General features: G+C 55.3%; 4 protein-coding genes across 7 annotated transcripts; 2 read left to right on the forward strand and 2 right to left on the reverse strand.

The window, feature by feature from the left end:
• Positions 1–2,347: 2,347 nt before the first annotated feature.
• LOC103289074 (DNA dC->dU-editing enzyme APOBEC-3G-like) lies at positions 2,348–5,883 on the reverse strand. Its single transcript, XM_028150450.2, has 5 exons — positions 5,807–5,883; positions 5,111–5,252; positions 3,536–3,860; positions 3,029–3,144; positions 2,348–2,748 (listed from the first exon to the last, which is right to left on the reverse strand). Exons 1-5 carry the CDS (start codon positions 5,833–5,835, stop codon positions 2,734–2,736), a joined length of 627 nt encoding a protein of 208 aa, XP_028006251.2. The 5' UTR covers positions 5,836–5,883; the 3' UTR covers positions 2,348–2,733.
• Positions 5,884–13,547: 7,664 nt separating this feature from the next.
• Positions 13,548–16,385, forward strand: LOC129149857 (DNA dC->dU-editing enzyme APOBEC-3G-like). 2 transcript variants are annotated; one of them, XM_054719542.1, is made up of 5 exons: positions 13,548–13,642; positions 14,392–14,533; positions 14,951–15,163; positions 15,652–15,767; positions 16,057–16,385. In XM_054719542.1, the coding sequence occupies exons 1-5, from the start codon at positions 13,614–13,616 to the stop codon at positions 16,226–16,228; spliced, it is 672 nt and encodes a 223-aa protein (XP_054575517.1). In that variant the 5' UTR covers positions 13,548–13,613; the 3' UTR covers positions 16,229–16,385. The 2 variants fall into 2 exon arrangements, with proteins under 2 accessions (XP_054575517.1, XP_054575518.1); XM_054719543.1 differs by having other exon boundaries at positions 14,951–15,236; positions 16,057–16,138.
• A 4,108-nt stretch (positions 16,386–20,493) lies between these two features.
• On the forward strand, positions 20,494–36,271 carry LOC103289073 (DNA dC->dU-editing enzyme APOBEC-3D). Its single transcript, XM_054718646.1, has 10 exons — positions 20,494–20,631; positions 21,806–21,962; positions 22,922–23,219; positions 23,595–23,710; positions 27,860–27,890; positions 28,634–28,694; positions 29,914–30,052; positions 34,700–34,982; positions 35,195–35,312; positions 36,017–36,271. Exons 1-10 carry the CDS (start codon positions 20,561–20,563, stop codon positions 36,021–36,023), a joined length of 1,281 nt encoding a protein of 426 aa, XP_054574621.1. The 5' UTR covers positions 20,494–20,560; the 3' UTR covers positions 36,024–36,271.
• A 5,796-nt stretch (positions 36,272–42,067) lies between these two features.
• CBX7 (chromobox 7) lies at positions 42,068–59,874 on the reverse strand. Of its 3 annotated transcripts, none has more exons than XM_054719541.1 (6): positions 59,573–59,874; positions 57,220–57,263; positions 50,977–51,042; positions 46,908–46,974; positions 44,253–44,325; positions 42,068–43,887 (listed from the first exon to the last, which is right to left on the reverse strand). In XM_054719541.1, the coding sequence occupies exons 1-6, from the start codon at positions 59,639–59,641 to the stop codon at positions 43,727–43,729; spliced, it is 480 nt and encodes a 159-aa protein (XP_054575516.1). In that variant the 5' UTR covers positions 59,642–59,874; the 3' UTR covers positions 42,068–43,726. The 3 variants fall into 3 exon arrangements, with proteins under 3 accessions (XP_054575516.1, XP_028005781.1, XP_028005780.1); XM_028149980.2 differs by having other exon boundaries at positions 44,253–44,427; XM_028149979.2 differs by having other exon boundaries at positions 44,253–44,604.
• Positions 59,875–68,377: the final 8,503 nt, after the last annotated feature.

Raw genomic sequence — 68,377 nt, forward strand, 5'->3', positions numbered from 1 at the left:
GATCTGCCTTTTCACCTGGGAATTCGTTTGGGACAGGATGCTCTATGCCCTTTAGGAAAACGTGTTCCTTCTCGATCACGTAAGCTGTGCAGCCCTCCTTTGTCCGTTCATTGTTTCCTTGGGGTATAGGTTACCGTGAAGTGCAAGGGCCTAGGTTCCCAGGCAGTATAACCATCACCCAGACTGCGGTGGGGCTCTGTCCAGTATCCCAGATGGGGAGTCCCTCCTGTGCCCTCCCAGCTGTCCCCCCTCCGCAGGGAACCCGGGTTAGCACGTCTAGGACCACAGGTTGGCTTTTGCCTGACTTTGGACTTCATAGAAGTGGGATCACCAACATGACTCCTTTGAGACGGGACTTTTCACCCAGCATTGTCTTTGTGGATGCAGCTGACGCTCCCTGGAGGCCGAGGGTCCTGTGAGGAGGAGAAAAACACACAAAACATCTCCAACAACCTGTCCGGCCTCAGCCAGTCGTCCTCCCACGAGGACAGCTGCCACCAGCCCACACGCCGCCCTCCCCAGATCTGCACGTGGCCGGGGGCCCTCATTAAGTTGGGGGTCATGTACACGCTTCTCCGAATGCATGGCAAATTCAAATTGTCCTTGCAGTTAGTGTTTGTGTAGAGTCTGGAATGACAGGGGAAGCGGCCAGGCTTACTGCTAAGTGACACATATTGTATGCTGGTTAGACTGTAATGTTTACTCACCCGATCCTGCACATTTTCCGCAGCGAGGAGGGGGCATGTTTAAAATCACAGTCTTACTAGCTACGTCGAACAGGAGTGAATTTGCGATGCCCACCTCGTCCACTGCCCTGTGACACCAGGTCTCGGACTCACACGGGAGACGTGGCCTCCAGGGCTCTCAGAGAAACCGAGCCTGCCCGGCCCGTGTGGCTCAGTGGTTGAGCGTCGACCTATGAACCAGGAGGTCATGGTTCGATTCCCGGTCGGGACACATGCCCAGGTTCTGGGCTTGATCCCCAGTGTGGGGCGTGCAGGAGGCAGCTGATCAGTGACCCTCAGCATTGAAGTTTCTATCTCTCTCTCCCTCTTCATTACTCTCTGAAATCAATAAAAATGTATTTTAAAAACCACCACAAACAGAGCACGACAATGCCACCCGCTAAATGACACCCACCATGCATTGTCCTGGGTGACAGACATCGCAGGCCGGGGGAGGGAGAGGCAGGACTGAAGCGGTGGCCAGCGTTCGCTCACAGGTTTACCCCCTCCTCTGTCCCCTTCTGCGGCCCCTCGCCCTGTTCCTGCCCCACGGCCGGCCTCATCCCCTCCTTCAGCAGCGAGGACCAGGGAGGACGGGAAAATGGCCTCTAACGTCTGTGTCAGGGCTTTGCCTTCCTGTCCCTCCGGCCTATCCTGTCCCCAGTGCGGCCCCTGGAGTCTCCGCAGGAGCCACTGGTAGAAACAGTGAACTCGTGGGTTTCCCACCAGCCTTCCTGCTCAGGGGTAACGGCAACCGTCCGCTGAAAGGATGCACAGGCTCAGAAGCTCGGGGTTTCCCATTGCCGCCCCCCCTTCACCCCCATGAGACGTGACATGGGAGGTGAGCAGCCCTCGGGCGTCCGAGGAGACCCGCAGAGGACAGTGCGGGAGGCTGAGACTGGGGGGCCCTGGGCCTGGGACTCTGCGCAGAGAGGGAAGCTGGTGCTGCCTCCCCCACGTTCCCCTCTTCTTCGAGAAACACCCTGCCTTGCCGCCCCTCCAGGCCAGGGCGGACTCTGCTCTAGAGGAAGGGCAGGGCGGGACCAACGTGAGCAGAGCTCTCCTTAGGAGCCACCCCGTAAGGGGAAGAGCCTGGGCTCGGAGCCTCTGTCCGCCCATTACACAGAGGGGAACAGAGAGGCTCCCTCAGGGCTCGGCCAGGATGGCCTGGGAGCAGAAGGAAGCAGGTGCGCCCCGCCTCAGGAAGGGGCCACCGCCCCTCCTCTCCACCCCCAGCCGCGGGGAACGGGGGTGGGGATGGGGGTGTGTGGGGGGGGGTGTGGGGGTGGGGGGGACTTTGTGTTCCAGGCTCAAGTGTGACCTGAGCCCCAGCTGGTAGAGGTTGTCCCCGAGGGGATGCCCCTCTGTCCCACTGACTGTCCATCCGGCTCCTCTCAGACCACCCTGTGCCGGCCCCACGCTCCCTCCAGGGGACATGCCCAGCTCGGGGAGGGCGGGCCAGCCCCACCGAGTGGGACCCTGGCCGCCGCACTGAGAACCGGCCGCTCCCTTTCAGGCGGCTCCTCACATCCCATCAACATTGTGGAGTTTGTTGACCAGTAGGAACTGGTGTGACCACTGCCCTCCCAGGAAGGAACCCACAAAAGAGAGAGCCCTTTGCACTTTGCCGGTGTTTATTGAACTGTTTGGACTTCATGATACACTTACAGAGGAAAGACATTTTGTGGAAGATTCTTAATCTCTCATGTTATTGCTTTGGATTTAAAATCAATAAAAATTCATTATTTCCCTAAAAGTAAAAACTGATTCTGACAGTAACGAATAGAGTGTTACTGGTGTGTATTTGGAACACATCACTGATTTTAAATGAAAAGTAAATCGATCAGATTTTTAAGAATATTTAGCAGCCCATTGGTTGCCTTCTGCTGGTTTCTGTGGATCAAGTTGGAGATGCGGCACGTGATGCGTTTTCACTTCTTGAAGAAAGTGTCTTATTTGTCGTTCAGCAGAAGAACCCCGACTGCTTAGAGAGACGGAAGTCCACGCTTCAGTTTTCCGGATTCTGGATGGAGAAGGAGGAGGTGGAGGGAGCAGGGAGTGAGGCAGGTGGGAAGGAGAACAGAGCAGAGTCTGGGCAGTCACAAAGGGGGGGGGGGGGGAGGAAAAGGGGTGCAGGAGGGGAGAGAGCAGAGGGACTCCTGAGAGCTGAAGGGAGGGATGGAGCTGGGGCCCAGGAGGGAGCGGTGACCCAGAGGGAGAGACAGGCCCAGGGAGAGAAGGGGCAGGGGCGGGGGTGGGGGTGGGGGAGAAAGAGGGGAAGGGGGAGGAGGGAGGTACTGCACCCTGAGAATGTTCTCCAGCTCCTGAGAATGGGCTCGTATGTGTTTGTCCAGTTCAGGCCAGGGCTCGAACGCCTGGCCCTGGTTGTCCACGAAGGTTTCCCAGCAGTGCTGGTGCTCTGATGGGAACAGGGAGGGAAAGGTGAGCTCCTTCTAGAGTGTGGGGAGGGCCCAGGTCTGACTCTAGGGACACACCCTCCCCATCAGAATCTCCCCGCCCCCTTTCTCTCTCCTCCCCAGGCACTGAGCTCATCCCTCAAATTCTTTCTTCCACTGGAATCTGAGGCAGCGCCTCCCCTTCTACCAGGAAGGACCTGGGTCCTTATGGCACAGGGACCCACCTCCCCTCCCCAGGACCCCTCTGTCCCCTGAACTCTCTCCTCCAGGAGACTCCATCCTCTGCAGGCAGCTGACAGGTGTCCCCACCCCATTCTCCTCCTGCCCCCTCTGTGCAGCCATTCCCCAGCTCTGTGCCCGCCCACCTCCCACCCTCAGGAGTCTCCTGCTGACCTTTGAGGGTCATGATGGCGAGCTGGGCCCCCTTTTTCCGCAGGTCACGCAGCCCATGCTTATATCCATCAGGTAGGGTATAGATGTGCTGGTTGTGCAGCCCATCATCAAATCCACTGACTTTGGTATAGATGCGAGCAGCGAAGATGCGCAGGCTCACGTGGCTGTTCTCCCGCAGGAATTTAACCAGCTCCGGGGCACAGTCAGGGCAGGGGCTCCAGGAGATGTACCAGGTGAGTCTGTACTGCTTCCCCCGATCCAGGCCCCAAGAGGGGAACAGATCCAGGAAGCACAACTCTGCATGACCAGGGGGTGTGTCCGCACCCTGAGCACAGAGGGGGGAGAAGAGGGATCTGTCACGTTCTGTGAATGGGGGTGGGGGGAGGGAGGGACCAGCCAGAGGCAGGTGAGGCACTGGCCTCCAGCACAGAATGAGAGGGGCACAGCTCAGTGTCAAGAGGAATGCTGTTTCAACACAGGATCTACACGTCAAAGGCAAGGCAACTCACGAATGACACAACATCAGCATTTACAAAGGGCACATCAGCAGTGAGACCTGTTCTACATCCACACATCCCGGCTCCCCTGGCTCTGTGACTGACCAGTCTTCACTGAGCTTCTTGATATTTCATTCACCATGGGATTCCCATTAGTTTTTAGTTTTAATTTTATTATGATTCATCTTGATCTGCGAGTTCCTGGAGCCCCTCTATTTTGTGGCTGAAGCCTATGCCTTCAGGAGCTGCACCTAGTCAGACCCTGCAGGGAGGAGACGAAGAGCTGGGACAGAGGGAGGAGGCCGCTGAGCCCCAAGGTCCTGGGCCTGATGCCACAGAGATGGGTGCTTCCTCCAGTCTTCTGTCCGGTGCACCAAGCTTCTACTCTGGTCTTCCCCCTCGAATCCCACCCCCCAACCCCCCGCCCCCGCCCCGGTGCTGAGCACAACGGTGATACAACTCTGCGGGGAAGAGGGGTGAGGGGCACCGAGGCAGAGATGAGGGGCACCAAAGCAGAGGTTGCTGTTGGGGCTCACAGGGTTATGGAGATTTGTCCACCCGCCCAGGGAAGGATTTTCAACCAGGGGCTCAGGGAAGAGGAGGGAGTCGGGCCACGGTGCTAGCCCAGAGCCCTGGTGCAGTGGGTGGTCCCTGGGGACCCAGGAGGCGTCCTGGGCTGCGTGCAGCTGGCACTGCACTTGTGGGGACCAGCAGCCTGCCAGGCTCTCCCAGGAGGGACTGGAGGGCGCACCAGGGGGAGCTCTGGCTCCCTGGCCAGCGGCTGCCCGGGCGGGGCCCGGGGAGAGCCGACCCTTTGTCCAGGTGTCTTCCCTCTGCCCTGACCCCTCCTCAGCGGCACAGCAGGAGGGACAGGCTGAGCCTGGAGGCCCTGGGACACTGTGGCTGCTTCCTTAGGTGTGGCGCAAAGCTGCCAATCACGGCATAGCTCGTGCTCCCTGACTCTGGGCCACCCCACAGCAGCTGGGGGGCCAAAGGGACAGTGCTCAGAGGACACCCCGCGGGCATGGAAACCTTCTCCCTGAGCGTCCCGGGGCCCCTACGGGAGGTGCCCGCTCACCTGGTTGCGCAGGAAGCCCTGGCGCTCCTCCATTGGGGCCCAGGTGTTGCCCTCCAGGACCTCCACCTCGTAGCACAGGTATGTTTGCTTCATCCATATCTCACCGAAGTTGTCCTTGAAGGTGGCTATGTCCATCAGGGGTCTGTGGGCAAAGGCAGGAGGAACATAAGGCATGGGGCTCCTCTGGGGATCACCCCGTTCTCCTGCCCTCGTCCCGCTGACCCTCCCCTGCCTGGTGCAGGCCAGTGGGGCTCTTTCCTCTGGTCTGGGCTGACCCGAGCCCACGGAGCATCAGGGAAAGGGTGGCCCCATCGGGGAAAAGAGATGCTGAGCTTGTCTTCTCCTGATATTCCCCGTCTCCTCATGAAAACAATCATGCCCTTTACAAAACGAAGACATAAATCTGACCGTGACCTCCTAGGGCCTCAGTTCAGAGCAGAAAGAATAGATTTCATGGGAGACCAAGGGAGAGGAGAAACAGGGACCCTCAAGGGTGACCCCCAGATTCTAGCCTGGAGTGTAGGGGAAGCAGGTAAGACAGGTCAGCTGGGCATCAGCTGAGGGGTCCTGGCTGGACATATAAGGGCCATCAGGAGGGACGGGAGAAGCAGGGGGTCCCCTGGGGAGAAGGCAAGTCCCCTTCAGGGAGCCAGGAGGAGGGCTCGGAGGCAGGGCTGCTCCAGGGGCGGGTCGTACCTGGCACGGGGTGCTGGGTTGTCCGCCATGTCTCAGCTCCTTCACCTTCTCTCTGGCCACGGCCCGTCCTCCTCCTGTGATGCTTTCAAGGACTGAGGTGCCTTATATGCCATCAGAACAGCTGGAACCTGCTGAGCTGGCACTGCTGCGCCCCACCCCTTCCCTAAACTCAGGCCACTCATGCCACCCGATGGAGTCATGGAAGAGGGAACTTTTCTGCGCAAATGTCTCATCAGTGCCCTCAGGGGCAAGTTAGGTTTTGATTTCTCTGCTCTGACAACGGCCCTCCCTGGACTGACCTTGGGCCAGTGAGGTCCCAGGAGGCTGGGGTCACTCTGGGCAGCACGGCACAGCCAGGCAGGAGGCGAGAGTGCAGGTGAGAGGACAGGTGTTCCTACCTGAGGAAGGTCCGGGCCTGGGGCACAGCGCCCCCACAGGACAGGCCCCGGGCGCCCCAGTGCAGGGACCCTCGGGGCTGAGCCAGGGGGGACTCTGCTCTAGAGGAAGGGCAGGGCGGGACCAACGTGAGCGGAGCTCTCCTTAGGGGCCACCCCGTAAGGGGAAGGACCTGGACTCAGAGCCTTTGTCCGCCCATTACACAGAGGGGAACAGAGAGGCTCCCTCAGGGCTCGGCCAGGAGGGCCTGGGAGCAGAAGGAAGCAGGTGCGCCCCGCCTCAGGAAGGGGCCACCGCTCGTCCTCTCCACCCCCAGCCGCGGGGAGCGGGGGACTTTGTGTTCCAGGCTCAAGTGTGACCTGAGCCCCAGCTGGTAGAGGTTGTCCCCGAGGGGATGCCCCTCTGTCCCACTGACTGTCCATCCGGCTCCTCTCAGACCACCCTGTGCCGGCCCCTGGCTCCCTCCCAGGGGACGTGCCCAGCTCGGGGAGGGCGGGCCAGCCCCGCCGAGTGGGACCCTGGCCGCCGCACTGAGAACCGGGCCGCTCCCTTTCAGCCGGCTCCTCACATCCTTCACATGGAACCTGTAATACAGGCCCCCCTCTTTCTGGGGTGGGCGCCCCTGCACATGGTGTCCTCTGCAAGGAGACTCCGCCCACCTGCTGTGTCCTCTCGACCTTGGTTGCCCTGGGCCAGCCATGCTGTCCTGCTGGAGGCCAGGGGTTTGCAGGCCTGGAGCACAGACACACCGGGTGTGTTAGTGGGTTCTGCTAGTGTTGCTACTTCTTTGGTCACGATCTCCACCCCGACACACCGTCCTCACCCAGGAGTTTCCCGAGGCCAGGCCTTGGGTCTCTGAGAATCTCCCGGGCGCGGCTCCCAGATCTTGCCCCAGAGAGGGAGAGTGGTGTTCTGATCCAGGCCACTCTCCTCCTGCACCCCAAAGTCTCCTCCTGTCATGCAGTCCACAGAGCGCTTCTGAGTCCCCACCCCACCCAGACGCCAGAGGGCGGTCTCCTGGCACAAACCCTGTGCCCTGGGGACCCTCAAAAGGTGGCGCCCAGGCCTCCCCCGCCCCTGCCCAGGTGCCCCTGCAGCCGGAGGGCAGCCGCCCTGGGCTCAGCGCCACATCGCTTGCCCGCTGGAGCGCGTAAGGCTCTTCTGGGGAGTCTATGGGACCAAGGAGGGGCCATCATCACAGGGACAGCGGTCTGTCCCCCGATTCCCCCTGTCCCCGTCCCCGAGGCAGGTCTCACCGCCAGGCTCGCTCCTCAGCCGGCAGCTCTGAGGTGTCTTCTGGAATGTTCCCCAGGTCCTGCTCCCTCCCACACCCCTCTCCCCTCAGCCAGGCGCCCTGAGCTGCTCCCTGCTGACGCCTGGCTGCCCCTCCGCAATGCGGACCGGCCTGGCCCGGCTTGTCTTCACGCCGGGAGGCCGAGTCCGCTCTGCAGTGAGTGGCGAGCACAGAGGCGGCCGGGAGAGCCCTGTGAAGACCAGGCCTCCACGAGGAAGAGGCGTGGACCCCTCCCAGGGTCTCATGTCTGTGTTATTGTCTGAGTAAATCTCCAAGGGGCAGGAGGAGAGGAGATGCCTGGGCGGCCCTCACCTCCGTCTCTGGTTCCCTGCCCTCCCCAGGGTCCCCCATTCAGGCACCCTCTCCCCAGCTCCCCTGGAGCCTGGCCCTCTGGGTGCAGGAGAGGCGGGGGCACCTGCTCTTCCTCCCGGTCTCCCTCAGCCAGGCCAGCACCTGGTGCGGTACAGGCATCGGTAGAGCCTCGTGTGGAACTGGTTTAAAGCGGCCTGGCCCACAGCGACGTGGTGAGCGCGAAGCATGCCTCCCCCTCGGTCCGTGCGGTGAGAAGAAAGAAGAAAAGGAATCCTGTCTTTTCTGGGGAAGGACAGTTCCTCCCCACGTCTATCTCTGGAACGTTGATTGAAAAATGTAAAGCAATTCCTACATCCTTCCGGAGTTTTCCACCGAAATGTGCAAAATTCTGAACGAGAGGAAGGATCCAGGCCCCTGGGAGAGGGTGGGCGCGGGTGCGGGGGAGCGGCCCTGAGCAGGTGCAAGCCGAGCTGGGATGTGTGCTGGCCCCTTGTCAGGGAGACCGGGGACAGGGCGGGCGCCCCGGGGAAGCCCAGGCTGAGGTCAGAGAGCCAGGTGGGCCCACTGCCCCTCGCTCTGGGCCTGGGATGGATGACCTGGGTGTGTCTGCAGTCAGGGCAGGCTGCTCTGTTGGGGGTCTCAGGTCTGCCGTCCTGAGACCCAGCCCAGCCCCTGAGACCCAGCCCAGCCTGAGACCCAGCCCAGCCTGAGACCCAGCCCAGCCCCCAAGACCCAGGCCAGCCTGAGACCCAGCCCAGCCTGAGACCCAGCCCAGCCCCTGAGACCCAGCCCAGCCTGAGACCCAGCCCAGCCTGAGACCCAGCCCAGCCCCTGAGACCCAGCCCAGCCCCTGAGACCCAGCCCAGCCCCTGAGACCCAGGCCAGCCCCGGCCTCAGCAGTGTGCCCAGGCTGTCCCGCCCCCTCTGCAGGCCTCGGGCCCTGGGCCACGGGCAGAGCTCTGAGAGGGGGCCGGGAGATGGGGGGGGGGGGCAGCACAGTAAGACCACCTGTCTTCTGCTCGGGGTGCCCTCCACCCAGACACGGCACCTTGTGGATTTTTTGGTCACTTATTCCCAGAAATGGAGATGGGGCGTCTGTCAGAGCCCAGAAATCAAAAGGGAAGGAGCAGATGCCATGTTGAGGTTCTTCCCGTAAAACACACTTGGGAAGTGTCCACATTTCCTGTTTTGGTCCGAGAGGAGGTAGGCATCGGGTGTGTCCGGGGACCCTGACGTGGTTCCTTTTCGTCACGAGTGAGCGAGCCTGTGCCCCTTGGTCTGGGCCGGGGATGGGCTGGGCCCGTTTGCCCAGGCACAAGTGGGGGTGAGGCCTGCTCTTGGCATATTTGTGGCTTTTAAGGTTCTGGGGAAATCTGGGAGGAGCTGGCTGGTATCACCACCTCAGGGTCACAGCCTGGAGACGGGGCACGATGTGCGGCCTCCCCACAGCCCCGAGGAAAGGGCGTGGGGCCCCTGCTCCCTGGGGGTCCTCGGGCCCAGCCTCCTCCTCTGCTGGGTTTGCATCCTGACTGCCACCAGCTGGCCAGTGGGCGAGGGGACCCTCCGCACAGAACCAACACGTGACAATTGAGTCTATCATTGCTGTTCTTCACTTTACCAACCTCCACCTGCTCCAGAGAGCCGCAGGCAGGGAGAGGGAAGCCTGCGATCCGTCCCGCAGAACCCGTTTCTGCTCCCTAGAACCCCTGGACCCGGACTCCCCTGAGTCCCGTGAAAACAGTGGCTGGCCGAAACCGGTTTGGCTCAGTGGATAGAGCGTCGGCCTGCAGACTGAAGGGTCCCAGGTTCGATTCCGGTCAAGGGCATGTGCCTTGGTTGCGGGCGCAACCCCGGTGGGGGGTGTGCAGGAGGCGGCTGATCGATGTTTCTCTCTCATCGATGTTTCTGACTCTCTATCCCTCTCCCTTCCTCTCTGTAAAAAATCAATAAAATACATTTTTTTAAGAAAAGACAGTGGCTGGAGGCTGGCTCTGGTCCTCAGGTCTGACAACCCGGAGAGCTGTCTGTCCTCTGCCCCCCGTCACTGGCTCTGGGCCAGGGAAGGAGGGTGTGGCTCTCTTCTCTCAGGGCGCCTCCTCCTGGGGGTGAGACAGAAGCCTCAGGAGTGTGAGCCCCCAGATCCTTTTCTGGTCCCTCTCAGCTCCCTCTGCCGTGTATACAGTAGGTGCTCAGTGTGTGCGCAAACTCAACGACTTGCAAAGACTCTGGGGGAGATGGAAGGGCTTTGGGGAAGGAGGAGCCTGGCTTCCATCCAGCTCTCGGGCGAGGATTCAGCTCATCGCAGCAGCCACAGCGGCCTGGGCGTTCACCGAGCCCAGTCCTCTCACACGCCCTTATTTACCTTTTATCAACAATTCCTTTTTTTTTTCCTTTATCCTCACCCAAGGATATTTTTCCATTGATTTTTAGAGAGAGGGAAAGACAGAAATACCGATGTGAGAGAAACACATCGATTGGGTGCCTCCTGCATGAGCCCTAACCAGGACCCGGGCTGGAGAGGAGCCTGCAACCGAGGTATGTGCTCTTGACCAGAACTGAACCCGGGACCCTTCAGACCACAGGCCGACGCTCTATCCACTGGGCCAAACCGGCCAGGGCCGAACATTCCATTTTATAAAGTCCGAGATGCTTGGGGACTCAGGGCCTGTCTTCTCCGCTGGTGTCCTCGGACTCCCAGTGGCTGCCCACCTGCACATAGGACCCGCCCCAGGCCTGCGAGCCCGCACGTCCTGTTGGTGACAGGTGTAGTCGTCCACCATGAGGGTGACGGAGGGAACCCCAAAAGTTCACAGTTCCAACGGGGGCTTGAGACCCCATTTGTCCTCCTTGAGGCCCTCCTGCCCCTCTGTCTGGGCATCCCCAGCCCTGGCTGCCCCCCCCCCCCATCTCCTCTCTGCAGGCCCTTCTCTCTGCATCTGGTCCTGCCCCCTCTCCTTTCTGCTCCCCATCCAGACTCCTCACTTCAGTTTCCTGAGTGGGTCCTCCTTCCACAGCCACTCCTGTGCTCCCTGCCTCCCCCGTGTCTGAGCAGCTGTGTTAGTCTGTCCTGGGACGTCTCTACCGGGATTCTTTAGGGTCCAAAGGACGTGGACTTGACTCTGGACACACCCTCCTCCATGTTCAGGGACCGCGGACCTGACTTCACCTCTGGGCCTTGGGCTCCTCCCTTCAAACACGGGGATGGCGACAGTGACGGACCATGGGGCTGTGTGACAGTTAAATGACAATGTGAGCGTCAAGGGCTTAGGACCGAGTCTGAGATAGTTATCCCTCAACAAACGATGATTTTTCGTTTAGAAAGAGGGGGAAATCCCTTGGTGGTAAATCCCTCAATCCACAAATAGCCCACCAGCGCTCACACACGTGCGGCCAGGCCCCGGGGAGGCCTTGGCAGAGCAGCGTGCTGAGACCCAGGGCAGGGCCGGCTCCGGGGAAGGAACGGAGAAGGGAAGGTGCCCAGGGCAGTGTCCAGACAGAGGGGCTGGGGGTGGAGCAGCCACCAGGAAGCAGAGCCGTCTCCAGTCCCCCCGAGGAGAGGCCCACCCTGGAGTAGAGGCTCCGGGAGCAGAGAGACCTCAGCGCCTGGGCCTGAGAGGGCAGGGCTGTGGATGCAGCCCCGCGTCTGTCCCAGCGCACTCCGCGCTGCATGCTGGCTCTGTGGCTGTGGCTAATGTCCTTGCTTCCAGCTGGCGGTCCCACCGCAGGTGCCACAGATATGACAAAGATCGGGCTTGGCACACAACTGTGCCTGGGCAACGGGCTGAAGGCTGCCCTGACTCACCAAACACAGACACACACACACACACACACACACACGCACGCAAGCAGATGACAAGCAGGAATCTCCTAGGTTCTCCAGACACACCCACAAGCCTCCGTCTGAGGGGCAGGAAGCAGCGGACGCCACCACGCCCCAGGCGGGTTTGCAAGAGCCTCATCATCGAATCAGCTCCTTGGGTTTCGATTCGTGGATTCTGGCAAGAGCTCCCACCTCTGTTCCTGGAGGCAAGTGACCAAGACGCTGTCAGTCACTCTGGGAAAGCGGACGTGCGGGTAGAAGACACGGGTCTTACATGACGAGAGGGGGCCCCACTGTTTGCGCTGTCACATGCAGGTCCAGGCAGACCTGACCCCCAGCTCCCAGGGCCCCGTCGCCCCGGGCCCGCGGGCTCAGAGCTTTGCCCATGACACGGGGGACTGAGACCTCGGAGAGGGTGGCTCACAGCCTGAGGACACGGCTGAGCCCTGGGCTCGCACGTCAGCCTGTCCTCCCACCGGAAGGCCACCCGCGGGAGGGCAGACCTGGGCCTCATACAGAGCAGCCTCTTGCCCGGCCAGTGTGGCCAAGTGGTTGAGCATCAGCCTATGAAGCAGGAGGTCGCGGTTCAATTCCCCATCAGGGCACATGTCCGGGTTGTGGGCTAGATCCCCAATGAGGGGGTGCAGGAGGCAGCCGATCAATGACTCTCTCTCATCATTGATGTTCCTAAGTTTCTCTCCCTCTCCCTTCCTCTCTGAAATCAATAAAAATATATTAAAAAGAAACATACAACGATGTGTCTTCTGATTCGATGATGAGGCTCTTGCAAACCCGCCTGGGGCGTGGTGGCGTCCGCTGCTTCCTGCCCCTCAGACGGAGGCTTGTGGGTGTGTCTGGAGAACCTAGGAGATTCCTGCTTGTCATCAGCTTGCGTATGTGTGTGTGTGTGTCTGTGTTTGGTGAGTCAGGGCAGCCTTCGGCCCGTTGCCCAGGCACAGCCATGTCCCAAGCCCGATCTTTGTCATATCTGTGGCACCTGCGGTGGGACCGCCAGCTGGAAGCAAGGACATTAGCCACAGCCACAGAGCCAGCATGCAGCGCGGAGTGCGCTGGGACAGACCTGGGGCTGCGGTGGGCACGTCCCCTGGGAGGGGGCGTGGGGCCGGCACAGGGTGGTCTGAGAGGAGCCGATGGACAGTCAGTGGGACAGAGGGGCATCCCCTCGGGGACAACCTCTACCAGCTGGGGCTCAGGTCACACTTGAGCCTGGAACACAAAGTCCCCCGTTCCCCGCGGCTGGGGGTGGAGAGGACGAGCGGTGGCCCCTTCCTGAGGCGGGGCGCACCTGCTTCCTTCTGCTCCCAGGCCCTCCTGGCCGAGCCCTGAGGGAGCCTCTCTGTTCCCCTCTGTGTAATGGGAGGACAAAGCCTCCGAGCCCAGGCTCTTCCCCTTACGGGGTGGCTCCTAAGGAGAGCTCCGCTCACGTGGGTCCCGCCCTGCCCTTCCTCTAGAGCAGAGTCCGCCCTGGCTCAGCCCCGAGGGTCCCTGCCCTGGGCCCGGCCATGCCCTGCACTGGTGGCGCGGGAGAGGCAGGGGTGGCCATCCAGGGCCTGTCCTGTGGGGGCGCTGTGCCCCGGGCCCGGACCTTCCTCAGGTAGGAACACCTGTCCTCTCACCTGCGCTCTCGCCTCCTGCCTGGCTGTGCCGTGCTGCCCAGAGTGACCCCAGCCTCCTGGGACCTCACTGGCCCAAGGTCAGTCCAGGGAGGGCTGTTGTCAGAACAGAGAAATCAAAACCTAACTTGCCCCTGAGGGCACTGATGAGACATTTGCGTAAGAAAGTTTCCTCTTCCATGACTCCATGTGGGTGGCATGAGTGTCTTCAGTTTTGGGAAGGGGTGGGGCGCAGCAGTGCCAGCTCAGCAGGTTCCAGCTGTTCTGATGGCATATAAGGCACCTCAGTCCTTGAAAGCATCACAGGAGGAGGACGGGCCGTGGCCAGAGAGAAGGTGAAGGAGCTGAGACATGGCGGACAACCCAGCACCCCGTGCCAGGTACGACCCGCCCCTGGAGCAGCCCTGCCTCCGAGCCCTCCTCCTGGCTCCCTGAAGGGGACTTGCCTTCTCCCCAGGGGACCCCCTGCTTCTCCCGTCCCTCCTGATGGCCCTTATATGTCCAGCCAAGACCCCTCAGCTGATGCCCAGTTGGCCTGTCCTACCCACCTGCCCTAGGCCTCCGGCTAAAATCTGGGGGTCACCCTTGGGAGTCCCTGTTTCTCCTCTCCCTTGGTCTCCCATGAAATCTATTCTTTCTGCTCTGAACTGAGGCCCTAGGAGGTCACGGTCAGATTTATGTCTTCGTTTTGTAAAGGGCATGATTGTTTTCATGAGGAGAAGGGGAATATCAGGAGAAGACAAGCTCAGCATCCCTTTTCCCCGATGGGGCCAGCCTTTCCCTGATGCTCCGTGGGCTCGGGTCAGCCCAGACCAGAGGAAAGAGCCCCACTGGCCTGCACCAGGCAGGGGAGGGTTAGGGGGACGAGGGCAGGACGATGATGCCAGGAGAGGCCCCGTCACAGCTCTGAGCCCCTGCACTGCTCCCCGGCGGACCCTGACCAAAGGACTGAGCTGACTTCCCCAGGAGCCCCCAAAGGGGTCACAGAGGGAGGTTAGGTGGCTCCAGCGAAGTGAGCGGACGCCCATCCTCTGTGGGTCTAGCTGGGATGTGGGGTGCCGAGGGGAGGAGAACGGGGTGATCCCCAGAGGAGCCCCATGCCTTATGTTCCTCCTGCCTTTGCCCACAGACCCCTGATGGACATAGCCACCTTCGAGGACAACTTCGGTGTGAAACCGGAGAGGAAAACATACCTGTGCTACGAGGTGGAGGTCCTGGAGGGCGACACCTGGGCCCCAATGGAGGAGCGCCAGGGCTTCCTGCGCAACCAGGTGAGCGGGCACCTCCCGTAGGGGCCCCGGGACGCTCAGGGAGAAGGTTTCCATGCCCGCGGGGTGTCCTCTGAGCACTGTCCCTTTGGCCCCCCAGCTGCTGTGGCGTGGCCCAGAGTCAGGGAGCACGAGCTATGCCGTGATTGGCAGCTTTGCGCCACACCTAAGGAAGCAGCCACAGTGTCCCAGGGCCTCCAGGCTCAGCCTGTCCCTCCTGCTGTGCCACTGAGGAGGGGTCAGGGCAGAGGGAAGACACCAGAACTCCCCCCTGGTGCGCCCTCCAGTCCCTCCTGGGAGAGCCTGGCAGGCTGCTGGTCCCCACAAGTGCAGTGCCTCACCTGCCTCTGGCTGGTCCCATCCGCCCCCCCGCCGTTCACAGAACGTGACAGATCCCTCTTCTCCCCCCTCTGTGCTCAGGGTGCGGACACACCCCGGGAACCCCGTCGTCATGCAGAGTTGTGCTTCCTGGATCTGTTCCCCTCTTGGGGCCTGGATCGGGGGAAGCAGTACAGACTCACCTGGTACGTCTCCTGGAGCCCCCGCCCTGACTGTGCCCCCGAGCTGGCTGCATTCCTGCGTGAGAACAGCCACGTGAGCCTGCGCATCTTCGCTGCTCGCATCTATACCAAAGTCAGTGGATATGAGCGTGGGCTGCGTGACCTGCGGGACGCTGGGGCCCAACTCGCCATCATGACCCTCGAAGGTCAGCAGGAGACTCCTGAGGGTGGGAGGTGGGTGGGCAGCGAGGCTGGGGAATGGCTGCACAGAGGGGGCAGGAGGAGAATGGGGTGGGGACGCCTGTCAGCTGCCTGCAGGGGGCGGGTGCAGGGTCTGGAGAGGATGGAGTCTCCTGGAGGAGAGAGTTCAGGGGACAGAGGGGTCCTGGGGAGGGGAGGTGGGTCCCTGTGCCATAAGGACCCAGGTCCTTCCTGGTAGAAGGGGAGGCGCTGCCTCAGATTCCAGTGGAAGAAAGAATTTGAGGGATGAGCTCAGTGCCTGGGGAGGAGAGAGAAAGGGGGCGGGGAGATTCTGATGGGGAGGGTGTGTCCCTAGAGTCAGACCTGGGCCCTCCCTGGGCTCTAGAAGGAGCTCACCTTTCCCCCCCCTGTTCCCATCAGAGCTGCAGCACTGCTGGGAAACCTTCGTGGACAACCAGGGCCAGGCGTTCGAGCCCTGGTCTGAACTGGACGAACACATACGAGCCCATTCTCAGGAGCTGGAGAACATCCTCTGGGTGAGATTCCTCCCTTCTGCTCCCCGCCCCCCCCCCCCGCCCCCCCCTCCCCCGCTCCACCACCTCCCCTCTCTCCCTGGGCCTGTCTCTCCCTCTGGGTCACCTGCTCCCTCCTGGGCCCCAGCTCCATCCCTCCCTTCAGTTCTCAGGAGTCCCTCTGCTCTCTCCCCTCCTGCGCCCCTTCCCCCCCCCCCCACCCCGCACCTTTGTGACTGCCCCAGACTCTGCTCTGTTCACCTTCCCACCTGCCTCACTCCCTGCTCCCTCCACCTCCTCCTTCTCCATCCAGAATCGGAGAAACTGAAGCGTGGACTTCCGTCTCTCTAAGCAGTCGGGGTTCTTCTGCTGAACGAGGAATAAAACACTTTCTTCAAAGAGTGAAAACGCATCACGTGCCGCATCTCCAACTTGATCCACAGAAACCAGCAGAAGGCAACCAATGGGCTGCTAAATATTCTTAAAAATCTGATCAATTTACTTTTCATTTAAGATCAGTGATGTGTTCCAAATACACACCAGTAACACTCTATTCGTTACTATCAGAATCATATTTAGAGGATTAATTATTTAAATTGATTTTAAATGCAAAACAATAACAATAAAGATTAAAAACCTTCAACAAAATGTCTTTCCTCTGTAAGTGTTCCGTGAAGTCCAAACAGTTCAATACGCACTTGCAAACTTGAAAACGCCTTTCTCTTCTGCGGGCACCTCAGGGAGGGCAGTGGTCACGCTAAGTGCCACTGGTCACGTGACGTCAGTCATATTTACAGGAGCGGAATCTCAGGGTCAAAAGCCTAAAGGCATCGACCAGGACACGCTGAGAGGAGAGCTGCCTTGAAATGACAGCCGTGCGATGAGAGAAGAGGAAGACTCAGCATCGCTATTGGGGAGAGCAACTGAGGTGGACGCCTGGCTGAGGGGAAGGCTGGGGGGACTGCAGTCCTCAGGCCGCTCCAATTCCCCTCCCTGGAGAGGACGCTGGAGGGAGGGGCTTCCCTGCAGAGAGGATCCCTCTGCCCTTGCCAGGACCTGGGCCACGCAGGATGCAGGCAGCAGCTGTCTGTCCTGCCACGTCTCCGTGGAGCCAGAACCATGCTGAGCGAGCCCCTGGCAGCTGGGCACCCTGCACAAGGCCTTACAGGCAACCAGGGCTCCCAGGTCTCTAACCACAGGCTTCCGCTCACATGTCCGGACCACCTGCTTCAGCCTCACACAGGATGTGAGGGACTGGGACTGAACCCTTTAGTGTGAGAGACATTGGAGGGAGAGAGAATAAGGACAGTGGTGATGCTCGTGGCCAAAGCAGTAGGAAGGGACTGAGTCAGGAGCACACAAGCCAGAAGACTTGATAGACAAAGTGACCTGAGGAGATGGAGGAAAGGGACAGGGGAGGGGTGTTGGGGTGGTAGGGTAGGATGGGCGGGACAAAGCAGGGCTGAGGGCCAATGGTGGGAGACAAGGGGCAGGAAGGAGATCCAGGGCAGAAGGCTGGGTTGTCAGGGGACTGTGGCTGCCATTGAGGGGCTGAAAGTCAGCTTGTTTCCCAGGACAAGACCAGTGGGATCAGGACAGTGTGGGCCTGGCTCAGCCCCTCAGCGATACTATTGGAATCAGGCCCACCCCCCGGACCCCAACTCAGCTCTGGGGGGTGGTCTTCTCCTGCTGGTCTCCTCCAAGATGGCGGCCCACCTCCACAATCATGCCTCCTTCCCAGGGGGCAGGGAGGGGACTGGACCAACCACAGAATGTTCACGCCTGTACATCCTTTCGATGGGCAATAGCAGGGACCGGCCATGAAGGGCAGCTGATGGGCGGCCCATAAATCCGTTTCCAGTGGCGTTTCCTTCCTTTGGAGGCCCTGTGGGTGTGGCAGGGCGAACAGGACTGCCTCCTGGATTCCCCGCCTGTAACACAGAGAGAGGAACAGTGACTGACCTCGGGGCTGTGGTGACAGTTAAATGTCGGGCACTTGGGACAATGTCTGAGATAGTTAGTCTTCAACAAAGGATGAGATTATTGTAAAGAAGAGGGAAGTCTCTGGCTCCATAAATCAATCTGTTCACAAATAATCCTTCAGTCCTCCAGCCGTGTCTGCTCACACCATGTGCAGCCAGGTGTTGGGAAGAGGTGGTGACAAGCAGCATTGGGGGCCTCAGCAGGTGGTCAAGGCTGAGACCCAGGACAGCGCTGGCCCCTGCTCCCGACCCCTCCTCCTGCTTTCCCTGATGGGGACTCCCTCCCTATCCTCTGCCAGCTCTTCCTCTGGTCCCCGGGTGTTCCTCCTGTCTCCTGACCCAGTGTCTCGCCTGACCTCTCCCCAGGACTCCCAGCATTCCCTGTGGGCTGCTGCCCTCATTCCTGTCTCCTCCCCTCCTTTCTGCAGGTGTGCCAGGGAGAATGCCAGTCCCAGAAGTGACAGCACCATGCCCAAGTGAGCAGCATGTATTGAGAGGGGCTCCATTCTCTTTGCTTTAAATTAACCTCTGCCTTTTGGTGCAGACTCACCGTGTCTCAGGACCTGGGTGAAGCCCCTTCATCCCCAAGCTTGTCCAGACTGCACCAATTCTCAGAGCAGGGAATGACTCCTGAACTCCATATTGCTCTGAGGCAAAGTTCTTTTTCCCTTTTCCCAAGGTTGCAGGTAGACAAGGAGAAGCCCAGAGTCACACCCTCCCTTTCTGCCCCTTTCCCCCCTCCATTCTTTCCTCTCTTCACGCTGCTTTACTTCTCTCCATCTGCCCAGAGTGGTGTATCTTCCTTTTTCATCCCGTTCCTTCCTCCCTGTGCTCCCTTTCCTCTTCTTTGCCCTCATGGCTGCCTCTCTCCTCCCCTTCCAGGTTCCCCTTTAACTTGATTTCAACTCACTGAGAACATAAAAGAAGGCCCATAGAAATGGAGATATATACCATGTTCATGGATGGAGAGTCTCAGTGCCTCAGACACATCTATGCCTGCCAGGATTGATCTACACGTTGATAATAGGGTATCTCATGAAACACGAAATGTTGTCCATCACTCAGCTGGTTTGGCTCAGTGGTTGAGCATGGACCCATGAATCAGGAGATTCATGCATGGGCACATGCCCAGGTTCTAGGATCTTTTCCCAGTATGGGGTATGCAAGAGGCAGCCAATGAATGATTCTCTCATCATTGACGTTTTTTCTTTCCCTCCCCATTCCTTCCTGTCTTTGAAATCAATTTATAAAACACTAGTGACACAGTGCACAAAATTCGTGCACATTAAAAGGGAATTAATTAGAGGAAATATTTTAATATTGCTATTTGCTCTTTCTGTATAATAGAAGTGTCAGAAATGAAAGAATATTAATAAAATATATATGAAAATTTTCCTCCTGTCAGAGTCTGGAGCGTGCCACAGGAACCAGAGTCAAGTCCCCACCCACCCACGTGTGCCTCAAAATTGTGCAAGACCCAGATCTGGCTGGCCCCACCCCCATTGGGCTAGATCCAGACCTGGCCGGCCCCACCCCCATCAAGCCCCGCTGGGCGGGGGTGGCGGGGGGGCACAACCTGTGTTCCCTGGCCTGGCGCTAGGGCAGGGGGTGCAGCCTGAGGTCCCCCATCAAGCCCTGCCTGGACGGGGGCGCAGCCTGAGGTCACCCAGCCTGGCACCAGGGTGGGGGGCGCAGCTTGAGATCCCCTCTCAAGCCCGACCAGGTGGGGGGTGCAGCCTTAGGTCACTTGCCCTGGCCCAGCACCACAAAACCTCAGGTCCCTGCTGATTGCTCATTAAGGCTCGTTATGGGAACTCAGCCTCCACTGTGGGTGCAGCCATCTTGTGTTACGGAATCCCTGTCTCCGCCATGGGCGCAGCCATCTTGTTACGGCATGATGGTCATTTTGCATATTCCCTCTTTATGAGATAGGATATTTTAAGGAAATTTTGTCTATAAATTCATGCAGATCTGTACAAGGCCAATACAATTTCTAACTGAAGCTAAGGTGGATCGGCATACCAGATATTGGACCTACTCTGAGGCCCTGGCAGAGCAGCGTGGTAGTCGCCAAGGAATGGACAGGTGAGGCAATGGAGCATATGAGAGAGTCAGAGACAACCTACACACACACACACACACACACACACACACACACACACACACATTAGGGTTGTGACATTGCACATCAGTAGGACAAAATGACATGGAAGGAAAGTCATTAAATGTCCTTGCATTGGCTATCCAATACAAGATTAAAATGTCATGTCTATGTCATGTCATGTACATATATGACAAAACTAATACATTTGAAAACATTAAAAATTAAGACATGTATACATGGAAAGACTTCATGAAGTGAGAGCCTAGCCACACATCGAAAGAAAGCATTTGCAATGTAACTGACAAGGGTCACTGTCCAGCTTGTCTAAAGCTCTCCTAAAGCAAGCGGGACAGGGCCTGCCAGCGGTGTCCTCCCACCCTGTGAAGGCGGAGGGACCTGAGCAGAGGACCAAGCCCAGAAGGAGGAACTCAACCCACATCTGTCACTGATGTGCAGGCCCTTCCCCTCTCTCTGCCATCATCACTTTCACTTTCCCTTTGCAGGAAGCCTGGGTCCTGCTGCACAGAGGAGCCTGTCTCCAGCAGAGGTCAGCTCTGCCCAGAGGGCGGGCCCCAGAGGAGGAGGGAAGGTGCTTCTGAGGCAGAGGAAGATCACACCCCAGGGCCGGCCCACCCCTGCTGCCAAAGCAGGAAGGAGGTGGGGCCTCAGCTGAGAAGGCTGGGAGTTTCTCCATCAAGGGACTTTCCTAAGCCCTGGGCCTGTGAGCAGAAATGCAACGCCAGCGCCGCCGGGGACCAAGGGCAAGGCCCAGGCAACACTTCACTCCGGTGCCCTGGCCCAGGTATTGTCCCCACTCCATCCTCTGTAGCCCTTTCTACTTGGGCGCCCTGAGGTGTCTCTGTCCTCAGCCTTGTCCTCCCCTGGTCCAGCCTGGCCTCTCTCCCTCTCTGGGCACCTTCTCTGCAGGTCCCACTCCATGGGGGCTTTGCCCTCTTCTGGGGATGCCCCCCCACAATTGCTTCTGAATGGCTCTCCCGGTCTCCCCCAGGCCTGTTGTCCACTTGGTCCTCCTCTCAGTCTGCACTTGTGGGGCTGGCTGTCCCCCCCGCCCCCTGGCCTGTGGGGCCCCTGCTCTGTGGCCTTTCCTGTGCCCTCCTGACCGTCAGAATCGCACTGAAGGATGAGTGGAGCACTGGGGGCATTTGGTTTGAAGCACTGGGACCCACTCTCTATGCTACCGACCTGTTATCCACACAGAGTGAGAGGAGCTCGCTGAGCAGGAAGGAAGTCCTGTGAGCAGAAGAGCAAAGTCAGACTGTCCCCAGAGACATGCCCGCCCTGGTGTTTACAGTGCACCCACCGGTGGGGGAATGCTCTGTTTACAACGAGGAGAAAGGACCCTCTGACCCAGTAGGGCCACCGCTGCCAGCTGACCTCTGCAAGGGCGGGGCATGGCTTTGCCTGGGCAAGGGACCGGCTCTGTCACTTAGCAGCCCTGTGACTTGGGCAGCTACTCCCCTCCCTGTGCCCCGTTTCCTCCTCTGTAAAATGGGGTGAGGCCCCTGGATTTGGGGAGGAATAGAGGAGTTCAGATTCAAGGAGCTCTTAGAGCAGTAGCCGGAGCCTGTGAATTTAGGTGTTAGCCTGACATTAAAAAATAATAATAAACGTGCATAGATGAAAGGTCAGTCATGAATTGCACCTTAGTATGAAAATCTAATGTTTGGGGGTGGAGGCAGTTTTATTACTCATTTCTGTATTGAAATGATTGGGGGTGGGGGATGGGCGTGTGCTATTGAAGCAGCAGAGCCGGGCCCTAAGGGAGAGGACAGGAGCCCCCCCTTCTCCCCAGGCCCCCCCCCCTCTCCCTGCCCTCCTTCTCTCCCCCGGCTTCCTACCTGGAGGCAGCAGGAAATGCTGAAGGGAAGGGGTTGCTGGGAGGCAGGTATCCCAGGCCACCTGATAGGAGAAACTGGAGGGAACCCTGCATTTTCTCTTTTCTCTCCTGCCCCCAGGAACCCAATGAGATGGTTAAGTCTTGATTATTTCTACTTTCACTTTACAAACTGGCCTAACCCCAAAGGTCGGAATGGCTGCTACCTCTGCTACCAAGTGAAAAGAACACAGGAGGGCTTGTCCTGGGACGTGGGCACCGGGGTTTTTGAAAATGAGGTATGTGCCCCACGATGCTGTCATCAGAGGCAGGAGCTAAGCCAGGGAAGGATGTGGAGATGATAATATGCAAAATGCCAGAGGCTTCTTCCCACAACACTGTCGTACGTTTTAGCCCTGGATGGCCCTGCCTGACCCTCCTGAATCGCCAGGTTCACACCTGGGCGAGGTCGGCAGCCTCCGCAGACACAGAGCAAGCCGCCACCCTGCAGCCAAGCACTAAGGTGTCCTGTGAAGGGTCCACCACACGCCAGCCCTCCCTTCTCCACCCGGACTGCAGACTACTCAGAGCCCTTATGGGGTGGACGGGGTGTCACTGTGGCAGTCCTACCCGTGGTAGTGTAATCAGAGTCGCTTAGGTCATTTAACCTTCTCTAGTATCCAGTGTTCAAACTTTCAGAGAAATCAATCAATTTAATGTTGATAACGTGCTTGGTAATATATCGAAGATATTGTTTCAACATATCGTTAATATAAAAGTTCTTCATGAGATAGTTCACCTTCTTCTTTCGTACTACGTCACGGAGACAAGGTGTGTATTCCGTGTTTGTCGCACACATCAGTGCAGGCAAGCCACCTTTCAAGAACACAGTAGACACCTGTGCTAGTGGCTCCCTGTGGGCAGCGCGGCTCTGGGCCCTCCCCGGCAGGCAGCACCCAGGGCACAAGCCTGGACCCAGCGGCCTGGCCTGGAGCAGGCACCCTGATGCTCGTAGAATGAAAGAATGGGAGGGTGGGTGTTGGAGTTCATGGATGAGGGTGGGAGGGGAAGACTAAACTAAAACAGCCTGGAGGGGAGACGTTTAAAGAGGTATCAATCAATCAACCAATCAACCAATCAACCAATCACATGCTTCTGAGACTCTGGCTCCCTGTCCCCTGGTCCCCACTCCTCCAGCCCTGCAACCTGCCTGCTCTGCCAGCCCAGAGGGCCCCCTCCCCCTCTCCATCTCTCCCAGTTCTATCCCAAGAAGCCCGTCCACACAGAAATCTGCTTCTTGAATTGGTTCAAGACCCAGCAAGCCTTCTTGGCCCAGAACCTGTCCCGTGAGGAGAACTACCATGTCACGTGGTTCATGTCCTGGAGCCCCTGCTTCCAATGCGCGAGGCAGGTGGTGGCGTTCCTGAGGGACCACAAGCACGTGCAGCTGAGCATCTTCGCCGCCCGCCTCTACTACTCCAGGAGCCCCCAGTACCAGCAGGGGCTGCGCAGCCTGCAAGGCGCAGGGGCCCAGGTGGCAATAATGACTCCAGCTGGTGAGAGCCCAGGGCACCCGGGCAGGAACTGGGGGGGACTAGGACCAGGCAGGAAGGAGAAGCCCCCTTAGCTGCCTGCGGAGGTGGAGGTGGAGGCGGGGAGTCGGGGAGCCTCCTGGAGAAGAAGTTCAGGGGAGAGAGGTGGTCCAGGCTGGGGAGGGAGGTGAAGGACACGTGCAAGAGGAGGCTTCCAGAAGGGGGGAGAGGCGTGCTGGTTCCCAGGAGAAAAGGAACTGGAGTGACAATGAAGTCCCGGAAGGAGAGAGAAAGGAGTGTGGGATCAGGATGGGAAGATGTGTCCCTAGGAGTCAGCCTCTGTGAGTCCCCTCACGGCTCCGGAGCTGAAGCGCACCACGGTCTCCCCGTCCCTTTCAGACTTTGCCTTCTGCTGGGACATCTTTGTGGATGACCCCCTACGACCATTCCGGTACTGGAAAGGAATATATATAAACAGCTGCAGCCTATCTAAGAGTTTGGAGGACATTCTCAGGGTGAGATTCCTCCCTCCTGACCCCCCCCAACCCCCCCCCCTGCCAGCATCCCCCCTCCCCTTGTCTCCCTGGGCCAGTCTCTCCCTCTGGGTCACCTGCTCTCTCCTGGGCCCCAGCTCCAGCCCTCCTCTCAGGTGTCACAACTCCCTCTGCTCTCTCCCCTCCTGCACCCCTTTTCCTCCCCCCACCGCCTCCCCGCCCCCGCCTTTGTGACTGCCCCAGACTCTGCTCTGATCACCTTCCCACCTGCCTCACTCCCTGCTTCCTCCACCTCCTCCTTCTCCATCTAGAATCGGGAAAACTGAAGCATGGACTTCCATCTCTCTAAGCACTCCGAGGTCTTCTGGTGAACAACGAATAAGACACTTTCTTCAAGAAGTGAAAACGGCCCTAGCAGGTTTGGCTCAATGGATAGAGCGTCAGCCTGTGAACTGAAGGGTCTCGGGTTTGATTCCAGGCAAGGGCTCATGCCCGGGTTGCAGGCTCGACCCCTGAGCAGGAGGCAGCTGGTCAATGATTCTCTCTCATCATTGATGTTTTATCTCTCTCTCCATCTCGCTTACTCTCTGAAATCAATAAAAAATAAAAATAAAAACAAGTAATAAAAACTCATCATTTGCCACCATCTCCAAATTGATAGAAAGAAACCAGCAAAAGGCAATGAATGAGCTCCTAAAGAATTTTTTAAAAATCTGATCGATTTACTTTTCATTTAAAATCAGTGATATGTTCCAAATACACACCGGTAACACTCTATTCCTTACTATCAGAATCATACTTAGAGGATTAATTATTTACATTGATTTTGAATCCAAAACAATAACATGAAAGAGTAAGAATCTTCCTCAAAATGTCTTCCTCTGTAAGTGTTCCGTGAAGTCCAAACAGTTCAATACGCACTTGCAAACGTGAAAACGCCTTTCTCTTCTGCGGGCACCTCAGGGAGGGCAGTGGTCACGCTAAGTGCCACTGGTCACGTGACGTCAGTCATATTTACAGGAGCGGAATCTCAGAGTCAAAAGCCTAAAGGCATCGACCAGGACACGCTGAGAGGAGAGCTGCGTTGAAATGACAGCCGGGCGATGAGAGAAGAGGAAGACTCAGCGTCACTATTGGGGAGAGCAACTGAGGTGGACGCCTGGCTGAGGGGAGGGCTGGGGGGACTGCAGTCCTCAGGCCGCTCCAATCCCCCTCCCTGGAGAGGACGCTGGAGGGAGGGGCTTCCCTGCAGAGAGGATCCCTCTGCCCTTGCCAGGACCTGGGCCACGCAGGATGCAGGCAGCAGCTGTCTGTCCTGCCGTGTCTCTGTGGAGCCGGAACCATGCTGAGCGAGCCCCTGGCAGCTGGGCACCCTGCACAAGGCCTTACAGGCAACCAGGGCTCCCAGGTCTCTAACCACAGGCTTCCGCTCACATGTCCGGACCACCTGCTTCAGCCTCACACAGGATGTGAGGGACTGGGACTGAACCCTTTAGTGTGAGAGACATTGGAGGGAGAGAGAATAAGGACAGTGGTGATGCTCGTGGCCAAAGCAGTAGGAAGGGACTGAGTCAGGAGCACACAAGCCAGAGGGAAGACTTGATAGACAAAGTGACCTGAGGAGATGGAGGAAAGGGACAGGAGAGGGGTGGTGGGGTGGGGCGGGGCGGGGCGGGGCAAAGCAGGACTGAGGGCCAATGGTGGGAGACAAGGGGCAGGAAGGAGATCCAGGGCAGAAGGCTGGGTTGTCAGGGGACTGTGGCCGCCACTGAGGGGCTGAAAGTCAGCTTGTTTCCCAGGACAAGACCAGTGGGATCAGGACAGTGTGGGCCTGGCTCAGGCGCTCAGCGATACTATTGGAATCAGGCCCACCCCCCGGACCTGAACTCAGCTCTGGGGGTGGTCTTCTCCTGCTGGTCTCCTCCAAGATGGCGGCCCACCTCCACAATCATGCCTCCTTCCCAGGGGGCAGGGAGGGGACTGGACCAACCACAGAATGTTCACGCCTGTACATCCTTTCGATGGGCAATAGCAGGGACCGGCCATGAAGGGCAGCTGATGGGCGGCCCATAAATCCGTTTCCAGTGGCATTTCCTTCCTTTGGAGGCCCTGTGGGTGTGGCAGGGGGAACAGGACTGCCTCCTGGATTCCCCGCCTGTAACACAGAGAGAGGAACAGTGACTGACCTCGGGGCTGTGGTGACAGTTAAATGTCGGGCACTTGGGACAATGTCTGAGATAGTTAGTCTTCAACAAAGGATGAGGTTATTGTAAAGAAGAGGGAAGTCTCTGGCTCCATAAATCAATCTGTTCACAAATAATCCTTCAGTCCTCCAGCCTTGTCTGCTCACACCATGTGCAGCCAGGTGTTGGGAAGAGGTGGTGACAAGCAGCATTGGGGGCCTCAGCAGGTGGTCAAGGCTGAGACCCAGGACAGGGCTGGCCCCTGCTCCCGACCCCTCCTCCTGCCTTCCCTGATGGGGACTCCCTCCCTATCCTCTGCCAGCTCCTCCTCTGGTCCCCGGGTGTTCCTCCAGTCTCCTGACCCAGTGTCTCGCCTGACCTCTCCCCAGGACTCCCAGCATTCCCTGTGGGCTGCTGCCCTCATTCCTGTCTCCTCCCCTCCTTTCTGCAGGTGTGCCAGGGAGAATGCCAGTCCCAGAAGTGACAGCACCATGCCCACGTGAGCAGCATGTATTGAGAGGGGCTCCATTTCCTTTGCTTTAAATTAACCTCTGCCTTTCAGTGCAGACTCACCGTGTCTCAGGACCTGGGCGAAGCCCCTTCATCCCCAAGCTTGTCCAGACTGCACCAATTCTCAGAGCAGGGAATGACTACTGAAGTCCATATTGCTCTGAGGCAAAGTTCTTTTTCCCTTTTCCCAAGGTTGCAGGTAGACAAGGAGAAGCCCAGAGTCACACCCTCCCTTTCTGCCCCTTTCCCCCCTCCATTCTTTCCTCTCTTCACGCTGCTTTACTTCTCTCCATCTGCCCAGAGTGGTGTATCTTCCTTTTTCATCCCGTTCCTTCCTCCCTGTGCTCCCTTTCCTCTTCTTTGCCCTCATGGCTGTCTCTCTCCTTCCCTTCCAGGTTCCCCTTTAACTTGATTTCAACTCACTGAGAACATAAAAGAAGGCCCATAGAAATGGAGATATATACCATGTTCATGGATGGAGAGTCTCAGTGCCTCAGACACGTCTATGCCTGCCAAGATTGATCTACACATTGATAATAGGGTATCTCATGAAACACGAAATGTTGTCCATCACTCAGCTGGTTTGGCTCAGTGGTTGAGCATGGACCCTTGAATCAGGAGATTCATGCATGGGCACATGCCCAGGTTCTAGGATCTTTTCCCAGTATGGGGTATGCAGGAGGCAGCCAATGAATGATTCTCTCATCATTGATGTTTTTTTCTTTCCCTCCCCATTCCTTCCTGTCTTTGAAATCAATTTATAAAACACTAGTGACACAGTGCACAAAATTCGTGCACATTAAAAGGGAATTAATTAGAGGAAATATTTTAATATTGCTATTTGCTCTTTCTGTATAATAGAAGTGTCAGAAATGAAAGAATATTAATAAAATATATATGAAAATCTTCCTCCTGTCAGAGTCTGGAGCGTGCCACAGGAACCAGAGTCAAGTCCCCACCCACCCACATGTGCCTCAAAATCGTGCAAGACCCAGATCTGGCTGGCCCCACCCCCATTGGGCTAAATCTAGACCTGGCCGGCCCCACCCCCATCAAGCCCCGCTGGGCAGGAGACGTGGTCTGAGGTCCCCCATCAAGCCCTGCCTGGACGGGGGCACAGCCTGAGGTCACCCAGCCTGGCACCAGGGTGGGGGGTGCAGCTTGAGATCCCCTCTCAAGCCCGACCAGGTGGGGGGTGCAGCCTTAGGTCACTTGCCCCTGCCCAGCACCACAAAACCTCAGGTCCCTGCTGATTGCTCATTAAGGCTCGTTATGGGAACTCAGCCTCCACTGTGGGTGCAGCCATCTTGTTACGGCATGATGGTCATTTTGCATATTCCCTCTTTATGAGATAGGATATTTTAAGGAAATTTTGTCTATAAATTCATGCAGATCTGTACAAGGCCAATACAATTTCTAACTGAAGCTAAGGTGGATCGGCATACCAGATATTGGACCTACTCTGAGGCCCTGGCAGAGCAGCGTGGTAGTCGCCAAGGAATGGACAGGTGAGGCAATGGAGCATATGAGAGAGTCAGAGACAACCTACACACACACACACACACACACACACACACACACACACACATTAGGGTTGTGACATTGCACATCAGTAGGACAAAATGACATGGAAGGAAAGTCATTAAATGTCCTTGCATTGGCTATCCAATACAAAATTAAAATGTCATGTCTATGTCATGTCATGTACATATATGACAAAACTAACACATTTGAAAACATTAAAAATTAAGACATGTATACATGGAAAGACTTCATGAAGTGAGAGCCTAGCCACACATCGAAAGAAAGCATTTGCAATGTAACTGACAAGGGTCACTGTCCAGCTTGTCTAAAGCTCTCCTAAAGCAAGCGGGACAGGGCCTGCCAGCGGTGTCCTCCCACCCTGTGAAGGCGGAGGGACCTGAGCAGAGGACCAAGTCCAGAACGAGGAACTCAACCCACATCTGTCACTGATGTGCAGGCCCTTCCCCTCTCTCTGCCATCATCACTTTCACTTTCCCTTTGCAGGAAGCCTGGGTCCTGCTGCACAGAGGAGCCTGTCTCCAGCAGAGGTCAGCTCTGTCCAGAGGGCGGGCCCCAGAGGAGGAGGGAAGGTGGGTCTGAGGCTGAGGAAGAGCACACCCCAGGGCCCGCCCACCCCTGCTGCCAAAGCAGGAAGGAGGTGGGGCCTCAGCTGAGAAGGCGGGAAGGTCCTTTATCAAGGGACTTTCCTAAGCTCTGGGCCTGTGAGCAGAAATGCAGCAGCAACACAGGAACCAAGACTTAACTCCGGTGCCCAGGCCCAGGCCCAGGTACTGCCGCACTCTGTCCTTCTCTGTAGCCCTTTCTGCTTGGACGCCCTGAGGTGTCTCTGTCCTCAGCCTTGTCCTCCCCTGGTCCAGCCTGGCCTCTCTCCCTCTCTGGGCACCTTCTCTGCAGGTCCCACTCCATGGGGGCTTTGCCCTCTTCTGGGGATGCCCCCCCACGATTGCTTCTGAATGGCCCTCCTGCCCCTCCCCCAGGCCTGTTGTCCACTTGGTCCTCCTCTCAGTCTGCACTTGTGGGGCTGGCTGTCCCCCCCGCCCCCTGGCCTGTGGGGCCCCTGCTCTGTGGCCTTTCCTGTGCCCTCCTGACCGTCAGAATCGCACTGGGGGATGAGCGGAGCACTGGGGGCATTTGGTTTGAAGCACTGGGACCCACTCTCTATGCTACCGACCCCGTTATCCACACAGAGTGAGAGGAGCTCGCTGAGCAGGAAGGAAATCCTGTGAGCAGAAGAGCAAAGTCAGACTGTCCCCAGAGACATGCCCGCCCTGGTGTTTACAGTGCACCCACCGGTGGGGGAATGCTCTGTTTACAACGAGGAGAAAGGACCCTCTGACCCAGTAGGGCCACCGCTGCCAGCTGACCTCTGCAAGGGCGGGGCATGGCTTTGCCTGGGCAAGGGACCGGCTCTGTCACTTAGCAGCCCTGTGACTTGGGCAGCTACTCCCCTCCCTGTGCCCCGTTTCCTCCTCTGTAAAATGGGGTGAGGCCCCTGGATTTGGGGAGGAATAGAGGAGTTCAGATTCAAGGAGCTCCTAGAGCAGTAGCCGGAGCCTGTGAATTTAGGTGTTAGCCTGACATTAAAAAATAATAATAAACGTGCATAGGTGAAAGGTCAGTCATGAATTGCACCTTAGTATGAAAATCTAATGTTTGGGGGTGGAGGCAGTTTTATTACTCATTTCTGTATTGAAATGATTGGGGGTGGGGGATGGGCGTGTGTTGTTGGAAGCAGTAGAGCCGGGCCCTAAGGGAGAGGACAGGACCCCCCTCTCTCCCCCACCCCCCACTGTCCCTGCAGCCCCTGCCCTCCTCCTCTCCCCCAGCTTCCAGCCTGGAGGTGGCAGGAAATGCTGAAGAGAAGGGGTTACTGGGAGGCAGGGTGTCCAGGCTCTCCATGGTGTTCAGGAGTCACCAGATGGGAGAAACTTGAGGGAACACTGAATTTTCGGTTTTCTTTCTTGCCCCCTTCAATCGCATGAGAAGAATAAAACCCAAGACCTTCGACTTCAACTTCCAAAACATAGATTCCTATGGGCGGAAGTCTACCTTCCTCTGCTTCAAAGTGGAAAGATGGGAGAATGGCTCATTTCTTGGCTATCAAAAGGGTGTCTTTCGAAACCAGGTATGTGCCCAAGATGTGGTCATCAGAGGCAGGAGCTAAGCCAGGGAAGGATGTGGGGAGATGATAATAGGTAAAATGCCAGAGGCTTCTTCCCACAACACTGTCCTGCGTTTTAGCCCTGGATGCCCCTGCCTGACCCTCACGAATTGCCATAGACGAGCAGTTGCCAACCGGTGGTCCATGGAGCACTGGTGGTCTGTGAGGTCTGAAAGGTTGGTGACTGCTGCCATAGACAATGGCATCTGACTTACCCACGAGGCCTCCTCTAGGGGACCTGCTGGCCCTCAGTGGCTACCTCGTCCAGAGGCCTTGAGCCATCTTGGAGGAAAGGGCGTCTAAACTTGGGTAAAAGTGCTGACAGGCTTACTTGTATAAAAAAGAGTACATTCGATTGGACTCACATACATAAATGCTTTTTCCATATTCAAAAGCAAAATTTTTATAAAGGCCTGTTTCACCTCCCTGTCCTGTTTCTCAGTGATTGCTCTATTGTTATTAGAATTCAGCCACTAATCCAATTAGCAAAATGGGTCTCAGATCTAGATCATACATACAACAAAGTAAGCACTCTTCTTACACCATTCTCCTTGGGAGCTCAGGCTGTGGGCTGCCTCAGAGGTAATGCTCACATCCTGAAGTCTCTCTGATAGGCCGTACGTAAGCCTCTGTTATGTGCTTTGGTTTATCATAAGAAATTTCCCACAGGCTAAGCTTGATACTCAAGATGTTGGTTGTAGGAGAATTGCAAAAATGAATGTGTTTGCCATAATGTTAAATACCTGGATTAGAACCACAAAAACATGAAATGCTATCTCTACATATAAAAGCCCAGCAACTGAACGGAATGACCAAAACGACTGGTCGATCAGTCACTATGATGCACAATGACCACCAGGGGGCAAACGCTTAACATAGGAGATGCCCCCTGGTGGTCAGTGTGCTCCCACAGTGGGTCGATCCCTGCAGGCCACGCCCCCAACAGTGCACGAATACGTGCACCAGGCCTCTAGTCTATATATATATAAAAGCCAAGTGACCAGAACACCGGAACAACTAGTTGCTTTGATGCACACTGCACCCCGATCAGCTTCCAGCCCCCACTACCATAGATGAGAGTGTAGGCGGCCAACCTCCCATGGCCCCTCCCCCCAGCCGCCCTGCCCTGATCGGCCCCACTGGTGGCTGGCCGGCCACATCCCACCCGTGCATGAATTCATGCACCAGGCCTCTACTTATAAATGAAGATACACACACACACACATACACACACACACACACACACACACACACACACACACACAGGAACATAGCTTGTCTGCCAGATCTGGCATATAAAGGGTTGAAAAATATTAAATATACTAGAGACTCTAAACCCTTTGAAAGCACAAAATGACCAACCAATGCTGGATTGACTTGACAGACCTAGTTCAGCAGAGTTTTGATGGAAAAACACGAGATTGAAAGCTCGTTAAAATGTACTTAAATATGCATTACAAGGGTTTCACCATTGTTTTCCTACACAACGGCATTTTCCCAATAATTGAAAAGTGATTCTCTTCCCAGGGTACTTGTCCTGTGTTTTCTTCTTCATCTTTTACTGTGCTATCAAACACTTCAAATGCTTGCGCACTTCCTTTTCAGAAAGTTATGAAATTACACTTAAAAATAATTTAATTTTAAATGCTCTTTTAAAGGTGTCTGTGTGTCTGTCATGCCCCTTTTCCTAGGAGCCAGCTCTGAGACCTTGTTCAGCAATGCTTTTCAATGCTCATTATCTTTACACCTAGAAGGTCTAGTATTCTTCCATCTTCCAGGGCTTCGTGGACTAAGAAACGAATCTAGTACAAATGACGATTAAATGTTTCTGGGCAACAGTAGAGTTAGCAAACAGATTATTTATTCACAGACGCCACGTCGGTCCACTGGAGCAGGGGTGGGACACATTGGAAATGTAATGGGATCAGCGTCACGTTGTTTGGGTCAGTTTTCTTTTGCTGTGCGTTTTAGAACGGGGGGGGGGGGGGGCCTACGTGTCCTTATGAAGCTGTGGTCCTCACACTCACCCGTGAGGGAGCCCGGGCCTGCTGCGCCCTCGGGTGGGGCAGCCCCGGCGAGCATCAGTGTTTGGTAGGGTGGCTCTCACGTGAAACAAAACCACCGTAGAGACAGCTGTGTTGCTGATTTTCCTTTGAAATATAAAATATTTTAAGCTTTTTTTTGTCAAAAGTGGTAACATCTTAATGCGAATAAAAAACCTTTTTGTGGTTGTAAGATTTAGCTTATGAATCATTCAAATCGGAGTGAAAGATTACCAGGTCATTGTTAATGACTTAGTCTATTAAGAATATATGTACTTATCTACAGGTGCTTTTTAATTAGTACAAGATATATGTCTGTTTTGCAGAAATAAAATGCTGCTTAGAGATTCTCTTTAAATATTTTTGTGCTCAAATGTATTTTCTGTTGACCTATGGAATGTTCTGTACAAAGGTATGTGGTCATACTCTTGGGCTAGATACTTCTGTTTTTAAAAATCCGGACTTAGCCAAGTATACTCGACCATGTTAAAAATAGTATCTTTGTTATTAAAATGTTGATTGAAAGGAGAGAAAAGAAAAGAAAGCGGGTCTAGGACAGTCAGGGCCCGCTGTGCAGCAGTGCCTTATGGGGCCCCCGGAAGTGCTCTGCTGGCTGTGTCCTCCCCCAGCTACCTCCTGCCTCCTCCAGGCCCAGGATGTGGATCCCCCAGGGGAGCACCCACACCCACATCCTGTGTGCCCCCAGCCCGCTCTGAGCAAGCACTAGTGTCTCCTGTGAAATGTCCACCACACAGCAGCCCTCCCTCTGCACCCAGACTGCAGACTATTCAGAGCCCTTATGGGATGGAGGGGTGTCTCTGTGGCAGTACTTCCCCGTGGGAGGGCAATCGGGGTCACTTAGGTCATTAACCTTCTCTAGTACCCAGTGTTCAAACTTTCAGAGAAATAGATCAATTTAATGTTGGTAACGTACTTTGTAATATATCTAAGATATTGTTTCAACATATCTATAATAATGAAAGGGTAATATGCTAATTAGATTGGAAGTCCTTCCAGACAAAGCTGGGGCCCGAGAGAAGCCGCCCAGGTCCCAGGTGCCTGCCAGCAGCCGGAGGAGGAGGGAAGGCCGGGTCCCGGGTGCCTGAGGGAAGCCGGTGTCAGCAGCCGGGGAAAGGAAGGCCTATTCTTGCACGAATTTTCATGCATCAGACCTCCAGTAGTTCATATAAAAGTTCTTCATGAGATAGTTCACCTTCTTCTTTCGTACTACGTCACGGAGACAAGGTGTGTATTCCGTGTTTGTCGCATACATCAGTGCAGGCGAGCCACCTTTCAAGAACACAGTAGACACCTGTGCTAGTGGCTCCCTGTGGGCAGCGTGGCTCTGGGCCCTCCCCGGCAGGCAGCACCCAGGGAACAAGCCTGGACCCAGCGGCCTGGCCTGGAGCAGGCCCTCAGGATGTTGGAGTTCATGGATGCGTGTGGGAAGGCATGAGTCAATAAAACATTGGGGAGGGGAGGGGTTTACAAAGGGATGAATTGCTCTGTGGTGATGCTCAGTGGTTGAGCATCGACCCCTGCACCAAGAGGTCACTGTTAGATTCCATTCAGGGCACATGCCCAGGTTGCAAGTTTGATCTTCAGTGAGGGGCGTGCAGGAGGCAGCTGTTCTATGCTTCTCTTGCATCAATGTTTCTATCTCTCCTTTTCCCTTCTTCTCTCTAAAAATCAATAAAAACAGCCCTAGCTGATTTGCTCAGTGGATAGAGGCCTGCAGACTGAAGGGTTCTGGGTTTGATTCTAGTCAAGGGCACATGCCCAGGTGTGGGCTCGATCCCCAGTGTGGGACATACAGGAGATAGCCAATCAATGAGTCTCTCTCATCATTGATGTTTTTTATCTCTCTCACTCTCCCTTCCTTTCTGAAATCAATAAAAAAATATATTTTTAAAAATAAAAATCAATAAAAACGTATTTTTAAAAAATAAAATGGGGATAAGTCAATCAACAACATGACCTTGAGACTATTGCTCCCTGTCCCCTGGTGCCCACCCCCCAGTCCTGTCACATGCCTGCTCTGTCACATGCCTGCTCTGTCACATGCCTCTTTTGTTACATGACTGCTCGGTCACATGACTGCTCGGTCACATGCCTGCTCTGTCACATGCCTCCTATCACATGCCTGCTCTGTCACATGCCTATTCTGTCATGTCTGCTCTGTCACATGACTATTCTGTCACATGTCTTCTCTGTCACATGCCTGCTCTATCATATGCCTCCTGTCACATGCCTGCTCTGTCACATGCCTCCTATCACATGCCTGCTCTGTCACATGCCTATTCTGTCATATGTCTGCTCTGTCACATGACTATTCTGTCACATGCCTCCTCTGTCACATGCCTGCTGTCACATGCCTCCTCTGTCACATGCTTGCTCTTTCACATGCCTGTTCTGTCATATGCCTCCTCTGTCACATGCCTGCTCTGTCACATGCCTGCTCTGTCACATGCCTCTTTTGTTACATGACTGCTCGGTCACATGACTGCTCGGTCACATGCCTGCTCTGTCACGAAGGTCTCCCCTCTCTCTCTCTCTCCATCTCTCCCAGTTGTATTCTGACCACGCAGAACTCTGCTTCCTGGATTGGTTCTGTGATGTGGTTCTGTCTCCGGATGAGATTCCGTGTCCTGATGTGCAATACCGTGTCACCTGGTACATATCCTGGAGCCCCTGCTTCGAGTGTGCAGAGCAGGTGGCTCACTTCCTGAAGGAGAACAGGAACGTGGACCTGTGCATCTCCGCCGCCCGCCTCTACTATGAGAACGAAGATGTCCAGGGGCTCCGAGATCTGGTTGATGCAGGGGCCCAGGTGGCCATGATGGCTCCAGAGGGTGAGAGCAGAGGGAGCTGGGGCAGGAATGTGGGGGGCGGGGGCAGGTAGAGGTCCCCAGGGAGAGTGTGGCAGGGGAACTTGGGAAACTGAGGCAGGAGTGATGACACCTGGCAAGGAGGAAACTGGGTCCTGAGTGGGGTTGTCCAGGGGAGGCTCAGGAGAGAAAGGCTCCTAGGCTGACCTGCCTGCTTTCTCCCCTCTTTACTGCAGACTTTAAATACTGCTGGGATAACTTCGTGTACCACTGGGGATGGCGTTTTAACTACTGGAACAATATTTGTCAAAATTCTTATTATATTCTGCAGGAGAAGCTTGATGAAATCCTCTGGTATGAGTTTCCTCAGCCCCCCCACCCCCGTCCCACACACCCCCATTACCTCCCAAGACCTTCACTTGAGCTCTGGGCCTCTCTGCTCCTTCAGGTGCCTCTCCACCCCGACCCTTCCTCCCTCCACCCCTCAGCGCCTCCCTCTCCCCCAGCAAAGGTGCTCCCCCCTTCCTTGGGCCTCCCATCTCACCACATTAACCAAATGTTGTTACTAAACCGAACACAAGTGGTCATGAATGTGTATGAGTGTGGCCATCAGAAGACTGAGGAGACAGAGAATGACTGCATTCGGCTGCTAGGGCTTCCTTAGTAACAAACTGTAGCCCAGCCCCTGTGGTGTTAATGCCCCTGGTCTTTTGAGCAGCTATTTTTTTAAAGTATATTTTTTATTGATTTTAGAGAGGAGGGAGAGGGAGAGAGGGATGGAAACATCAATGATGAAAGAGAATCATTGATCAGCTGCCTCCTGCATGCCCCACACTAGGGATTGAGCCCGAAACCCTGGCATGTGCCCTGATGGGGAATCGAACCATGACCTCCTGGTTCAGAGTCCGCTGCTCAACCATTGAGCCACACTGGTCGGGCTGAGCAGCTATGCTTAATTAGGCCTTTGTTCACGTGGTAAAACTCTTCCTGCTCAACTCCCTTTGTTCTCAGGAAGGTCCTCGCAAGTTGCTAATGTGTGTGTGTTTTTGTCTCCTCAGGGACTGAGGAGAATTCATGACTTTATTTTTGGATGGAAAGATGTCTCCAAGCGGCTGGCTCCCCGGAGCTGGAATGGAAAAGCCCTATCTAAAACTGAAGAAGCACAGATTTCTCTCCAGGTTCTCTGAAGCTGCCCTCCCCAAGTCCCTCGCTGCATAAAAACCCTTGACTTTAGCTTTTTGGAGAGGACACATTTGAGAGATCTCGCTGTCCTCTTCTTTGGCCAAATCGAATAAACCTTTCTCTGTCTTCAAGCACTGGTGTCTCTGTGTTTTGGCTATGAGCACATCGGGCACACAAACCTGAATTTTGAGAGGTGATTCAGTAGCAGCTCCACAGGGGAGGGTCTTAGCAACAGACACTTAGACCCTCACAGTTCCGGAGGCTGGAAGGCCACGATGGAGGTGTCGGCAGGTTGGTTGCTCCTGAGGCCTCTCTCTTTGGCTTGCAGATGGCCGCCTTCTCGTTCTGTCCTCACGTGGTCTTTCCTTTGTGCATGACCCTTGGTGAGTCCCTCGGGTCCCTCTAAGTGTCCCAACTTCCTCTTCTTATAAGAACATCAGTCAGATTGGATCAGGGTTCACCCTAAGTGTCTCATTTAAACTGAATCACATCTCTAAAGGCCTTGTCTCAAAGATAGCCACATTCTGAGGACTTCAGCATATCAATTTGGGGCGAGGAGACACAATTCAGCCCATACAATGACCAAGGACCTTTCTGAGTGAGTGGGCGTGGGAAAAGCATGAGCCTTGTCCTGTGTGTCTGTCTCCCAGGTTATGTCCAACCTGACCCTGACTCACCTGCTTCCATTCCAGGCTGCTTCCCCAGGAGCCCCTCTCACCCTGTCCTCATCACACACCACCCTCACTCTGCTCCTCCCTTATGCATTCCCAAATTGCTGCCAGAGGGGTAGCTCTGGAGGAGCTGCCACCCAGGGATGGTGTTAGACAGACATGAGCAGAGCAAAGATGATGGTGCGGGTATAGAAACACCAGGGAAGAAAGCCCTGGATGGCTAGTGTGCATATGAGGACAAGATAAAGGCCTCTTTGCCCTTGCTGTGGCCTTCCACAACTAATGAGAAGCACCTGGTAATTAAACCCCAAGATTGTTAGCTCCTCTGATTCAAACAGCCCCTCTGTTCAAACTACAAGAGAAGCTACTTTCAAGGCTACGTTCTTGCATCCCCCTCCTCCCTGCTGTTTTTACAACTCCAGGATAATTTGCACCAAGAAGTCACTAGTTAGTAGAAAGTTCCCTTCCCCCCTCCTCTTCAAACAAGCCTCTTTTTAACTTTTCATAACTTTTACTCTAAGCATGTTTTACAGGTTTGGGAAAAATACTAATAAGATAGCTGCCAGACTGTCCCAGCCCCAAATCCACCCCCACTCCCTACCCCCGCTTCCTTGTCATCTACAACAGCAGCCAGTACCTTTTAAAAGAGCAGGCCAGTGCTTATTACCTGCCCTTGTTTTGATTAGCAATGCACCGGTTCTTTCCCTTCGGGGAAAGTTAAATAAACTCTCTCTGTATCTATCTCCTTCGCCCAGTTGTGAGTTCTTCCACAGCCTGCATTATCACCAGCCAAAACCCTAATCCCTAGCAAGGGGAAACCGGGAAAACAAGAACCTTGTCCCCAGAGTAACCTACCCTCCCCTAGCATATGAGCACCCAGTTTGTGGTAATTTGTTAAGGCAAGGGCCTGGCCGGCGTGGCTCAGTGGTTGAGCATCAACCTATGAACCAGAAGGTCAGGGTTCAATTCCCAGTAGGGGCACATGCCCAGGCTGTGGGCTCAATCCCCAGTGTGGGGCATGCAGGAGGCAGCTGATCAATGATTCTCTCTCACCATTGATATTTCTCTCTCTCTCTCCCTCTCCCTTCCTCTCTGAAATCAATCTATATATATAAAAGCCTACTATGCTAAGTGTCCAACCATTCGACCTTTTGACCAATCGCTGACACACACTAACCACCAGGGGGAAGATGCTCCAACCGGTAGGTAGCTTGCTGCTGGGATCTGGCCAATTGGGGACTGGGCAAGAAGGCTGGACACGCCCTGGAGCCCTCCCGCAGCCCCTCCCAAGCTGGGGTGCCTCCTGGATTGCAAGAGGGCCCAGCCAGGCTGAGGGACCCCGGTGCACAAATCCGTGCACCAGGCCTCTAGTAAAAAAAATATATATATATATATATAAAAAATATATATATATATATATAAAAAAGAAAGACTGGGTCTGGTGGGTGGCTTTGGAGCCAGGGCAGCTGGTTCTGGTCCTCCCCATTCTGCCCCCTCCTAACTGCGTGGCCCTGGGCAAAGCCACCAGGTTCTCCGTCTCCCACATCTGCCAGCACTCTGCTGAGATTCCAGGGTGGTTAGTGACTGGCAGCTCCTCCCATACCCACGAGATTCCTCTCAGCGGGGAGCCTTGGACAACATGTCCTCTCTGCTGGTGTGGGGCCCTGTGCGCAGAGCCCAGCCATTCCCTGTGCTGTGTGAGGCCAGAGTTACTGAGCTCCTGCCAGCAGGCAGCCCGCGTCCTGCAGCTTCTCCCCAAACACTGACCTGTAAGGTGCGGACCGTCTCCTAAAATCAGTCCCTCTCGTCACCTCCTGAGGCAGGGATGAGGGTCACCTGACAGATGGGGAAACCGAGGCTCTGAGGAGCTGTGGGACTTGTCCAGGAGCCTCCCAGCTGGGAAGTAGCCCGAGCCAGGCTCCTGACTGTACGTCGGAGGCCCTTCCTCTGCCCCTCGGGCCCCTTCTCATCGAGTCTCCCCCAGGACGTCTCCTGCTGCCGCTTCAAAGGACCGGTTCTCACTGCTCCTGCCTTTAAAATGAGGGTGTCCCTGTCCCACAGCGTCTTTCCGGTCCCCGGTGCTTGTGCGGCCTTGACCAAAGTGGTTGTGACCCTGGGAGAGAGTTGGGCAGCATCACAGGCCTGGTTAGAATCCTGGCACCTGGCTCTGCCACCCACCAGCTGTGAGGTGTCAGGCAAGGCCTTGCCCTCTGAGCCTCGGCTTCCCCATCTGTGCGATGGGTATAAGGTGCTGACCGTGTGGGGTTTGCTGCCTGCACAGGGCAGAAGCACTGGACCAAGGGGTGACCCGTGTCCTGAGCATGGCACTCAGGGAAGGCCAAAGACTTCATCACGCAACTCAGAAAGACACGCAGTTTAAAGCGTATGAATTGTTTATTTCTTTCTTTAAAAATATTTTTTTATTGATCTGAGAGAGAGAGGAAGGGAAGGGAGACAGATAGAAACATTGATTGGCTACCTCCTGCATGACCTCTGCTGGGGATTGAGCCCGAAACCTGGGCATGTGCCCTGACTGGGAATTGAACCGACGGCCTCTTGGTACATGGGTTGAGGCTCAGCCCCTGAGCCACACCAGCCGAGATGAATTGTTTATTTCGGAAAGTTTCCATTTACTATTCTCGGACCAAGGTTGACTGTGGGTAACAGCCATGGGAAGTAAAGCTGTGGATAAGGGGGCTGCTGTAGGCGACACGGTTCACATTCCTGGCTCAGGACTTCCTGGCTGTGCAGCCTGGAGTAACTAACTATCACCTAAGTACTTGTCTCCCCTGTTAGAGCTGGGTAAGGCGCTGGGGCTGGGAGGGATACGTGTGAGACAAGACACACCAAATGAGATAATGAAGGCGACAGGCCCGTACGTGAGGAGAGCAGAGAGCCCTCCGGGATGTGGACTAACCAGTGCAGCACACCTGGGCGAAGGAGCCTCATCGCCTGGAGATGTACACTGAGTGGCCAGATTATTATGCCTTCAGAGATCATAATAATCTGGCCACTCAGTGTATATTTTTTTGAGAACTAAGGGAGGGGAAGGCTTGCTTAGGGACACTCCAGCCTAGGGGTATAAATTCCCCAAACTCCCCCCCCCCCCACCTCAGCGGGGCACCTAGATTGGTTTTGGCGGCTGCGTTGCCCGCTAAGACTATCTGAGGGCATTCCTTTCCTGCAAGGAAAGGTGCACCTGCTTTTGCTGCTTGTTGTCTCCGGCTGGAGTTCCCGCCTACAAGGAGACAAGCGCTGAGGACGCAGAGCACTGTCTCCGGCCAGCGGCCGCCCTAACCGCTGCGAAACGCCAGGAAAACGGATGCAGTCGTGCGCGCGCAGAAGGCTGTGCCCAGGAAACATGCCGGAGGGGCAGGGTGGGCATTAGTACCAGGGTGCCCACGGGACTTTTCTTGGGGACCCAAAATTAGGGGCAACGCTCAAAGCTAAGGCCACGGCATGCTAAGTCCCCACTCTCTACAGGGAGTCATCTAGGAGCTGCCAGCAAGGCCAGCCGCTGCCCCACCCACCCACCTGCCCGCCACGAACTAAGAGGCCACGGAAGCACACCCTTGGCAAACCCACCTACCCACTCCTCTCCTTTGAACCCTGACCACAAAGGTGGCCATGCAGTGGCCATACACTCATTTCCAGCTCCCGACCACTCCCCCGTTACCGATCTACGCTTCACTCTCATCTGAAGTCACAGAAACTGACCGCCCAAGCTCATGTCAGCCGCTGGCCACCTGGGACCTAACCCCAGGCTGAGCCCTGAGGTGGCATAGCTGTGACACCCTCAAAGGAGGAAACGAATGCCCAGCCACCTTTTTAAAAATCATCTTTAATGTGTTTTTAATATTTTTTGCCTCATTTACCAGATAAATCATCTAAATAAATAGATGCTATACAGTCTGCTACCAACATCAGTACAAAAATAGACCCGAGATCTGCGTCCACGCCGGCTCTCCCAGCACACACCCGCTCAGAGGAGGCACGTGCTGGGGACGGCTCACGCCAGCCCCTCCCAATACATTCATTTCGTCTGAACAAAGCTCACTGCTCATTCTGTGCAAAGGAAGCGTTCTTGTGCTGAGACCTGGAGGCCAGGCTGGCCACTTCTAAGCCAAAGCTACCCAGAAGCATAGCGCCCTCCCCCGCAGGGGAGGAGGGGAAGTTGGCAATGGGATGGATGGGGTGATGATCATGGGCTCGGCTGCTGCATAGGAGTGGCCTTGCCAGGGGTGGAGGACAATCTCCTGCCCGAACCCACAGTGAAAAAAAGTACCAACTACATCAAATGGGTGGGGGTGGGCAAGGGAGGCAGGAGGTCCGATCTTTCGAAGCATCCCCTCCCTGTACTGGCCTTCAGTGTGGAAGCCAGGCGAGGTGGGAGGCGGGGCACTCAGGCTGGGAGGAGGCCACACCCAACCCCTCATAGAGGTCACTGTGCTGGGGGCGGGGTCCTAACAGGCCACAGCCCTTCCCCCAGGAGCAGGCTCTGCGGGGTCAGCCCTCTCGGGACACAGGACACCTGTGGGCCGTAAAGGGCTGAGTCAGAGGCAAGAAGGGTTTGGTTGCTGCTGCCTCATTCCACAACAGGCCCCCAAGCCCCGATTCTGCAAATTGCACAGACAGCTTATCAGGACGCACTGGCCCTCCTGGGACATGTTTTCTGAGATATATTGTTGTAAGTGTTTTCCCATAGCTCGAAGCAAACAGCCTGCACCTGCAGAAGCAAAATAAGATACACTCCCCTGCCGACTGGGGCGCCCCCAGACACCCTGCTATCTTCCAAGGACATCCTGCTCAGGCGGCTCCCCTGCGGGGGTGCAGCCCTGACCCGGCCTGTGTAAGGGAGCACAAGCACTCCCTCGGCTGACACCGGCACACGGGCTCAGCCCGCTGCGAGAACTTCAACTTTCTTAAACTCGGTCTCTTGGCCTGGCTCCTGGTGGTGCGGACCTAACACACTCTCTGGGAGGTCCTGTGTCCCCTGGGGAATGAGTATGACTTAGACTGGAAGCGGCCAGCCTGTCCCAAAGCCATGAGCAAACAGCATTCAACTAGAGACCTCCCAGCCCACCCCCCTCCAGCGCCTCACCTCGGCTGGGAGCCTCTGTCCTGGGAAGGTCCCCTACTCCAGCTGCCTTTCCCTCCCAGGGGCGCAGCTGCCCCTCCTTCCCCTGACCCACCCCCACTTAAGCCTCCAGATTCAACTCCCCAGGCTGGAGTGAATCAAGTCACCCCGCAGGGGACTGTCCCCAATGGAAGCACTGAATTGACCCTGGACAGTGAAGAAATAAGGAGGAAGGGGAGAGAGACCAGGGATTTGAGAATCTTGCCAGCAGGGCACCCAACACAGAAATGGGGTGCGGTGTCTTTGGTTTGGGAACTGGGGAGGGGGCTTGGGAAGGAATAGCCCTATCCTTGCCTCAGGACACAGGGGGAGGGCGGCCCTGGAGGGCAGGCAGGGTGGCGGAAGGGTGGAGGGCCAGGCTTGTACTTGCCCTCCTGCACTCCCCTCTCCCAACCCCCAACCCCACCTTGTGGCCTTTTCTGCCTACAGGGCTGGGACGGGGCAGAAGCCACTCCTCACTGCCAGGGGAGCTACCAGTGCACAGGGCACATTGGTGCAAACTAGAAAGTGAGTGCCCTCCCGCTGGCAGACACAGCCTGTGCTGGAGGGCGGCCTGGGGCTTGTGCACAGCCTGCCCCCGTCCCCCACCCCCGCAGCCTGACTGCAGGAAGACACAGGCCAGCCCAGCTTCGGCATGGAGGGGTGCAGAGGGGGCACAGGATGCAAGGAGGCGGGATGGAGGGAGTTGAGGCTGCCCTGAGAAGGTGGTGGGACTCCCTCCCTCCCTGACCACGCACACCCACCACTGGCTGAGTTGAGGAGAGGGCAGAGGAGGGGAGTGGGAAGGGCTGAAAGGTCACCTGAGTCAGAGAGAACAGAGCCCCTCAGGACGAAGCGCAGGCCCACCCGCAGACGCTGCCACGCCTGCAGCTGGCCGGGCGAAGCCACACACCACATGCGTGCCCGGAGCAGCAGAGGCCACCTGCCATGCCAGACCCCTGCCGACAGCTTCCAGGGAACGAAGGGAGTAGGGCCAGATCCGGTCATGTGACCGGCCATGCCAGGTGGGTGAGTGTGTGGTGCCCTGGGCAAGTTCTTTTGTGCTGTGATCACCTCACATTCACCTGATCAGGTTTCTAAACAGGAGATTTGCAGGACCCGTCGCACATGTCTGCAGTTACATGCACACATCACGGGGCAGGAGGGCAAGGTGCGTGCACACGGTGCAGCTGGGGTGGCGGGGGTGGGGGGGGGGGGGAGGTGTCTTGTGAGGGGGACTGGTGAAGCTCAGCAGGAGGCCTCTGCTGGCAGCCGGCCCAGGGAAAGCAGACGGCTCTGAAGGGTAGACTCAGGACCCTGCAGCCATCTCTAACCCTTCCTTTGGCCCCTGCGCTCTGACCCGCCCTCTGGGCAAAGGCAGCCTCCATCCCACCAAGCTGGAGTGCAACCACAAAAAGACAGACCCCTCCTCCAGAGGCAAAGGCAGAATCAGGCCCGGGGCTGGGGGCTGCGCAAGGGGGCCGGGCCTTCCGCCTCCTGCGCTTAGTTCCAGGGCAGCTGCTGGGTCTGGGGAGAATGGTGATGGAGGTGTCCGGGGGGTGGCCCTGTCCCCTTCTGCTCTGGAGATGGTACCCACCCCCTGCCAGAAACAGACCCGGAGGCCTCTCTGTAAACATCACCCACAGAGAAAGGGGAGGATGGTGGAAGTGTTGGGATTTCCCCCTCCTCCCGTTTCATATTTTTAAATAAAATAATTACCCCCCAGACCCCTCCCCACCTCTGGAAGTCCCCACCCCAAGCCCCGAAGAAAGCAGTCTAAGAGAAGTAAAAACGGTGCCTCAGAACTTCCCGCTGCGATCTCGGAAGAAGCCCTCAGCGGCCTGGGCCTCGCGGAAGGTGACGGTGATGGAGTTGGCGGTGATATCTGTCACTGTCACTTCACTTGTGGGGAGCGCGGGTGTCCAGGGAGGGGGCCCCTCGGCCAGGTCCGCATCTGCTACTGCCAGGGGAGAAAGACAGACGGACAGATGGAGGACAGCGCTGACAAGCAGGCGGGGAAGGTGGGAGCGGGTGGCAGCATGCAGACTACTCCCCACCCCTCGCACCAGGCTGTCCTCTGAGTCTCCAGCCAGGCCAGGCCAGCGCAGGACTGGGCAATGGGAGGAGGTCATGACATTTCTCTTTCCTGGCAGGACCAGACCATCCTGAGCAGGACCACAGAAAGCCCTGGGCGGGTGCCAGGGCCCTTGCAGGCTGTGTGGCCTCCGGAGCACCCCGTGCCCGCTCTGGGCAACAGGCCAACTGGACCTGACGACTCAAGGGATCTTTCCAGCCCCGAGGGTCTCTGGGCCTGGGCCACCTTACCCTCCGCTTCGGGGGGCTGCTCAGCAGGCTCCCACTCGCTGGCGGCCTGCAGGACGTCCGGTGCCGGTGCCTCCTGCAGGAAGAGCTCCCGTGGATGGCTGTGACTCTCCAGGTTGGGCCCGCGGGGCGGGAACTTCTTGCGTGAGAGCCGCAGGTACTTGTGGGCCTTTCGGGGCTTGCGGAGCGGGAAGGGCAGGGTGGGCACCAAGGGGCCCTTGTCCTCCAGCTCAGGCGCCCCCGCCTTGACCACCCCCTCGGGGCTCCCGCTGCCGAGTGGGCGCGTCAGGGAGAAGCAGAGCTTCTCCTTGCCCTGGGCCTTGTGGGAGCTCCGCAGGTCCATGCTGTACAGCCGCTGCGGGGGCAAGCCAGGGCACGGCGGGTCAGCCCGGCCCTCCCACCCCCTGCCGCGCCTCTGCTCATGCTGTTCCTCCCCCCGGAGTGCCCTTCCCCATGTTTCGTGGCCCAGAGGCAGCCATCACCCCACCCCCAGCCCAGCCTAGAGAGCCGTTCTTAGCCAGTCCCAGCCCCACAGCCCCACAGGGCAGCCTCAGCTCCCTAGGGGCTGTGAGGGGCTCAGGACGGAGGCCACAGGCACGTCTTGGGTACACAGCGGAGGAACGGACAGGAGGTACGAAAACCCATCTGGGTTCATGAAGCAGAGTGATTATGCAGGCCTAGGCCTCTGTTGACGCCCTGCCTCATTGTTGTTCAAATGGGCTAAAAGGAAGGTTCTGCCACTTCTCACGGCTGGTGTTTTGCAACTTGGGGACTTGTCTTATTGCTTTGGGGTAACTTACACAAGCCCAGGAAAGATCCTTGTGCTAAAATGTTGGCAGGGCCTAGATCACTCTGGGATAGTACCTTCTACTGCCACCTTTCACCAGAGGCCAAGAGCTCCCTGGAAGAGAGCGAGGCCATCAGATGGGACCTGTGGCCAGACATCTCCAGGTGGGAGCAAAGATCACATGTGCAGGCTCCGTTCTAGTCCCACCTGCTAATGCCCATCAGGGGGCGTGGGGTGCAGGCTGTCCTGGGGATGGGAGGAGGGCTGAACTGGGAGGGCACTGGGAAAATACGGCCATGCTCGAAGGGCTTATCCTATACGTACTTTATCAAAACCCTTCCGCCTGGCTTGCAGGCCATCACAAGCCCAGTAAACCCTCTGCAAGATGGGCTCATCTTTGTCCTCGCCTCACCAGGAGAGCACTGCTACAGGGACCCGGCAGCAGCAGAGCCAGATCTGGGCTTTACAGCTCTGACTCTGGGTAAGCTAGCGGCCTCCCTGAGCGTCAGCTGTAGTAGCCAGCCTCCAAGATGGCCCCAACAATACCCGCCCTGGGAATTCTCACCCATGGAGTCCCTCGCGGGGGGACTGAACACTGCGGCAGGACTGCCAAGGCCAGGTCGTTAAAGATGCTGTGCTCCTTCCTCCCTCTTTCTTGGATCGCCCACTCCGGGGGAAGCCAGCGGCCCCCTGTGAGGCCCTTCAGCAGCCCTCGGGGAGGTCCCCAGGGGAAGGAACAGCCCCTGCAGCATCTGACACGCCCGTGAGCAGCACTTTGGAAGCAGGTCGCCCAGCCCATCACGCCTGCAGAGCAGGGGATCCCTGGCCGACATCATGACTGCACCCAAACTGGAATCACTGAAGAACTAGCGAATGCCCTCCTGAGCTCCTGATCACGGAGACTATGTGAATCACACGTGTTTGTTGCTTCAAGGTGCTTAGTTAGGGGGGACTTATTACACAGAAACAGATGATCACACACCTTCCCCAGAGGTTTGTGTCCATGGTGAAGAGCACTGAGCACAGAGCTGAGCATGGAGACGTCACTTTCCTTTCTGGGACCCAATTTACACCAAGCCCCAGGGAACACGCCCAGTGCATGAGGGAGGCCATCTGTCTGCCAAAGCCTGGACAGGAGGCTGGACAGGACTCACCTGCACGTGGACCAAGTAGACTTGTTTTTGGTTCCCAACCCCTGGGTGGGCCTTACACATGAAGGAGAGCAGGTACCCTACCATCTCGATTTTACGGAGGGGAGAACGCAGGCTCAGAGAAGCCAATCACCTAACATGATGGCCTCAAATCACAAAACTGCGCTACTCAGACTCCACCTTCTTTTCAGAGCAAAGCAGTGAGGTGGGCATAGTGCCCCCAAGACCTGGGCACCAGGATGCCACGGCGTCTAGACCCACCTGTGGCAGAGAACCAGGAAAGGATGACACATTTCTAGGACATTCCACGACTGTGGGTCCAGAATGCTGAGACTCCTTCGCTTGAATTCTAAAATTCTAGGCTCTCATGTTTCCTCAGTTCTAAAGTTTTGTCTCGAAGGACCTCAAATATTACAATTGTGTGTTTTAGGGATTCTGAATATCAAAAAGGCTCATTTACAAAGTTCTAAGCTTTTAAAATTCTAGGCGCCCATGAGCCATATATCCACTCTCCTTCCCACCACAGCAACTCCCACTTCCTGCGGCGCCAGCCCCACATTCCGACTTTTCCCAGCTACTTCCACTGGATCTCACCCACCAAGTGCCTCCCACCTGCAGCACCCTGGGCGGGGCTGAGGAGGGGAGTGGTTCAGCTCACTGGCTGGGCAATTGGGGGTGAGCATGGGGACCTGTGGGTGGGCACCAACGCTGGCCGGTTACCTGCAGCAGAAGCCGCTTGGGTTTCGGACCTCTCTTCCTATACCCCGACGCTCGGTCTCTCTCCTCCCTGGGGTGCAAAGCAGATGGGAGAAGAAAAGAAAACACTGGTGACATTTAAGGGAAAGTAGGGATCCTCCTCCCTGCCCTCTGCAGTCTATGGGGGAGGGGGCATCCTTCATAGACCACCCCCCAGTCCCAGGATAGGGGCTCCTCCCTGTTGCTCTCTTTAGGCCATAACAGCGGGGTCACAAGTTAACTCCCGAAGCCTCGGTCTTCCCAGCTTCCAAAGGAACAGCACAGCCACGGGCCCCCTGCTGAGGTGGGACTCGGGTGGTATCTCCAAAAGTATGTGGCTCTTTCCTGGGCCCAGGGTCATGCCAGAGCGCTGCTCCACATGCTACTGGGCGCAACCTCCCCCCAAAAGAGTGCACTTCCAGTTTCCACTCCTAGGAGAGTTGTACAGAACCTGTCAATCAAGTCTGCCTTGAATGCCCCAGGGCACTGGTGAGAATGGGAAGGACCCCTCCCACCTTTGGGCCCCCCATTTGGGATCTGCTTGACTGGTGGGGAGAACAGCGCCCACCTCTCTGTAAGGCCCGATCGGGGGAGAAAAACTAGCCTGTACTGAGTCCCTAGGAGATGACAGACTGCTGGGGGCCTTTCCAAATCCCTAATGCAAAACAGAGGCACACCCTGAGGCTGCCAACAAAGCCACACACACACACACACACACACACACACACACACACACACACACACACCAGAAGTCACCACAGAGCTGCCCACAGCAGTGCCTGAGCGGTGGGAAAATCCAGTCATTTCCTTCTGCCCATTTCCCTTCCTTCCATTCACACTTTCTGAGGGTGACTGGAACGAAGAGGCCACGTGGTCGGAGCAGGAATGTGAGGGCAGGAGCTGGCCCTGACAAGAGCAGAGTTCTGAGATGTTGTGAATTAAATTCCAGCGGCCAGAGAGTGAGAGGAGGAGACCCGAGCAGTGAGCCTGGTGACGGCCGGGCCAGCTGACGAGAGGCGGGCGCCCATCCTGCATGTGGGGGGGAGCCCTCCCTCCCCCGGCGCGGGGGACCGAGAAGCAGCCTTTGGGAGCGGCACAGGGCGCTGACACGCTCCCGGCGGCTCACAGGACAGCCCTCCAGCCTGCACGCTGAGAAGCTCCTCTCAGAGCCCAGTGCTGGGTGCCAGGCACCCCTTCCAGGCCCCGCTCTGCACTGGCCACCGGAGACTGTGGCGGTCACTTCTCTGGCCTCGGGGTCCTTGTCTGGAGCAAGAGGTTCCCTTCTCAGCTCATCACGAGGCTCTTAAAGGAGTGAGAGATGTCCCTAGTATTTATGAAAATGGAAAGCAGGAAGGCTAAAGTAATAAAGAGGAAGAAGAGAGAGGGGAGAAAAAGGAGAGAGAGGAGGAGGGGGAGGAAGCAGAGAGGGAAAAGAGAAGAGCCTTGGGGGAAAATAATATGTTAATTACATTTACCTGACTTATTTATGATGATGATCACATACTGGACACTGTACAAGGCACTGCTCTCAAGGCTTTAACCCTCACACCATCCTACGAGGGAGGTACTATTACTACCCTCATTTGATAGCTGTGGAAACTGAGGCACAGAGAGGTTGAGTAACACACGTTGGCAAATTATTACACCTCCCGCCACTGGTGAAAATGCTAAGCTCTGGTTCCAAACCTTGGGAGGGTCGGGCCTAGGGTCCTAGTCAGGATCAGGACAGGCCTGGAGCCCAGGCCATGATTCTGGCTTCTAATATGCAGCCCTCCCCAGGGAGTGCAGGTGAGAGGGAGGCAGGGCCTTTACTCTGTCCAGCCCTTACCAACTCAGAGCCTGGAATCTGTCAGACGCTCTGACCATTTGTGTCCAGAGCTAAAGAGCTGAGACCGCCACAGAGTCAGGGCCCCAGCAAGCCCAGTGCCCTCTCAGTGCCCCCTGGTGTGCAGGGACACCCCTCCCAGTGGAGCCCCCTCGCTGGCCTCCTGAGTCTTATTAAAACCCTAAAAGCATGTGTTAAATGGGCCTCACTCCCTTTTACTTCCTTTTCACCAAGACAGAGTGAGAGTCATACAGTGGGTCTGCAGAAGTCTCTGAGTTTGTCCATAACTGACTCAAAATAGCACACCAATCATCTACCAGGACTCACTCTGCCCTCCCTGAACTGTGCCACCCCCTTCCTTCAGATGCCCCTGCCTCCCACACTGCCCCACCCCCCTCACCCACAGCCTCCCAGCTCATGCCACTCCAGTCAGCCACACTCAGAGCCACACTTGCCTCCATGCTGCTCCTCAAACACAGGCCCCCACCCCAGGGCCTTTGCACTCCCTGTGCCTCACCCCTGTTCTCCATGTACCCACTGGGCTCATTCCCTCACTTCATTCAGGTCTCTGCTCAAACACCCCCAGCTCACTCCCCAGGAAACCAGCACCCCCTCCCTCCCTGTCCCCTACCCTATCTTTGCAGCAGGGATCAGCCTCTGATATGTTACACGTATGTTAGAGCACTGTTAATTGCGGGTCTCCACATGGGATGTGAGCCACAGGGGGTAGGGATGTTTGTTGCCTTTGTGCCTTGCTGGGACCCCAGCACTGGAACAGTGCCTGGTACCTACTGTGATCTCAATCAAGACTTGCTGAATAAACCAAAGAATGACTAGCTGACCCCTAATTACCACCAGAAGATACTCACACTCAGAAGATGCTGCCCACACTCACGGTCTGCAGAGTGCTTCCACATACCTTTGCTTCCCAAGCGAGCCCCACAAGGTCAGCACCTTATACCCATCGCACAGATGGGGAAGCCGAGGCTCAGAGGGCAAGGCCTTGCCTGACACCTCACAGCTGGTGGGTGGCAGAGCCAGGTGCCAGGATTCTAACCAGGCCTGTGATGCTGCCCAACTCTCTCCCAGGGTCACAACCACTTTGGTCAAGGCCGCACAAGCACCGGGGACCGGAAAGACGCTGTGGGACAGGGACACCCTCATTTTAAAGGCAGGAGCAGTGAGAACCGGTCCTTTGAAGCGGCAGCAGGAGACGTCCTGGGGGAGACTCGATGAGAAGGGGCCCGAGGGGCAGAGGAAGGGCCTCCGACGTACAGTCAGGAGCCTGGCTCGGGCTACTTCCCAGCTGGGAGGCTCCTGGACAAGTCCCACAGCTCCTCAGAGCCTCAGTTTCCCCATCTGTCAGGTGACCCTCATCCCTGCCTCAGGAGGTGACGAGAGGGACTGATTTTAGGAGACGGTCCGCACCTTACAGGTCAGTGTTTGGGGAGAAGCTGCAGGACGCGGGCTGCCTGCTGGCAGGAGCTCAGTAACTCTGGCCTCACACAGCACAGGGAATGGCTGGGTTCTGCGCACAGGGCCCCACACCAGCAGAGAGGACATGTTGTCCAAGGCTCCCCGCTGAGAGGAGTCCTCGTGGGTATGGGAGGAGCTGCCAGTCACTAACCACCCTGGAATCTCAGCAGAGTGCTGGCAGAGGTGGGAGACGGAGACCCTGGTGGCTTTGCCCAGGGCCACGCAGTTAGGAGGGGGCAGAATGGGGAGGACCAGAACCAGCTGCCCTGGCTCCAAAGCCGCCCCTCCCACAGGCGTTTCCTGAGCTTCATCAGGTGTCTTTTGCTAAGGGACCTCCGGGGCGCGTGTCTCTGATCTCTCGGCCAGGGCTTGCCTGGGCATTACTGCTATTGCTGCTCCTCACACTAGGACACATGTTTACATTCATCACTGTGACTGAAACCCCTACCTTATGGAGAAGCCGCAGCAGAAGTTATTGGGGTGGCCCCATTGCAGCAGAGAGACCGAGGCCTGGGGAGGGGAGGGAAGTGGCCAACATCACCCAGCAACAGGAAAGTAACCAGGGCCCCCAGTGCCCTGGAGCTGGTGCCCACCACCTTCCCCCAGCTGCAGACACGACCGGAGTGTCCCTGCCAGGACCCCACCCCCGCCCATGCCCGGGCCTTGTTCAGAGCCAAGGCAGAGCAGGCTGCCTAGGAAACCTCCGAGCCTGCCTGTGGACCAGCCCGGCCCCGTGCAGGCTGAGCCCCTTACTTCTCCTCATAGGCCATGACCAGGCGGGGGTCCAGGATGTGCTCTTCTGGCTCCCACGTGCTGTACCTGGGAGAGAAACGAGAGGTCAGAGCTGCCCCGCTCTCCCCTGCATTCACAGAAGCCACAGCTGCTCCGCCAGGGCCCACTGTCTGCAGGCCCTCGCCCCTTCCTGGTCCAGAAAATTGTCACCTACTCCTCGGTGCTGTTCCAGGCCAGCCACTCAAGGTCAGGGCCTCCTAGGGGTTCCAATGACACCAGAACCCACCTCATTCTGAGCACTCATCATACCACCTACAGATGGTGTGATGAGACGTATGTCCACCTCAGCAGCTCAGGGGACCTGGGAGAGGGCAGGGCGGTATGTCCCACAGGCCCTTCCGAGAAGAGGTAAGAGCCTGTGGTGAAGGCAGGGGCCTAGTTCAAATCCCAGCTCTGCCCTTGGAAGCTGTAAAACCTTGAACAATTTCCCTAAGGTCTTTGTGCCTCGATTTCCCCATGTGCAAAAGACTCTGCTGGAAAAAGCACCTGTGTGTCTAAGGGTTTGGAGCAGGGCCTGGCACACAGAAGTGCTCTGTGCTTATCACTGTTGCTCTCCCCGCTCCTTTCTCAAACCCCAGCCCCAGCACAGCCTCTCCTGCCAGGCTGAGCTGCTCCCTCCCTTCTGGCACACATCGGTGCCATCGAGGTCAGGTCTGAAGTGCCCTCGTGTCGGGGCCTGGCACACAGCAGGAATTTGGTAAATGTCTAGCACCGGTCATAGGGCGAGGACCCGCTAGGATTTTCCCCAGGGGATCTTCCTCCTCTCCCGGACCAGAGGGTGTTCCCTACGGGGACAGGCCTGGACTGAGACAGCGCAGCACTTCCTGAGCTCAGCCACCCGTGTTCCATGCTCCGTTATTTACTTAGAATCTGCCTTTAAGCAGCTCACTTTTTCATCTATTTAATTTTTTAAAAAAACTAACTGTATATGACTTTTGTAATTGGAAAAAACAGTACCACTCACTATAAACAGATGTTAGTGCTTATAAATTAAAAATGTTAAACATATATGTGTGCATATGTGTATGCATACAAATAAATATACATGCAAACATACAATTAGGCCTTTGGGTATATGTGCACATGTACATGCACAGACAAAACCTAAGCACTGGACTATGATCCTGGCTGAGGCGGCACCAGCTCCGCTGGAGGAGAAGGGAGGGGATCGGGTCTCAGGGACGTGTTAGGAAGCAGGAAGAGGCTGGGCATGGCCCCTGCCCTGTGGCCTCCAAACAAGCTAAGCTGAAACCTGCACCTTAAACGGTCCTGGGACTGTGAAGCCTACAGCTGTCCCATCTGGACACACACAAGCTGCCCAAGAACAGAACCCTCTGCTCCTTTCTCCACCGACACTGCTGCACGGCTGCTTCGTGTCGGCCATCAGGCCCCGTGACTCAGCCACGAAGGGCCGTGCCCTGGGGACCACACAGCCCATACCCAGTGACACGGGCTCAGCCTGAGCAGGCACGTCACACCTCTCTTCCTTTGAACATGCTATGCGGTCCGCCTGGATGGTCCCTCCAGAGGACTCGACTCATCCCTTAAGAGCCAGGTTCTTGTAGATCCTCTCCCAGCTGTGCCGCTCCCAGCAGGGTGAACCATCCCCTTCCCTCGTTGCCCTTGGCACCTGTCATAATTACTGATGAATGATGTAGCCGGCGCCCCGGTGGGCAGATTGTAACCCCTCCCCAAAGCACTCAGCCCACGCCCAGCCCCCATGTGCTCTGGGAATGGCTCTAGAAGCCACTGCAGTTTCACTCACCCCGAAGAAATGTAAAACTAAAAATAAAATAAAAAGTGAAACTAAAACTGGTTATATGTATATTTTGGTAAAAACCCAAACTATGACCAACCAGAGGCTCATAGTCTGATTTCCTCAAGGTTGGGTTTTCTCAGCTGAAACTAGTTATAAGGGGAGTTTTGGTTCCTGCTGTGGGCTGCCTCCTTCTCTCTCCGGCTGTTGAAACGTCCCTGCCTTGTTCTAGTCCTCTCTGCCCTACCCACTTCCCCACCTCCTTACCCATTTTTGTTGATGTTGCTGCAGTGCAGTTGCTGGCAAGTCCCTAATTTTCTCTAGATCCCAGTTTCCTCATCTTAGAATCTCTAGCAGCACCACAGGCATTAACAGCAAGGAGTGAGAGCAGACTACTGCCGGGGACTCATCCGTTCCTCTTAACACCCTTATGAGGTAGGTCACCCATTTTATAGATGAAGACACTGAGGCCCGAGGGTAAGCATCTTGCCAAGGCCACTGTGACAGTGAGTGGGCAGTCTGTGGTTGGAACTCAGTTGAATCTCGGCCATGCTCTACCTTCGGGTACCTCACATGTCATGCATTGAGCTGGGATGTCCTTGGGAGAGGGGCCCTGCCTAACTAATCAAGTCTTCAGTGTCTGACCTGGGGGCCTGGCACACGGTAGGTGCCCGGAAAAGGTTGGTAGATTCAGAGGGGCCTGTTATTAGCTTGGGGCATCCATCAGTGGGATCTGAGGCAATAGCACAAGGTCAGACCTGGCAGCAGGAGGCCTGGCCCTGCTCCGTGCGAAGGGAGGGCAAGGGGAGGTGGATTGCACAAGTATCTGTCAAACACCCTGGGCTCCCCCAAAATGGAGGCCACCAGTGCCCCTCCTCAGTGGCGATCCAGAGGTAAACCCGATTCGAGAACTGCCGGGCGCAAGGACAGGAGGCGGCAGGGTCCACAACCCAGGCGACAGGGGGCGGGCTGGGAAAAGGGTACGAGCTGGGCGGGAGCAGGGCGCTCCGTGGGAGGCGGGGGACCACTTGGCCCCGCCCCGTCCGCCCTCTCTCCGCCGCACCGGAGCCGCGCGCGCGCACGCAGGAGAGGCGCGTCCGGATGACCAGGCCAGCCAATGGGGGGTGAGGGCGGGGATGGCGCGTGCCCGCTGAGAGGTAAACACGGCCACGTGACCGGCAGCCCTGCCCGGGCTGGGTAAACAGGCAGCGGCAGTTGCTCCAGCCGCTGTGCGCAGGCTCCGGCTGTGCTGGGGGCGGGGCGCCCCACTGACCCAGGCCCGCTCCGGCCTCCCACCCCAATATAATGCGGCTCAATTGAGACGCAGCCGCGGGACTGGGGGGCCAGCCCACAGGGGTGGCTTTGAGCAAGTGAGTCAGGTCTCTGTTTACCTCTGCGTGAAGGAGGGCTACCAAAATAGTCCCTAGGGTTGATGTGATTATTAGTTGTGTTAAGCCTGCGAAGCACTTAGTTCAGTAGGGTACGTAATAAAAGCAAATAAGCATTAATTAAATCAATTTCGAAAGCCTAGAGAGCACTACAAGCTGCCAGGCCCGAATCCTGGACTCTGCTACTGCCCGAACCGTTTTGGACGAGAAAGAAGCGCCCTCTCTGCATCCGACACCGTCCAGAACCTTGTGCGGTCTGGGCAGCCCGTGGCGGCCTCTGTGCGGCTGGGCCGGGCCTCCTTTTTACAAGCAGTGAGATGGAGCTGCAGAGAGATGGAGGGCTTTGCCCTGGGTCGTACAGTTGTTAAATACAGAGAACAGAGTTCAAAGCAGACTGGTCTGGCTCCACAGTCTGAGCACGCCCCACTGAGTGGACCATCAGCCCATCATCCTGGGTCACCTTTGCCAGAGCCCACTGTGTGTCAGAGGGGCTAGACCTGCAGGCCCTGGGTCAGGCATCCGTAATTCAAATCATCCCAGCTGTATGACCCTGGGCAAGGGCTCCTCTGCTGAGGATTTGTCTTCCCATCTGTAAAATGGGTTGCCAAAAGGCAGTTAAATAGGCAATGTCTGATCACACTAGGGACTTACTGATGAGCAGCCTGGTTATTGCTGTGCCCACTGACAATATCATTAGGAAAGCTCCAGGGAGGCGGTCACCCTAGAAGATGCGGTAGCATTCACTAGGGAAAGCAGAAGGTAGGACCAGTCCTGAGCAGACTGCAATGAGAGTAGGATGTCTGAGGGTTTCTTCGGGGCTGAGAGCACCTGCAGCTGATTTAACATCCTCTGCCCTGTGACGCCAGCCCTTCCCTGTGTCCCCAGCCCTTTTCTGTACCTGCCATAACTAGCCAGACAGCTCCTCTGCCCCACCTGCTGGGGAGGAAGGGCAGTCATTTGTTTGCCGTTTGGAGAGAAAACAGGCAAAGCATGTGGCTTAACAGGCACAGAGCGAGCATTCTGCTGTTTCTGTTGTTAATGTAGGCCTCCCTGGCCAGGGTGAGGAGCAGGAGGATCTGGATCCCCTCCCCGCTGAGGCTGGCACTGCCCTAGCCAAGGCTCCCAGGCCGGCAGGTTGCAGCCTGCCCAACTCCCACTCCCCACCTGCTGTCTCAGCCTCGGCTCCCAGCCAGACCCCCTGGCGAGGGGAGACGGAGGACCAAATGGGTTACAAAGGGCCTCCTGCTTCTCCCTGACTGAAGCTCTGTTTCCCCCGAGTGAAGTGGGTGACACAGTGGATGGCATGAAGGGGGGCCATGCTGCATGGAGTTGGCAATTACATCTTAGGACCTCTCCTAGGAACTACCTTCCTGGGGCTCACAGGTGGATAGGAACCCAGGACCAAAGTGTGGGGGAGCCAGAAGCGCACCTGTCATCTGGTCAAACAGAGCTCCCAGAACTCCTTGAGGGGTCATAAAAGGTAGTGATGAAGGCCCATCCAGCGGTCCCATCGTGTTAAGAAACAAGTGGGCCGCAGGGCTGGGGCTCAGCCGGCAGAAACAGGGAGGGACTGCTCTTAGAGCACTGGTCCTTCCTGCCGATGGAAGCTCTGGTGGGCAGACATGTTCACGTGGGATTAATAAAAGTGGGATAAGGAGCTTTCGGTAAGTGCCTCTGTATAAAGAAGGAAATCTTTCAAAAGATGGAGTCTAGAGGAGGAAAAATAGCCAACAGTGCCTTGAAGGCTACTGGGCTGGGACCACACTCCCATGCAAAGCCTTCCTTCCGGTGCAGAAGCCAGGGGCGCCAGTGCTCAGGGAGCCAATGCCCCTGCTGCCCCCGGCACCCTCCTCTAGTTCTCCCGCACCCAGGCTGGAAGTCCACGTCTCATCTGCCCAGTGGAGGACGGGACCCTCCTTCAGTCCTGGAGTGTTTGAGGAGGGGCGGGAGGAATGGACAGCCACCAACTCCAATCATCAGGATGTCCCACAAGGGGGGGGCGGGGCAGGACCTTGACTATGGAACCCATTTTGCACATACGGATGCTGAGGCAGCATGGGCCATTATCCTCTCGGCTGTCTCTCTCCACCACACCCCCAAGACACTTCCAGGACCCAGTACAGGTCAGTTCCCCCCCCCCCCCCCCCACCCCCATCAGCACAGCACTGCAGAGAGTGCCTGGCACAGACAGCAGAGGCTCTGAGTAGAGGGGGATTCCAGGAGTCAGTTTCTACTAGGCAGGGCAGGGAGGTGGGGCACCTACCGACCAATGGGAAGGCCCCACGACCCCCCCCCCATCCTCACCCCCTCACATAACTCCCTGCTGGGAGGTGATTGGTTGGTGTGAAGGTTCTAATTGGGTCTCAGCATGAGAGGTGGAGAGACTGGGAGAGGTTCTAGACCAGCTCCCTGCCCCCCAACTCTGAGATGGAAGAGGCACAGAGGAGATACCTGAAAATGGGGAGGCCTAGTTCAACTCTGACCCCACTTTCTGTGTGATCTAAGGCAAGTTGCTTACCTTCTCTGAGCCTGTTTCCACATCTTTAGAGATTACTACCCCACCTGCCTCACAAGACTGAATGGGAACCTGCTCTGTAGATTGGAGAGAGCTGTCCAAAGGCAAGGTGGGCTCAGACTGTCCCTAGTTCTATGTCACTGAGGACTCACGTGCCGCTGGCTAGCCTTGTCTTACCCAGTCTCATAAACCCCTGCCCAGCCCCTCCACTCAGCCAGCAGGCATCTCTGAACCCTAGATGTTGGGCCTTCACCTCCCAGGTGCCAAGAAAAGCCAGAAAGAGGGAGAGAGGGGTGCCTCCAACCAGAGATGGAACTTAACCTGAGGGAGCAGGTGAGAAGGGCAACTGGGGCCCGCCTTCACCTTCATGTGCTCCAAGCCCCTCAGCTGGCAGAGGGGCAACTGAAAGCTAGAGAAGATGACTTAATCAAGGCCTGCTGGCCAAGCTGGAGCAGCTGGAGCTAGAAGTTAGGCAGGAGAGAGGGCACAGGACGGGCGGAGGGCACAGGGCACAGGCAGGCAGACGCACACACAAAGGACCTTACTTTGGGGGCCATCCTTTCCACTTCACCAGATACTCGACTTTACCCTGGGAAGAGAGAGAAGCAGACACAGTGAGATACACAGCTGCCCCGATGACCACCCACAGGACAGTAAGGCCTAACCCCTCTGCAGATAGATGTCCCCTAACACATACACAGAGATCCCCCATCAGATCCCCATCAACCCAAAGACCCCCCCAAACTCTGGCTGCTGTATGACCACCCCAGATGGCCCTCCTTACTAGAGCACAGAAGTGCATCTGGCCCCAGACACCATGAGCTTGACGCTCATGTCACACATGGGGAAACCGAGACCACATGGGGGTGTGCATCCACGAAGATCCAGTGTCTAGAATCCCAGTGCTAAGACCATTTTTAGATCAGAAGACTCTCCAAGTCATAGAACTCCTCAGCCCCAATCCCACCAGCCCTTCCCAGGAGAGGCTGCCTCTGACCCAGAGGGGACAGGCCAGTGAGTCTCTCAACTCAAAAGACCTGGCAGGACCCCGAGAAGCTGACAAAAACTCCACCTACGGAAACGATGGTCACTCCGCAGTAGTTGGAAAACAGAGCCAGACCCCTCCCTTCCTCACCGCTGACAGGGCCCAGCCCCACCCAATGGGTGAAGGCCTCCACACGGGAACTTTGAGGCCAAGATGCCACCTCTTCCAAGAGGCCTGTCCCGGCCACCCTTTCTGATGCCACCCCTCCCCCTCACAGTGTGCAGCACAGAGCCCACTGGCGGGCATCTTGTTAATTTCCTCATTCCCGGTGCGTCTCCTCTGCCAGGATGCCAGCTTGGTGAGGGGAGGGGTGATCCCGCCCTGGGGCTTAGAATGGCGCCTGGCACATAACAGAGCCTCAATAAATCTGTTTTGAATGAATGGCTGAAAGAATGACGCTCCTCGCTCTCTGGCACTACCCCTCAGGCCTGGCCGGAAGAGGGCAATCACTGTAGCTGCTTGGGCTACACTCCATGACAAGCCCTGGGCTCCGGGGAATAAATTAAAATCGAGGAAACGCTGGAGGGCGGGAGAAGGAGGAGGGCAGCCCCAACCTGAAGACAGGGTTCAGCCTCATCAGAGATGGGGAAGAAAAGAAGCTCATGGCCCCAGCCGGTTTGGCTCAGTGGATAGAGCGTCAGCCTGCGGACTCAAGCGAACCCGGGTTCGATTCCGGTCAAAGGCACATGCCCTGGTTGTGGGCTCCATCCCCAGTAGGGGGCGTGCAGGAGGCAGCCGATCAATGATTCTCTCTCATCATTGATGTTTCTCTATCTCTCTCTCCCTTTCCCTTCCTCTCTGAAATCAATAAAAATAAATTTTAAAAAAGAAAGAAAAGAAGCTCATGGACCACCTTGACCTTGAGCCCAAGATGCCAAGACTGCGTTCTCTCTCCCAAAAGAAGAGGAGCTGGCCATCAGCCAATGTGGGCTCTTCGCTCTACCGCCATCTCCTGTGACTTTGATCAGTTCACTTCCCCTGCCTGGGCCTCGGTTTCAGCCTCAGCCCAAAGGGAGGCTGTGGCCTCCAAGACCCTCCCAACCCCGCCCGGGAGCCTCGCACGGGGCTGCAGAGAGGAGCAGGGAAAAGGCTGGCGGTGAGTGCCGCGAGGGGGACTTTCCCCAACGACTTCCAACCCCGGCCTCCAATCTGGGGCGACCCGCCCTGCAAACGCGTCCAGCCGGGAGGCGCGGGACCCGAACCCAGCGGAACCCTCCTTCAAGGCAGGGTGGGTGTTACGGAGGCGAAGGGGGAGGAGCTTCGAGGGAGCCGCGCGCCGTGGGCGGCCCAGGGGCGGGGCTGAAAGTTGAGGTGGGGAGAGCCGAGGGGTGTGCGCTGGGGAGAGGGAGAAAGATGGAGGTGGGAGTGGAGAGAGGAGCGGAGCAGGTCCAAGTCCGGCTGGTAGGCTTCGGAGGCTGGAGGCTGTTCCGAAGCCCCGCCTCCAACTTCAAAGGTCTTGGTACCAAGAGTCCAGAGTCCTGTGTTCGAGACCCAGTTCCAACGCGAGCGCACTAGGCAAGCCGGTTCCTCAACTTGGGCCTCAGTCTCCCCACGTTTAGGAGCGGGAGAGGGTGAGGAAGGATGGCGTCCAGGATCCCTACAGTCCGATCCTAATCTCCAGTTCGGGCGGGCTCAGCGGCCCCCAGCATCCCGGGGCGACAACTTTTATTCCACTCGCCCTACCAGGTGCCGGGGGAAACTGAGGCACCGGCTGGGGAGACAAGCCCAGCCGCGCGAGGCCGCCTGGGCCCCCCACCACACATTTCCCCCACGCCCCCAGCGTGGAGGGGACGGGGCTGGGAACACGAGGGGACCCCGCCGGGGTCCTGGGAGCCGCCCCCCGGCAGCCTCACCTTCCGCACGCGCTTCTTCCGGATGCTCTCCACAGCGAACACCTGCTCGCCGATGGCTGACAGCTCCATGCGGGGCGGCGGACGAGCGGGCCCGGGGCCGGGCCGGGCCGGGCCGGGGGCGGAGCTGCGGGCCCGCGGCTGCGGCGCGCGATGCTCGGGCCGGCGGCGGGGTCCCGGTCACCCTCGCCCGGGCGCGCACGCGCACGCGCACGCGCGCACACCCCCTCGCGCTCCCTCACGCCGCCGACGTTCCATTTTTGAACCTGCGCAACGTTTTCCTCGGCGCGAGCGAGCGGAGGAGCGCGCGGGAGTGGGCGGGGCGGGGCCTCGGCTCGCTCCCGGCAGGCCCCGCCCCTCCTTCCCCGCCAGCCCCGCCCCGCGGGAGCCCCTCCCTTCCCGCCGGCCCCGCCCCTCACCGCTGGCCCCGCCCCCGCGGGAGCTCCGCCCCGCCCGCCGGGGAGGCAGGGTCCGCGCAGCCCCCCAGCCGCCAGCGCGCGGAACTTATTTGGCGCGCGCTCCTCTCGGCCCCCATCCCGGGCGAGGTCTTAACACCGAGATGCGTTTCCTAAAATCCTCCCGGGGCCTCTGAGGGGCCGGAAGCGGCATGGCCCGGGTTGGACCGATGAGGAAGCGGGCAGGGGTTCTCCCACTAAGGAGCAGGGCGGCCGCGGACCCCGCGCTGTCGGGGGGCGGCACGGCCCAGGTTTCCCCACCTGTCGCGGCACCGCGGTCTCCCTAAACCCAAGCTGCGGAGAGGCACCGTTTGGCCAGCGCAGAGCAGGCCCCGCCACGTCCATCGTTCCGTCCATCCGTCCGTCCGTCGGCCCGTAGGCGGTAGTGCAGACGCGTCCGGGTCAGACGCGGGTGCCGTCTCGAGGGGCCCCGGCGAAGCAATAATCCGCGGCGGGTGCGGCCGCGGCGAATGGAAGGTGCGCCCGGAACGGGTTTGGCTGCCACGCAGCCCAAGGGCGCTGGGCACACACTAGGTGTTCAGCTCTTGGTGGAATGAATGGACCTTGAGGTTCGGGACAGACTCGTTCTAACCATCCATTCCAAACCACCCCTTGTGTTTCCTTCCGGCACCGCCACTCATCCTCGCGAGGAGCCCGGAGTCATCCGTGCCCCGGTGGCTCCCAGCGCCTACGGCGGTCCATCCCCGGTCCCGCCTCCGGGGCCTCCTCCCTCCGCCCCTGCCCTCGCCCGTCTCCGGACTGCGGCCGCGACCCTCGCCGAGCTGCCCCGCTCCAGCCGGCGCCCGCACGACGCCAGAGTGCGCTTTCCAAAAGGCGCATCGCACTGGGTCAGCCCAGAGCTTAGAAAACTTTCCTGGCTCCCTGTTCCTCTCGGAACCAAGTCCAAACGCTTCTTTCTGGGGCACAGGAAAAAAAGAAGTAACAACTTTATATTTGACTTTTTTATCAGAAGCCACGGAAGCCAGAAGGCAGAGGAATTAGAAGATAACCATCATCTTAGAAGTTTATACCCAGTGAAAATTTCTTTCAGAAACTAGATACCCACCGAAAATAGCTTGCCAGGACGAAGGGAAATAACATTCACAAACAGGAAAACTACGATTTTTTATCACTAGCAGATTCTCCTTAAAGGACATTCCAACGGAGGTACTTCAGGCAGGAGGAAGCCAATCACAGACAGAGGTCTAATGCAATAGGGAATGGAGAATATTGAAAATACAAAAAAAATAACCTTGTCTTCTGGATAAAAATAGAGCTCAACTACACAACAACAATGGCATAGAACTCGGGTGACTGGAGTTAGTGTTCTAAGCTCCTTATATTCTTCCTGAGGAAAGGGAAGATAGATTCCAAATACACGTAAACTTGGATGAGTTAATAATGCAACTGTCATTACAGGGTAAACATTAAAAGAATGGAAGTGCAGTGTATGATATTTATCCTAATTATGAGCGGGCAAAAACCAGTATGAGAAAACCCAATCAATCCTAAAGTAAGCAAGGATGGAGAGAAAAATAAATGTAAAATCGATGGGACAGATAGATGACAGGTATAGTATAATTCAATAAATGCAACTGAACTAAATGTTGTAGTTAAAATACTGAGATTCTCACACTGGATAAAATCCAACTGTGTGCAATTTGCAAGAGACACCCACAGGAGACACTTCCGGGCCACAGGGCTGCTGAAAGAGGGACGGCAAACGGATGGGGAAAGAGCGTGCAAAGACAGACCAACAGAAGGCTAATGCAGCTCTTTAATGTCAGAAAAAAACCGTCATAGAAATAAAGAAGGTCCCTTCATAATGAAAACAGTCCAATTCACAAGAAAGATAGAACGATTTCAAATTTGCATGCAAATAGTCTTAAAATACAAGAAACACAAAGAAGAGAATGACACAGAAAAATAGACCAATCCACAGTTATAGCGGGAGATTTTAAAACACATTCCTCTGTAATTGGTAGAATAAACAGATACATATTCAATAAGGATATGGCTAAGAAACTTGTCTAATGGACTTTTCTAGCACACCCTGGCTTCAGCTGCAGAATACTCTCCTTCGCAAGATGTGTGGAATATTTACGAAATGAGTGAATCTCAAGAAATTTCAAGCCTGAAATCAGATAGTGTGTATATATATATATTTTACCACAACACAAATAAGCCAGAGCTAATTTCAAAAGCCCCAGATGTTTGGGGATTAAGAAATACATCTCTAAATAACGGATGGATTAAAAAAGAAATCATAATGGAAATTATAAAATATTTGTAGCTGACTGGGAGTGAAAGTATTACATGTTAAAATAATGTGGGGTACAACTAAAGCAAGACTTAAAGGGAAGTTTATGGCTTGCAATGCTTGTATTAGAAAAAAGAAAAGGCTGAAAGCAATAAGTAAGCACCCATCTCAAGAAGCTAGAAAACAAAAGGAAGTCAGAGTGAAGGTAAGTGCAGAAAAGAATGAAATGTGACCAGCAAAACCAAAAAATATTTCCAGGAAAAGACTAATAGTTTTGATAACCCTCTGATGAGACTGATCAAGGAAAAAGGGAAGGCACCACTAAACCAATATCAAGAATGAAAAGCTAGCCGAAACCGGTTTGGCTCAGTGGATAGAGCGTCGGTCTGCGGACTGGAAGGTCCCAGGTTCGATTCCGGTCAAGGGCATGTACATTGGTTGCGGGCACATCCCCCGGTCGATGTCTCTCTCTCATCGATGTTTCTAGCTCTCTATCCCTCTCCCTTCCTCTCTGTGAAAAATCAATAAAATATATTAAAAAAAAAAAAAAAGAATGAAAAGCTAGAGAGGCTGCTGACATTGCAAAAAAAAAAAAAAGAAAGAAATATAAATGATATTATGAAAAACTGTTACAATAGCTTAAATTTTTTAATGAAATGGGCAAATCCCTAAAAAAGTATAACTTACCAAAACGGAAAAGAAAACCTGAATGCATATCGCTCCTGGTCATGGTACCCACGCAGAGCCCAAGAGGCCCCTGGCTATGCCGGGCATTAACTCTTCGATCTCCTCAGTGGAAGGTCTGGGGGTGAAGGGTGGGGAGGCGTGGCTCTGTACCAACTGGTATGAAACTATTGGGGTACTTTAGCAACCTGAAGTTCTGTGGCGTGAGCTGAGTATCAAGCCTTCCCATAACCAATAAAGGAATCGAATCATCAATTTCCACAAAGAAAACTCAGGTCCAGAGGGCTTCACCTGTAAGTTATTTAAAGAAAAAATAATTCCAGTCTTACCCCAACTTTTCTACATAATAGAAAAAGGAGGAATGCTTCCCAATTCTCTCTGGGACAAGTACCGTACCAAAACAATTATAGGCCAATATCGCTCATAAACATAGATATAAAACTCCTAAACAAAACATTAGCAAACCAAATCTGGCAGTCTAGAAAAAATGGTAACACAGCGTGGCAACATCGGGTCTCGTCCAGAAATGCAAGGTTGACTTAACTTTTGAAAATCAGTCAACTCACCACATTGAAAGTTAAAGGAGGAAGATAGATGGTCACCTCAAAAGATGCAGGAAAAGTTCAACATCTGTGTGTGTTTTAAAGCTTGTAGCAAACCAGGACTACAAGGGATGTCTGCATCCAGTAAAGGTGCTTACAAGAAACCTACAGCGACGCTCCTAATGAACGGTAAGAGCATTCCCCTTCGGCTCGGTCCAAGGCAAGGATGGCTACAAACTCCTTCCCATTAAACATTGCACCGGTATCCCAGACCTGTGTTGCCCATACGGTAGCCACTAGCCACCTGTGACTACTGAGAACTTGAAATGTGACTAGTCCGAAATGAGATGTAAGAGCAAAATTAAATACACATTGGACTTTAAAGACTTAAGTCTGAAAAAAAAACTACTAAAAAATCTCATTGATCATTTTATATTGATTACATATTGAAACAGTATTATTTTTGATACATAAGGTTACATGAAATATGTCATAAAAATTAATTTCACCTGCCTATTTAATTTTGAATGTAGCTATTAGAAATTTTCAAATTATACATGTGGCCTGCATATATGGACAGAGCTGTCTTAGACAGTAAGATAACAAAATAAAACAAAGGTGGAAAGATTAGAAATAAGCAAAACTGTCATTATTTTCAGATTTATATAGAAAATCCAAAAAAAATCTTCAGGTTATTAACTAGTCAATTTAAAATATCAATATACCAACATGGGTTGTTTTGTATTTCCCTATGCCAGCAATAAACAAAAAGAAATCACTTATAATGAAGAAAAGATATCACTTATAATGTAATAAAATATGTAAAGTACTTAGGAGTAAGTCTAATGAAAATGTACAAGGTCTTTATGAAATAAAACCATAAAATTTTATTATAAGGCATTAAAGAAGATCCAAAGATGGAGGGTTCAGCCACATTTATGGATTGAAAGACTCAGTATTGGAACCATGCCGGTGTTCTCTAAATTGGTCTATAGAGTTAAGACTATCCTAATGCAACTCACCAGGTATTTTGGGGGAACAGGATAAGCTGAGTGCAAACTTTATATGGAAGTGCGTGGGCTGAGACTAGCCAAGGAATTCCTGGAGGAGGAGGAGGGAGAGATGGTGGTGATGGCATGGTCTCTATCAGATACCAAGACTTGATAAGCAGCAGCAAATAAGGCAGTGCACTATTGACACAAGAATAGGCAAACAGGACAATGAAACAAAAGCGAAAGCCCTTAAAAGAGAGAAACAGACAGACAGAGACAGAGCGACAAACTCTGCTCGTCAGTGGATATGAACTTTTCAATAAATGGTGCTGGAGTTACTAGTTAGCCATATTGGGGGGGGGGGGCGTGAAATTTGACCTCCTACATCCCCCAAATTAACTCCATATTACTTCAAAGCTTCAATGTGGAAGGCAAAACTGAAACGTTTAGATGACATTTTAAAATATATTTATTACCATGAGCTAGGGAATCATTTCTTTTTAAATATATATATATTTGTATTGATTTCAGAGAGGAAGAGAGAGGGAGAGAGAGATAGAAGCATCATGATGAGAGAGAATCACTGATCGGCTGCCTCCTGACTGCCCCACACTGGGGATCGAGCCTGCAACCCAGGCATGTGCCCTTGACCTGAGCCATGCTGGCCAGGCGAGGGAATCATTCTGACATAAGAAGCAAAGAGCATGGAAACACTGATAACTGTGACTACATTAAAATTACAAGCTTCTTTTATCGAAGGCCTACAAAGGGGTAAAAGATAAAGAAGACATTGTAAACACGCAGAAATTGACCAAGGAGACCATGGGAAGCATCCCTGGAGTCAATAAGAAGGACAGACAACCTATTGGAACAAACAGGCAAGAGTGCAGCCTGGCCAGCGTGGCTCAGTGGTTGAGCATCAACCTATGAACCAGGAGATCACGGTTCGATTCCCAGTCAGGGCACATGCCCAGGTTGTGGGTTTGGTCCCCAGCAACCAATCTGTATTTCTCTCTCTCTCTCTTTCTTGCCCCCCTTTCCACTCTCTCTAAAATCAATAAAAAATATATCCTCTGAAGAAGACTTTTTTAAAAAGTTAGGGTCTAGTAGGGGTCCTCAAACTTTTTAAACAGGGGGCCAGTTCACTGTCCCTCAGACCGTTGGAGGGCCGGACTATAGTTTAAAAAAAAAACTATGAACAAATTCCTATGCACACTGCACATATCTTATTTTGAAGTAAAAAAACGGCAAAAACACCCGCATGTGGCCCGCGGGCTGTAGTTTGAGGACGCCTGAGCTAGACTATACAGAGCATGTTCAGCTGTGTTAAGGGTTTTTGTCTTTATCCTAAAAATACCTGAGAGTTGAGGGAGAACTGAACTGTAGCTGAAAGAGAAATACCAGTTCTAAGAGTAATGGGAGGGGGGAAGGAACTGACTCAAAAAATATATATATAATTCAGGATATAAAAGATAACTTTGCAGTAAAAGTGCTTCAGAGCTATTTTAGGAGACATCACATGCAGAAAATAAGGATGAGATGCTATGAGCAAGGAGCAAGCAGAAAGTACAAGTTCTTGAACATTAAAAACATTGTTGAATTTTTAAAAATTAATAGACGAGTTAGTGGACCCTAGAGTATAGAACACAAAGATGGAGACTATGAAAGCAAAGACAAAACTCTCTGAGATTGATCCCGGCCCAGCATCTGCTGTCAGGAGTTTCAGAAAGAGAAGGTGGGAGAACAAAGGGGAGGAGATGGTGGGAAGAATGTCCCGGAACTGAACAGGGACGCGGACACCAAACTGGAAAGCTTATCCAGTGATGGGCAGGATGGACTTTTTGTAAGACCAACACCTAGACACACCAAGTAATGTCTGACTATCAGGAACAAAAAGAACACGAATTTAAAAGCTTTCTGTTAAAAAGAAAATCACAAAGAGGAGCAGGAATTAGTCTGGAATCACCAATAACAGAGAGGCCAGAGGCAGCAGAGGAAGTCCTTCCAAGGCTAAGGGAAATTACGTGGAATCTAAAATTAACCTTGTGGGCCAGTTAAAAATGCTCTCTGTGACCGGAAATACAACGTAGTGCCTTCAACGAATGGGAGGCTGCTTTCCTCATCTAACAAGACATTCGTAAGGAGCATTGCAATATTATTAACTATACTAGAGGCCCGGTGCACGAATTCGTGCACACATGGGGTCCCTCTGGGTGACCTGCAGGGATCGGGCCAAAACCCGCAGCCCAACGCCTCCTGCAGTTCCCGCTCATCCTGGCCCCACTGTGCCTGCCGCGGGCTCCCACCCAGTCAGTCCCGATTGATCAGGAGAAGCTGCCGCAGCAACACTCACCAGCCATGAGCCCTGCGCCTGACACCCTCCCAGGGGGTGTGGCTTGCAGGATTGGGCTGAAATCGGCTCTCCGACATCCCCCAAGGGGTACCAGATTGTGAGAGGGCACAGGCCAGGCTGAGGGACCCCACCAGTGCACTATCAGGCCGGGAGGGCTTCAGGGAGTGTCCGGCCCATCTCGCTCAGTCCCGATGGGCCGGACCCCAGCAGCAAGCTAACCTACTGGTCAGAGCATCTGCCCCTGGTGGTCAGTGCACATCATAGTGAGCGGTTGAGCAGCCTTAGCATATCATTAGCATATTATGCTCTGATTGGTTGTTCGGTTGTTCTGCCATTCAGTCTATTTGCATATTACCCTTTTATTATATAGGATTCCCTGTGCTGTACATGAGATCCCTATGAGGCAGTTGTGATAGCTTTGTACTGTGACGAAGGCCACTAGAATTGTAGTGATCACTTCGTAAGTTATATAAATGTTGAATCACAATTTGTACACCTGAAACTAATAAATATCGTATGTCCACGTTAATAGTAATAAAGAAACTGTCAAACTGTTTTCTACAATGGCCGGACTCTTTTACCTCCCCATCAACACTGTTTGAGAGTTCCAGGTGCTCCGTAGCCTTCCCAACACTTGATACCATCCGTCTTTTTTATTTTAACTATTTATAGCATGCGTACTGATATAATGTAGAGAATTTGCATTTCCCCAGTGCCTAGTGATGATGAGCATATTTTCATATGCTTATTTGCCATTCATATGTCCTCTTTGATAAACTGTGTTTTCGAATCTTTTGTCCATTTTAAAAATCAGGTTGTATGTCTTCTTTTATTCTCGGGTTATAAGAATGCTTTATATATTCCAAGTCCTTTATCACATATTTGTTTTGCAAATATTTTCTCCCATAATGTGGCTTGTCTTTTATTTTCTTTCTTTTTTTAAAAAAAAGGACTTCTTTTTTTAAATATATTTTTATTGATTTCAGAGAGGAAGGGAGAGAAGCGAGAGATAGAAACATCAATGAGGAGAAAGAATCATTGATTAGCTGCCTCCTGCACACCCCCTACTGGGGATCGAGCCCACAACCCAGGCATGTGCCTTTGACTGGAATCGAACCTGGGACCCTTCAGTCCGCAGGCCGATGCTCTATCCACTGAGCCAAACCTATAGGGCTTACTTTCTTAATAGTATCTTTCAAAAGACAAATGCTCTTACATTTAGGTGTATGTTTTATTATGATTTAATTTTGTGTATGATGTGAGGTGAGGATCAAGGTTCTTTTTTTATATATATATATATATATATCCATTTTGTCAACTTCTACAAAACAAAACAAAAAAGACTGGTTGAGCCCTAACCAGTTTGGCTCAGTGGATAGAGCGTCGGTCTGCAGACTGAAAGGTTCCAGGTTTGATTCCGGTCAAGGGCATGTACCTTGGTTGCGGGAACATCCCCAGTAGGGGGTGTGCAGGAGGCAGCTGGTCGATGTTTCTCTCTCATCAATGTTTCTGACTCTCTATC

This window comes from Eptesicus fuscus, chromosome 7 (genome assembly GCF_027574615.1).
Source record: "Eptesicus fuscus isolate TK198812 chromosome 7, DD_ASM_mEF_20220401, whole genome shotgun sequence".
Classification (NCBI taxonomy): domain Eukaryota; kingdom Metazoa; phylum Chordata; class Mammalia; order Chiroptera; family Vespertilionidae; genus Eptesicus; species Eptesicus fuscus.

Coding starts and splice junctions, on each gene's coding strand:
- LOC103289074 (XM_028150450.2), bottom strand. CDS start 5,835: ATGGCGGACAACCCAGCACCCCGTGCCAG. Junction 5,253..5,806: donor AACCCAGCACCCCGTGCCAG/GTACGACCCGCC, acceptor CTTTGCCCACAG/ACCCCTGATGGACATAGCCA. Junction 3,145..3,535: donor CGCCATCATGACCCTCAAAG/GTCAGCAGGAGA, acceptor TGTTCCCATCAG/AGCACCAGCACTGCTGGGAA.
- LOC129149857 (XM_054719542.1), top strand. CDS start 13,614: ATGGCGGACAACCCAGCACCCCGTGCCAG. Junction 14,534..14,950: donor AGGGCTTCCTGCGCAACCAG/GTGAGCGGGCAC, acceptor CTCTGTGCTCAG/GGTGCGGACACACCCCGGGA. Junction 15,768..16,056: donor AGCTGGAGAACATCCTCTGG/GTGAGATTCCTC, acceptor TTCTCCATCCAG/AATCGGAGAAACTGAAGCGT.
- LOC103289073 (XM_054718646.1), top strand. CDS start 20,561: ATGCAACGCCAGCGCCGCCGGGGACCAAGGGCAAGGCCCAGGCAACAC. Junction 27,891..28,633: donor AGTCGCCAAGGAATGGACAG/GTGAGGCAATGG, acceptor TGGGCCTGTGAG/CAGAAATGCAGCAGCAACAC. Junction 30,053..34,699: donor AGGGTGTCTTTCGAAACCAG/GTATGTGCCCAA, acceptor CATCTCTCCCAG/TTGTATTCTGACCACGCAGA.
- CBX7 (XM_028149979.2), bottom strand. CDS start 59,641: ATGGAGCTGTCAGCCATCGGCGAGCAGGTGTTCGCTGTGGAGAGCATC. Junction 51,043..57,219: donor TGGAAAGGATGGCCCCCAAA/GTAAGGTCCTTT, acceptor TTTCTCTCCCAG/GTACAGCACGTGGGAGCCAG. Junction 43,888..44,252: donor GCAGCCCCCCGAAGCGGAGG/GTAAGGTGGCCC, acceptor CTCCCCTGGCAG/TAGCAGATGCGGACCTGGCC.